This window comes from Zea mays, chromosome 5, assembly GCF_902167145.1.
Source record: "Zea mays cultivar B73 chromosome 5, Zm-B73-REFERENCE-NAM-5.0, whole genome shotgun sequence".
Lineage (NCBI taxonomy): Eukaryota > Viridiplantae > Streptophyta > Magnoliopsida > Poales > Poaceae > Zea > Zea mays.
Window position 1 is genome coordinate 112,837,950 of NC_050100.1, and position 71,877 is coordinate 112,909,826.

General features: G+C 48.4%; 1 protein-coding gene across 2 annotated transcripts; it reads right to left on the bottom strand.

Annotated features, from left to right (window-relative positions):
* Positions 1–815: 815 nt before the first annotated feature.
* On the bottom strand, positions 816–54,129 carry LOC100280217 (uncharacterized). Of its 2 annotated transcripts, XM_008645291.3 has the most exons (14): positions 53,711–54,129; positions 53,515–53,586; positions 53,353–53,433; positions 53,070–53,240; positions 52,901–52,972; positions 52,702–52,788; positions 52,504–52,602; positions 52,337–52,420; positions 52,165–52,251; positions 51,960–52,031; positions 1,946–2,059; positions 1,761–1,848; positions 1,410–1,505; positions 816–1,326 (listed from the first exon to the last, which is right to left on the bottom strand). In XM_008645291.3, the coding sequence occupies exons 1-14, from the start codon at positions 54,041–54,043 to the stop codon at positions 1,136–1,138; spliced, it is 1,647 nt and encodes a 548-aa protein (XP_008643513.1). In that variant the 5' UTR covers positions 54,044–54,129; the 3' UTR covers positions 816–1,135.
* Positions 54,130–71,877: the final 17,748 nt, after the last annotated feature.

A 71,877-nucleotide genomic window follows, 5' to 3' on the forward strand; every position in this document is an offset into this window, starting at 1 on the left:
TACAAAGATAGCCAAGGCTACAAACATACCCTAGTTAATTTTTGCTAACTAATTATTTGACGGCTAATTATTAGCCACTAGCAAATAATAAGTTAAGAGGATCCAAACAGGTCCTAAATCTCTTGATGTTCAAAATTGAATAGAAGGTGATTTAACCCCCTCAATTCTCTCTAATCTCCATGCAACCAAATAAAGCCTTAGAGTCTATTCGGTTATAGGATGAGATTGAAGAGAACTAAAGGGGATTGAATCCCTTCTAATCCACTTCTAACCAAATAAGTCTTGTTCAATTGTACAGAGATTGAAGGAGAATAAATCCATTTCTATTCGATTTAGATTAGACAGGATTTTTAATCTACTTCGATCATCTTTGACCCAGGCCGGGCGTATATACGTCATTTCTCCTCATCCTGTCTCTACTTATTAATTGCTCGCAGCCCATAGAAGGCCTTGAGTAGGATTTAAGCACGGGTTTCGAACCGTCTTCTTCTCCTTATCCTTATGGAAATTTAAGAGAGAGATCACTCCACAGAATAACCGAGAGAGAAGATTCAGGCAACTCGGCGATTAAAGAAAGTGACTACTTTCGCTCATAGCTGGATAGAACTAGTACGAAAAGAGACCAAAAAAAGAGCCTTCCCAAGCTAAATGCTATTTTCTCTTTTTTTCTTACTGCTAAAGGTATCAGTAGGTTTAGATCACAGGAGGCAACGAACCACCAATCCAAACCGATGCCAGCAAATAAAACCAACGCTTAAGACGCTATTGGAGAATCTACTCCTAACCAAATAAGGCCTAAAGAGGAATAACAATGCTAATATCCAAACGACCTGCTTTAATGGATTGCACTTGAACTGTTCATTTGCTGCACACACCTTCCAAATAAGACCTAGAGTACATGGGCGGCAGTTATTATTATTACACCTGTTATTACATGAGCATATATTACAGATATGTCCTTCAGTGTAGGATATCACACTAGCTACGGGCTCAAGTCATTTCCTTACGGTCAGACTACTTTGGTAAAATGTCAGACGAGCTACATATGACAGATGCAGGTAACACAACTGAAAATAAAAAAAAAATGCTGAAGGTGGAACAAGTAGTGTAAAGTTGTCACGGGAGGAGCTGCGCATCACTCAGCTCGGCTATTCCTCTTCAGTCGCTTAGCAATGGTTGAGTTAGACGTGTCTCGGTCACCATGTAGCATTTTTCGGCGTGAGTTCAACGTCTTCCCTTTGCTAGGTTTGGCATCAACGCGACTCAACGCATAAGCTTCTCCCATCCTCTTTCTACACTCTTTGCTTGCAGTCTCATGATCAACCACTGTAAAACCAAACCGATGCAAAATATAAAGTAATTGCCAGTAACCATAAAGATGGAGAAGCCTTCGCGTCCTTCATTTTTACCTGGTTTTGGGTAGTCTTTGCCAATAATACAATTGGCTTTCTTCTGGATGCTAGTGGGAGCAGTCCAAGGCTCGTAAATGTACTCCCTTGGCATGTCTAAATTTGGAGGATGTAGAATTGTGCAAAATAATATAGGTCAATCTCCATCTGAATTCTGAAGGGAAAACTATGCTGACTTCTAGCTTCAGAAAACTAGTTAGGGCCAATCACAATCCATGTGGATTGGACGAGATTGGGTGGGTTAGAATCCATAGCAAATCGAAATTCTTCATAATTTTTTCACATCTAATCCAATCTATGTCGAATATAAATAACCGAACAAAGCCCTTATATTGTCGCTGAAATGTTTACCTTTCAGCACTGGGATGAAATGCCTAATGTAGTTCCCGTTAGGATCATACTTCTTCCCGAATGTAATAGGGGAGTAAATTCTGTGGTACTGTTTCAAAAAATGCACGAGAAACGTAAGCTAACTATTAGTATGAACAAAAATGTCAATAGTAAGTGCTATGTGAAGGATGCGCATTATCAGTAACCTGGTAGAAGAAGGATGAGCAAGAGAGCCACAGCCAGTTGCCGTTGTTAATGGCCCAGTCAGAATCTATCAGTAGCCTTTCAAACACATCACGTCCTTTTTCCCAGTGGATAAACTTTATAAAAGGAATAGGTTCAGAAGTTAGTATAGGCAATAAATCAGGCTTTAGAAATTTCTTCAGATGCAATGTCAATTGTCCACAATAAAAAAATGACCCAGAGAACGTTAGGCAAGTAAATCTTCAGATTCTACCAACACAGTACCCACTAAATAGCTCATCAAAACAATCTAATAGCCATATTTTCCGATGAAGAGACTCGTTTAGCAAAACAAACAGCTCTTTGACTACCTTCTTGCTTAACAAGAACCCGAAAGTTGCCAAAAGAGAAGCAGCAGCAACAACAAACCTTTTAATGCCAAACAAGTTAGGGTAGGAGAGTTGAAACCAAACAGAAACCACAAATCAATATTTTCATGTGGATAGTTATGTTCAAGTCTTCTTTTACTAACTCTTCTCATGCTAGCTTTGGTCTTTCCCCTATCTCTCTTTCCATTACTATCGTGTCTTATAATCCCACTACGCATTAGTGCCTCTAAAGGTCTCGATTGGAGATGTCCAAACCATCACAATCAATATTGTACAAGCTTTTCATTGGTATTGCTCCTAACCTATCACGTATATCATTATTCCATACTCATCTCTTTTTGTATGACTACAAATCCAACACATATGTATTTTCTCTACAATTATCTGCTGAACATGACGTCTTTTTATAGCCAATATTCTGCACCATATAACATAGCAGGTCTAATCACCATCCTTTTAGCTTCTGTGGTATCCTCTCATCACATAGAACGTCGGATAATTGATGTCACTTTCTCCATCCTACTTTGATTTTATGGTTAACATTTTCATCAATATCTCCATCTCTCTGTAGCATTGATCCTAAATACCAAAAGTTATTCTTCTTGGGCACTACTTAATCTTCCAAACTTTTTTTTCTCGAATATACAGGAGAACTGCATATCATTATATTTAAGAAGAAAAAAAGATGGGCCAAAGCCCTTACAATCCCTGACACTGAGGTTTAAACCTCCTCAAAACAGGAAACAACCCTTGAACTGCCTTCGAAAAAAACAGAAATTAGCCGTGAGGGAAATTAGCTGCTAGGAAAATAAGCCCCTTAGCCCCTGCCATCTCCCACAACCTTGGCTCTTCTCCAACCTGCTCCAGAATAGCAGCAATACTTGGATTGCCGCCCTCGAAGACACACTGACTACGGTGCTTCCATAAGGTCCAAGCACCAAGCAAAACAAGGGAGTTAATCCTCATCTTCATTTGTCCAGTTGCCATTTCACTTACGTCCTCCACCAGTCCAGGAAACTATCATTTTCTAGTTGAGGGGACAGAGTATGCGGTCCAAATTGTCTCAACAAAAGGAACCAGCACTCCCTTGAGAAAACACAAGAGATCAGTAGATGGTCTATTGTTTCACTTTCTTGTTCACAAAGAGGGCAGCTATCGGGGTGATCCAGTCCTCTTTTTGCAAGACGATCAGTTGTCCAACATCTTTTATGAGCAACTAACCACAGAAAAAACCGATATTTAGGAGGCGCTCAGGTTTTCCATATCCTCTCATACGGTTCAAAAGGAACCGAGCCAATGAAAAGCCCTCTTAGGCATATTTCGCTGAATATTTTCCATTGGCAGCCAGCCTAAAATGTGCTTATCTTCAACATAGACCTTAATTCAGCAGTTAACAATAAGTTCCAGGGGTGAAGATAATCAACAATTGCCCCCACAGATAAGACCCCTCGAATATCCGACATCCATGCTCTTCCAATTAGGGCATCTTGCACTGTCCTTGTATTGATTCTTCCTTTCAGAACAACTTGAAGAAGTCTCGGCGCAATATCAACCACCCTTTGTCCTTGAATCCATCGATCCTTCCAAAAAATAGTATTAGCACCGTTTCCAACTTTCGTTTGCATCACCATACTGAAAGAAGGCCTAAACTTTGTCAGGAACTTGGATAGTCAAGGATGACCAAGGTCGATTTCTTTGTGTAGTAGTGTCAAAGTCACATCTCATGTATTTGATTTTAGTTCTATTGAGTCTAAAACTTTCGGACCCTAGAGGTACTCTCCTGTCACAACTACAGTTTTCTATTTATCCTACTCGGTTTTTTATCAATTAGCACCACATCGTCCAAAACATACACCAAGGGATATCCCCTTGTAGCTCCTTGTTACCTCAAATATCACCAAGGCAAAGAGGTAAGAACTCAAAGCTAATCCTTAACAAGGAGGGTCCCTGTTAGATGCCTATGTGTGTTATTGTTGTATTCAGTCTCATACATGGAGTCATTGGTGTACAGTCTCTATCATGTAACAATGTATATATTCAGGGCTAGTGTCCTAAAATTGAACATGAATGCTATTCATAACATGGTATTAGCAAAAAGTTAGGAATAGAGTTATTCCTCTTTTTTCCTAATTATTCCTCTCTCATGTCGCTTGGTCGCTCTATCCCATCGCCTTGCAGCTCTACACATCTTCATAGTTGGCTATCTTGGTGACCACTCGTCGGAGTTCGTCAATCGGCTATGACAACCCGGATGCCGGCGCTTGCTCCTGTCGGCCTCTCACCCGTGCTCCCTCCTATCACTACACGTCGCAACTGCCCGACAACATCCGCTTCTATCAGTTAGCTTATCTGCCCACCTCCCGCCTGTGTAGGCCATCACCCGCACCGATCGCCTCTGCTTGGTCAAGTGTCATATGTGACCTTCTGCGCCGCTCCTCCATCTGCAAACTGACAACATTCATGATTTAGTGATTGTTAAGCCCTTGAAAAGTTTATTGTCTGCTTGTCTGAGATGACGTCGTCTTTCTCCAACGGTGTTGTTGCCATCCTTTGATGTCTACTGTTATTATGGGACTAACTATCATGCATGGGTTCCTCGCATGCGCTGGCACATGTGTGGCCTACGCCTCTATGATTTTCTCACTCGCGAGCTTCCATGCTTGTCTTCTCCCACGGTTTTTATGCACCCTCAGATACTTGAGAAAGCAACTGATGAAGACAAGGCGAAGCTTCTTACTGATTTTGATGATTTCATGGCATCACATGAGTCTTCAGTGCTTACAAGTTGTGAGCGAATGAAGATGCTCGTGCAAGTTCTATTCTTATTGCTAGTGTGGAGGATCAATTTGCTATAGAGATTGTTCACTTCGACCGGTATCGTCAGATGTGGACTTCTATTCGTGTGCTTGTCACTCTACTTACCTTGTTATCGGTCAGGATCAGTCATTATGTTAGAGAGATTACACAGTGGATAAGTTCTACAGTCAGATGTCTATAGCTTTGCGTCAGTATAATGCGCTTAGTTTGCAGTTGCCTCCTTACACCTATGAGTTTTGCCTTGGTCAGTAGACTGACCTTCCGTTTTTATCAAACATATGACTTTCTGATTCGACTTCATGATGAGTTTGAGCAGCTTCATGCTCAGCTGCTCGCTCGCCATCCTACGGATATTCATAATGAAGAGACTTGTCTCCGTGTGGCTGGTTTACTGTCATATTCTCTAGTATTGAGTACTCATTCCGCATATTATCGATCTGTTGTTACTCCACCGTCTCTACCTTCGTCAGGACCCGCTCCTACACGTGGCGGAGATGGTGGTCTTCAATGCAACTATTATGGTAAAGATGGTATGTAGAGGCCTTTTGCTATAGAATGAAGAAGACAAATAAGGCTCAAACTTATCGTTCTTCACAACCTGCTAGTAGTGCCAGTAATGGAGATTCTCAAGGGATGTTGGCGCACCTTCGTCGTCTTGCTGCCTCCGCCAGGTGCCCACTAGATATGTGACTCCATCATTGGCCTCGTTTGTTTAGCTTTTTCCAACTTCTGGTCACCAGAAGATGCTGCGGATTGCCAAACACCTAGCTTTTCAGCCTACTTTTGTAAGAATCGCTTTGGTGAAAACCGTTTAAAATCAATATGAACATATAATCAGCCATGACGTCGTGATAGTAGGAATCTGTCACTTTCTAGATCATAAACTCTATGAAGTATGAACCCCTCCATCTTCCTCCCCACGTAATCCCCACGATACTCAGATTCTCCCTACAGCCAGATTTTCCCTACAGCCAGATTCTCAGAAAAGCTGGTCAGAAAAAAGCTGAAACAAACAGGCCCATTGACTCTAACAGGTTCTGCTGCTACTTCTCAGTCTTCTATTGAGGGACCATCTTCCACATGCATTTTAGGTACTCGTGCATGGATTATTGATTCTAGTGCTTCTTTTCACATGATCCCTCGTTGCACCGATCTTTCTTCTATGTGCCCTTTCTCTTGTTCCCATATTGTCCATACAGCCAATGGATCCTCTCTCTTTCTACTGTTAGGCAGGGCACTCTTTTATCCAACTTTTTCATGTTTCTAGTGTTTTATAGGTAGCTTATGTTCACTGATCAACTTGCTGATCATGGTTGTTGTGTTATTCTTGATGCTGATTTTTTTCTACTTCCCTCATCATCGTGATTCTCAGTGTCTTTTAGGAGCTTGACTGGCTTCGTCTTCCCTTTGTTGTGCCTGGTAGTCTTATCAGCTTTGCTTTTACTGCTTCGGCCACCTCATCATTTGTTTAGTGGTATCATCGATTAGGTGAACTTTGTGGCTCTTGTCTGTCCAATTTGATTGATTATGGCCTTCTAGGTTCTGTTTTAGGTCATGAGCCTTTAGATCAGTGCTAGGGTTGTTGTATGAGAAAGCATATTTAGCTTTCCTATCATTCTAGCGAGTCAGTGTTTGTCCATTTAACCTTGTTCACTTAGATGTATGAGGTCCTGTTGCCTTTGTTTCAAAGGGGGGCATCGATATTATATAATTTTTATAGATGATTTTTCTTGCTACACATGGATCTACTTTTATGATTTTTCTTGCTACAAATGCACTTGTTTTGACATTTCTATTCGTGTCTTTTATGTTGACTCTACAGGAGAATATCTTTCTAAGGCTGTTCGCTAGGTTCTTTCTAGTCAAGGTACTCTTGCTCAGTTTTCTTTCCTAGTGCTCATGCTCAAAATGGTGTTAGCATAAGCATCATGATCTTCTTGAGACTGCTCGTGCTCTCAGTTTTCTTATGTATAGTACCGAGCACAAGGGATATTATTGTTGGAGTCCGGTTGCTTGATGGATGTGGGTGTCTTATGATGTTATTTTTTACGAGTAACACCCTTTTTATCCTCGTCCTTCTATTATTTTGTCAACATTTCTAGTTGACTCATTTGCTTTCTTGTTTATATCTGATGTTGCTATGGCCCATGTGCCTGTTGTGCCTTCTTATGTGTCTTCTTTGGAGCCTTTGGTTGTGGTTCCATACTACACTAGAAGCCTCCTATGACACGAGTCTATACACAACGTTGACTCTAAGATGTTTCTACTATGCCATCTTTAGATGTGCTCAATCCTTCTGTTCTCCTGCCAGATCATCTTCTCCTACTGAATCATCTTCTCTTGTTGAGCCATCCTCCCCTAGTGATTTTTCACCTGATTTGCTTCTTCGTTGTAGTCATTGATCTCGTCAACATGTTGATCTGTATGGTTTGGTACGATTTTGAATCAATTACTTGGCAAGGTTTTGCTACCAATGTTCTTTCTAAACTGGCTCCTTATTGTGAAGTTATTCTTCATCTGAAAATGATAGCTTCTGATGGCAGAGCAAATTGTTGTGCTTGAGCATACCAACACGTGAAATATTGTTCCACATCCGCCCCATATCCATCCTATTGGTTTATAAGGTCAAGACCTATTCTGATGGTTTTCTTGAGCGTTATAAAGCTCGTCTTGTTGCTCATGGTTTTCAATTGGAGCATGATTGTTATGACCGGCACTCAGTATCACCGCCGACCTAGGGCGGCAAAAGGGGCAGACGACCAGCAACTCTAGGGTGGTTAGAGTTTGAGAGAAATAAAAGCAGAAAATCAGCTAGTCAGTTTGGAAGGATAAGGTCAATCCTAGGCCATAGAGTCGGTCTAGATAGATAAGGATAAGCAGAGTTTGTTTAGAAAGATAAGGGATTAGTTGAGATAAGAAAGGGTTGAGATAAGAATGGGCTGCTATCTTAGCCCTATAAAATGTACCCGTGAGTTCAATGAAAGCAAGCAAGCAATCATTTTGCTTAGGCTTCCTCTCCATACGTCTACTGTTCTTCCGGCGGGTACTGTTCACAGTCTTCCACCCGCTGCCCAATCCCTAGGACAACAGCGCCCAAACGTCGTGGTCCAGAGCCTCGCCCTTCTCACCACTCATACCTTCTTAGGAGCCGTTGTTGCAATATAGAGAATGGAAACCCTAGCTACAGTAACGGGTAACAAATATAGAACCCTAATGGGCCAGCACACATACGGCCCATAATACTCAACACCCCCTGCAGTCGAAACTCTAGCCACTGCAGATGTTGAGACTGAACCGAAACTCCGTAAATACGGTCGTCGGAATCCCCTTGCTGAAGACGTTGGCGAACTGGGAGGCGGTCGGGACGTGGAGGACGCAAACATCTCCACAGGCGACCCGCTCGCGGACAAAGTGAAGATCGATCTCGACATGCTTTGTGCGCTGGTGTTGGACAGGGTTGGTGGAGAGGTAGACGGCGCTGACGTTGTCACAGAAGACGAGGGTGCTCCATGCTAGCGGACTGTGGAGCTCTTAGAGTAGCTGACGGAGCCAGGTCGCCTCAGCCATGTCGTTTGCCATGGCGCGGTACTCGGCCTCGACGCTGGAGCGGGAGACGACCGGCTGGCGCTTCGATGACCAGGAGACGAGGTTGTCCCCTAAGAAGACGGCATAGCCCGAGGTGGACCGGCGCGTGTCTGGACAGCCCGCCCAGTCGGCATCGGTGTAGACGCGAAGCTCCGTGGTCGAGGAGCGGCGGAGAAGGAGCCCGAAGTCGATGGTGCCATGCAAGTACCGCAGGACGCGCTTCATCGCGGTGATATGCGGCTCCCGAGGGTTGTGCATGTGAAGGCACACTTGCTGGACGGCGTAAGCGATGTCGGGCCGGGTGAAGATGAGGTACTGCAAGGCCCCAGCAAGGCTGCGGTAGCCGGTCGGATCAGCGACGGGGAGCCTGCGGCAGAGACCTTGCCCTGCGTGTACACTGGGGTCACGAAGGGCTTGCACTCAGCCATGCCAGCGTGCTCGAGGAGGTCGACGGTGTACTGCCGTTGGTGAAGGAACATGCCCTGGGGCCTGCGCTCGACGGTGAACCCTAGGAAGTGGTGGAGGGCCCCGAGGTCCTTCATTGCAAACTCTTGCTGGAGGCAGGAGATGATGTGACGCAGGAGCCCAGGGGAGGAGGCGGTCAGCACGATATCGTCGACGTAGAGGAGGAGGTACGCAGTGTCTGGACCGCGACAGAGGATGAACAGGGACGTGTCCGACTTGGCCTCGACGAAACCCTGTGAACACAAGAAAGTGGCGAAGCGACTGTACCAAGCCCGGGGGGCCTGCTTGAGGCCGTAGAGGGACTTGTTGAGCTTGCAGACCATGTCGGGGTAAGCAGGGACGACAAACCCAACGGGCTGAGTGCAGTAGACCGTCTCCGTCAGGGTGTCGTGGAGGAAGGCGTTCGTCACGTCGAGTTGGTGGACCGACCAGTCCCTGGACAGAGCCAGAGCCAGAACAGTCCGGACGGTGGCAGGCTTGACCATCAGACTGAAGGTCTCGTTGTAGTCGACCCCGGGGCGCTGGGTGAAGCCCCGGAGCACATAGCGGGCCTTGTACCGCTCCAGGGACCCGTCATCGTTCAGCTTCAGCTGAAGATCCACTTCCCGGTGACCACGTTGGCGCCGGGGGGAGGGGGCACCAGGTCCCAGGTGTGGTTAGCCTGGAGAGCCGCGTACTCCACTTCCATGGCACGTCGCCACTGTGGGTCGGCAAGCGCACCACGGACAGTCGTGGGCACCGGCGGAAGAGCTGGAGAAGAGGTCGCGGAGAGAATCAGGCGATCAGGTGCCCGGAGGACACCTGCCGCGTGCCAGGTGACCATCGGGTGGATGTGTCGAGGATCCCGGTGGACGACGACGGGGTCAAAGGTCGGGGGCTCGGCGCGAGAGCGAGCCAGGGCACCACGTCGACCACGGCGCTGGTATGTCTGGATGGGGTCGGTGTAGCGAAACGACGGGGCAGTGTGCGTTGGTGCAGGAGGCACCGGAGCCGCACGGGGCTGTGCGGGAGACGGCGGGGCCGCGCGAGGCGACGGAGGGGACGCCGAGGCCACACGTGGTTGTGCGAGGGAGGGCGGCGCCGGTGGGGCCGCGCAGGGCGACTCAAGAGGCGTCGAGGCCGCACGTGGTTGTGCGGGGGAGGGCGTCACAAGCGGGGCCTCACGAGGCGGAGTAGTGGACGGACCTGCAGGGAAGGGGGCACAACAGTGGGGGACACAGAGTCGGGGTCGAGGAACACGTCGAGCTCGGTGAGAGGCAGCGGAAGAGGAGGAAAAGGGGAAATCCGACTCGTCGAAAACGACGTGACGAGAGATGAGGACTCTGTGGGAGGTGAGGTCGAGACACCGATACCCCTTATGGTCGGGGGAGTATCCGATGAAGACACAGCGAGTGGAGCAGGGGGCTAGCTTATGAGGAGCAGTGGAGGCGAGATTAGGGTAGCAAGCGCACCCGAAAACACGAAGATGGTTATAGGAGGGGTGTATGCTGAAAAGAGCGAAGTAAGGAGTGGGGTGGGCAACCGCCTTGGTGGGAAGACGGTTGAGGAGGTAGGTGGCAGTGGCGAGGGCCTCAGCCTAGTAGTGAGCAAGAAGGGAAGCCTGAAAGTGTAGAGAGCGCACGACATCGTTCGTCGTGCGAATCATACGTTCAGCCCTACCGTTTTGAGGAGACGTGTAGGGGCATGACATGCGGAGGTGGATGCCGCGAGAGAGGAAGAAGTCACGGGACGCATTGTTATAGAACTCACGCCCGTTGTCACACTGGATGCTCCGGATGGTGCGACCGAACTGAGTAGAGACCCCGGCGAAGAAGTGAGACAGGGTGGGAAAAGTGTCCGACTTCTGACGTAAAGGAAAAGTCCACAAATAATGCGAGAAGTCATCGAGAATGAGTAAATAATACTTATAGCCAGAAATGCTGATTACAAGGAATGTCCATACATCACAGTGTATTAGATCAAAAATGCCTGCTGCTCTTAGGAGGAGGTGGGGAATGGGAGCCTAACATGGCGACCTAACTGACAAGCATGATAGAGGTGTTCAAAAGATCCCCTACAACCAGAAACAGAAGTACTACTGGAAAGCTTGGACATCACATCACGCCCGGGTGGCCGAGACGACGATGCCAAGTCGCAGAAGAGGCGGCCGCTACAAGAACATGTGGGGCAGAGGTCGAAGTAGTGGGAGCAGGCAGGCAAAGCGTGTAGAGGGGCCCGGGGCTGTCACACCGAGCGAGAAGGGTCCTGGTGGCACGATCCTTCACAGAAAGACCAAACGGGTCAAACTCCATGGAACAAGAGTTGTCAGTAGTGAACTGACGTACGAAAAGAATATTTTGAATGATGTGGGGGCCAACAAGGACGTTGGTTAAGCGGAAAGGACCGGGAAGGACCGCGTCACCTACTGAGGTGACGGGAAGGGCGGACCCGTTTCCGACAATGATGGAAGAGGGAAGAGAGGGGTGGGCGGGGGAGGTGGAAGATAGAATACCTGCGTCCGGGGTGGTGTGGTAGGAGGCGCCGGAATTCGCCACCCAGTCAGAGACTGAGGTGGGCGAGGTCAGCGTCATCGTGGAGAAGGAGCTGGCGAGGGACGCGCGTCCCACTCGTTAGTCCAGGGCCCCCACATGGGCTGGGTCGGAGCCTTGGGAGTGGCAGAAGACCTTGCTGAGGCTAGGGAGGAGCCGAGGGTGCCGCCGGGGGTGCAGCGGCAAAGAAGACCTGGTGAGAGGCGGTGGGGCGAGGGGCCGAGGCACCCGTGGACGGCCCGGGCCACATGTGAATGGTGCCAGTCCACGGGTTGTAGAAGGATGGCCACTAAGAGCCACCACGACCTCCCGACGGGCCACCGCCACTGCGTCCGCCCTTGCGACCGCGAGCCCCCCCCCCCCCCCCCCCCCGAAGCCAGCAATCTGTCACGGAGCTCCAGAGGGCAGCGGGGCCAGAGTGCGGTGAGTAGGAACCCCCTCGGAGTCAGAGGGGGCAGCCCAAGGTGTGTTGTAGAGGGCCGTGGCGGGAGCGGTGGTTGCAGCGACGGAGAGGCGAAGCTCCTCGAGAAGCATATCGTTTTTGGCCTCCGCAAAGGTGGGAAACGGCTTCATGCGGGTGAGGATGGGCGTGGGAGGGGTGCCAGCGGGGCCGGGTGCGGGCGGGACCGGAGCCGCCGGAGGGCGGCGGCGGCGATAGGCTCCCGGCCATGAGGGCCAGCCCCACGGGTGGTGGCGCGACCGAGCGGGCCCGCCGGATCCGGCGGAGGGAGGGGGCGGCGCGGGATGCCCGGCCATGGGGGCCATCCCCGGAGTCACGCCGCGCGTGGGAGGAGGGGGCGCGGCCAACGCAGCCATGTAGGAGAGAGGGAGAGGAGGGAAGAGCTCGCCGGAGGAGGGGAGAGGGGGCCGGCCAGCCATGGGGGCGGTGGCGACTGGGGGAAGGGAGGGGTGGCGGCGACGGCTGGGAACAGTCAAGGCTCTGGTACCATGTTGAAATACAGAGAAAGGAAACCCTAGCTACACTAACGGGTACAAAATATAGAACCCTAATGGGCCAGCACACATACGGCCCATAATACTCTAACAGCCGCAGTTCCAACAATTTGGTATCGGAGATGCCAGGCAACGACGACAACACCAGCGACGTCGCATCTGCCCCCGCGACCAACTCCACCAACGCAACGCTGGAGCAAAAGATCGACACCATGACGAAGGCCCTTGCCAATCTCACCACAGCCATCACTCACATGATCAGCAGGCCGCCAACACCAACAGCGCCGCCATCATCTACTGTCCCTACTTCTTTCCCATATGGTCTGCCAGGTTACGGCGAAATCCCTCTCTTATCCAATACCGCCGTGCCACCCATACCATTACCACCGATCATCACCACAACCGCTCCACTCCCATCCACCTCAACTAACCTTCCTCAGCCTTGCTGCCACCCACACCTACAATACCCATACCCATCCACCAGATACCCCCTTCCCACACTCCCCATCCCCAATCCCAGACTTTTCCGAACCCCACCATATCGCTTACCCACCACAGCAAAACCATCCCAATCAGCATGACCACAACCTTCCCTTTCCCACATTTGACGGCAAAGAGGATCCTATTGGATGGTTGTCTCGGTGTGAGAGCTTCTTCTACAACCAAGGGACACCGGAGGGGGATAAAGTCTGGATGGCCACGTACTATCTCACGGGCGCTGAACAGCTGTGGTCCGTCATGCTACGGCGCGATGAGCCCACACTACATTGGCCACGCTTCAAGACGTTGTGCCAGCAACGTTTTGGGCCTCCTCTGCGCACGAACACGTTGGGTGAGGTGGCACGACTGCCTAGAGGACTACCAGGATCGATTCCTGGCTCTCCTGTGCCACACGGAGCCCCTGCCGCTGCCGCACCAACAAGCTCAACTATTCACCTCCAGCCAAGTACGGCACCAGTGGCTGTGCGGCCATACCGGTACCCGCAACTGCAGAAGGACAAGCTCGAGCGCCAGGTGGCAGAAATGCTAGAGCAAGACATCATTCGCCCTAGCACGTCTGCTTTCTCCGCCCGTTCTCCTCATCAAGAAACACGACGGCTCCTGGCGCTTCTGCATCGACTACCGAGCTCTCAATGGCCGCACAGTAAAGGACAAGTTCCCGATCCCTGTCGTCGATGAGCTGCTCGACGAACTCCACGGCGCATGCTTCTTCACCAAGCTGGACCTCCGCTCGGGCTACGACCAGGTCCGCATGCATGTGGACGACATTGAGAAGACGACATTCCGCACCCAACGCGGTCACTTCGAGTTCCTGGTGATGCCGTTCGGACTCAGGAGCGCACCTGCCACATTCTAGGGGCTAATGAACGACGTCCTGCGGCCATTCCTCTGCCGATTCGTGCTGGTCTTTTTTGATGACATACTTATCTACAGCAACTCGTGGTCGGCCCACCTGCAGCATGTCCAGGCAGTACTTGAGGCCCTGCGCCATCACGCCCTCTTTGTCAAGCGCTCCAAGTGTTCCTTTGGGGACACATTGGCCGCCTACCTGGGCCACGTCATCTCGGTGGACGGCGTCGCCATGGACAATGACAAGGTGGAGGCCGTGACAACCTGGCCACAACCCAGATATGTACAAGGCCTGTGCGGATTCCTGGGGCTGGCAGGTTACTACCGCAAGTTCATCCGCGACTTCGGCATCATCGCCGCCCCCCTCACCGGCCTGCTACGCAAGGACGCGTTCCAATGGAGCCCTGAGGCCGAGGAGGCCTTTGCGGCTCTCAAGCGTGCCCTCGCCTCGGCCCCCGTCCTCCAGCTACCACCATTCGACATCTCATTCGTGGTCGAATGCGATGCCTGGGGCACAGGATTTGGCATCGTTCTGCACCAAGGTGTGGGGCCCCTGGCCTTCTTCAGTCGGCCGTTCGCGCCACATCATTTGAAGATCGCAGCCTATGAGCACGAGCTCATCGAGCTCGTACAGGCGGTTCGCCATTGGCGCCCATATCTGTGGGGGCGTCGCTTCATCGTCCGTACCGACCACTACAGCTTGAAGTTCCTCCTCGACCAGCGCCTCCCCACGGTATCACAGCACCAATGGGTGAGTAAATTATTTGGGTACGACTTCACCATGGAGTACCGCGCCAGCCGTCTAAACACGGTCGCAGATGCCCTGTCACGACGTGACAGCAACGCCCCGCCCTAGGACTCCAGCAGCATTGCACTATCCCTGGCGGCCATGACAGGCCCCTCCTTCCAGCTATACACCGACTTGGCGACAGAGGCCGCCACCGACGCTTCCTGCATCGACCTACGAGCGCAAATGAGTCACGGCGAACTGGCCGCACCGTGGCGCGAACACAACGGCCTCATCCTACATGGCACACAAGTGTTCGTGCCATCATCATCCTCGCTGCTGCCCTCCGTCCTGGAGCTGGCACACGTGGGCCACGAGGGCACCCAGAAGACGCTCCATCGCCTGCGCGCCCACTTCTACATCAAGCACGACCGCACCATCGTTCGCGACTACGTCCAAGCATGCGCCACATGCCAATGCAACAAGACGGAGTCGCTGCAGCCAGCTGGCCTGTTGCAGCCACTGAAGGTGCCATCCTAGGTCTGGGCGGACATCACCATGGACTTCGTCGAGGGCCTTCCCCGAGTGCACGACAAGTTCGTCATCCTCACGGTGGTGGATTGCTTCTCCAAGTACGGTCATTTCATCGCCCTCAGCCACCCCTACACTGCAACGTCTGTCGCCCGGGCTTTCTTTGCCAAGGTGGTCCGCTTGCACGGGTTTCCGGTCTCCATCGTCAGCGACCGGGATCCCTTGTTCACTAGCACTGTGTGGAAGGATCTTTTCAAGATAGCTGGTGTCAAGCTCCGCATGAGCACCACCTTCCACCCCCAGACCGATGGTCAATCAGAGGCAACCAACAAGACCATCACCATGTACCTACGTTGCATCACCGGCGACAGACCGTGCTCCTAGGTTGACTGGCTGTCGTGGGCAGAATACTGCTACAACACAGCATTCAATACGGCATTGCGCACCACACCGTTCTAGGTGGTGTACGGTCGCAAACCACCAGCCATCGCGCCCTTCACTGTCGGAACGGAGCGCACGCAGATAGTGGATGATCTCCTCCACGAACGTGACGTCTTTCTGGGGGATGTCCGCGACCGGCTTCTCCAAGCACAAGCCTACGCCAAACGCCACTATGACAGTCACCATCGCGACAAGGAGTTTGCAGTGGGTGATTGGGTCTGGTTGCGCCTTCCTCACCGACAGGTTGCGACCCTGGTGCATCGCCCCAACATCAAGTTGGGTCCTCGGTATGCTAGCCCTTTTCAGGTACTAGAAAGGGTCGGGACGGTGGCCTACTGCCTACAGCTACCTGAGGGCGCTCGTCTACACGACGTATTCCATGTGGGTCTCCTAAAGCAATTCCATGGTGAACCACCGCAAGGACCCCCGCCCCTGCCACCAATGGAACAGAGACGACTTCTTCCAGTACCCCACCAGGTGCTGCGCGCCCAGCTCCGCCGCGGCGTGTGGCATGTTCTCATTCATTGGGCCAGGGAGTTCGCTAGACGAAGCTACATGGGAATCTCTGGAGCAGTTCAAAACATCTTATCCTGTTGTCCAGCTCGAGGACAAGCTGTTTTTGGAGGCCAGGAGAGATGTTATGACTGGCACTCAGTATCACCGCCGACCTAGGTGGCAAAAGGGGCAGATGGCCAGCAACTCTAGGGTGGTTAGAGTTTGAGAGAAATAAAAGCAGAAAATCAGCTAGTTGGAAGGTGTTGGGGGTTTGTTCTCAAATGCTATGAATTAAAAACAAGGCAACACAAAAATAGGTTAAAGGTTAATGCCCTTCGTCCTTCGAAACATTATTTCCCTAAGGATATAATGATTTTCGGACAAAGGTTATGAAGGACATACCTTCATCATCACAGCATATATCAATGAAAGACGAAGCATATGAATCATGAGAAATAACATGGATAATCATATGACATCATAATATATCTTTCATTATATAATCATGAATGAATGAGAATAACACAGGATTACATTTGTACTTTCGGCTTGACAGAAGGTAAGAGTACAAGCGTGACACACGAACGAGCACAAATCAGCGTGAACAGTACGGTGGTACTGTTCATCTATTTATAGGCACAGGGCGCAACCTGTGTGAAATTACATTTATACCCTTTACAATCGATTACAATTATAACATAAATTATCATGGGCCGATCTGTCTTTTCATCTTTAAGTCGGTGCAACCCTTCATCTCAAGGCATGTCGTTATGCCAAAGTTTCCTGGAAGGTAGCTTCGGCGTTATTTTTGTGCTGGTCTTCCGGAGGTGTTTCTTCTTACAGGACCTTCGGCGACGAAGCAGACCCCCCAACAGTAGTCCCTTCGCGGTGCTAGATCGTTTTTCGTAACGAGCTTGATCCGTGAAAATTGTCCTAGGCTTCGGAATGCCGAAGGTCCGAAAAACACCTTCCTTGAGCTCGTTGCCGAGAAACGATTAAAATATTTCGAGCACGAGGTGGCCCCACCATGCGGCGGGTACGTGCGATCTGGCGATTCATCTCCTACGCGCCGTGGTCATCTCCCACGCGCCGTGGTCCACCGTTCAGTGGGTGCAGGTGACTGTTGAGCGGGTGCAGGCGACTTGACGATTCACCTTCACACCTGCAGCACTATATAAACAGACGGGTAGGTGTGAAGTTACCATAGCATTCATTGCCATTGCACTGTTGTGCTGCTGAAAAATTTAACCATAGCTGAAGCTTTCTCATCGCATTCTCAAGCAAAGCATCATTTTGATCTAGCTTCGGCATAAGAGGGAGCTTCGTCAAAACTGTAAAAATCATCAACATTCGTAAGAACTGCAAGGAATTCAACACCTGATGGCCAGAGTACGTTCAACTGCTAGGGTGACCCATGACGGAGACGAGACCGAAGCCACAGAGACTGCCCTAATCTCTGAAGTGATGAGACAATCAGGACTGGTTGTGACAGAGGGAGCTACTGACGAAGGTGCACCTGCTGTCGAAGCTGAACAGGCTGACGTCGAAGAAGATGATGTTGATGAAGAAGAGAAAGATTATAACACTCTCATGCCAGCCAAACCCAGCCACTTGGACTTTGGAAAATCTACTGTTTCTGAGGCTGATATGCCCATGATGATAAAGCTAGGCTACTTCGGAGAAGCTGAGAAGAAGCTGATTCGTTTTGCTGGGGAAGAAACCACTCCGACACCGAAAAATGATGAGGTGGTAGTTTTCAGGAGTTTCTTCAGAGCGGGATTGAGGTTTCCTTTGAACGAGATAATTGGGAAATTTTTGGAAAATTACGAAATCTATCTTCATCAGCTGACTCCTAACGCTATCGTTAGGCTCAGCGTCTTCATCTGGGCACTCCGAAGTCAAGGAATAGACCAGAATGCCGAAGCTTTTTGCCGAGTGCATAAGCTTTATTATTAGACGAAGGCCAAAGAAGATGGGCTTCATGAGAATTTTGGTTGTTACAACTTCGCTTACCGCAAAGATATGAAGGCTCCAGTGGTTAGCTATCGCACCAAGTGGCCAACTGGTTGGAAAAATGAGTGGTTCTATGTTAAGGCCGATGAAAAGAAGAGGGAGAAGCTAAAGATGCTAGTACTGAGCCCGCTGAGCTTAAGCTTCGGGTTGACTAGGCCCCTATGCCACATGACGTCGGGGTCACCGTGCCAACAAGCTGTGGCAGAATTCAGGGTGGTAGCCGAGCAGATCAGCACCAGAGATCTAGTTCAAGAATAGCTAGCCTATAAGGTGTTCCCGACGCTGAGTGAATGGAATATGTCGAAGCTAAAGGGGACAAAGGAAAAGAATGAACTTGTGCGACTGCCTTATCGGTTCAAATTTGAGAAACAATTGAAAGGGCCATGCCAAGAATGGTTAGAAATGATAGAAACTATGTGCAACGAAATTTTGGGTAATTACACTAAAAAAGAAGATCAGCTGATGACTGCAGCCTTCGGCACCTGACCAAAACGAAGGTTGAATCGAGTGATGGATGCCTTGAACTTTGAATATCCTGACTATGAGCGATTGAACAAGGATGCCGAAGGGCAAAAGAGAAAAAGGATTGTTAGTGTTCTGAGCAGACAAGCTGCTAGGATGGTGAAACAAGATGAAGAAACTCTGAAAAAGAGAAAATCCAGTCCTGAGCCGAAGGTGGCTGCTCCGAAGAAGAGGAAGGATGCGGCTCCGAAGCCAAAAACAACTGAGATAGAGGAAAAAACTCCTTCAACACCTTCTGCTGCTGACGTAGAAGAAATTCTAAAGGTAATGACCGAACCCTTACCTATCAAGCTAAGTCCATTAGGGCCGCATCTGATGAAGCTTTTAGAGAAGGAGGAGCCTTCGGCAGCAAACAAGTCTGCTGGGCCAAAAAGACGGAGGATTAGTACTGTAATTGAAGCTATTGAAGAAATGCCACTGCCGGCCTCATCGTCAAAAATAACACCAGCTGCCAAAGCTGCTACAGCTATTGAAGCTGCTCCCACCAAAGCTACAACTGTCGAAGCTGCAACGGCCGAAGCCACGAATCTGGAGAGCACATTTTCTGATATTGATAAAATGCTCTTGGATATGGCTGCGGAAGAAGCTGCTGCAGCTGCCGAAGAAACCCTGGCTACAGTGCCTGGAAAAGGGAAAGAGATCGCCGAAGATATTTCGGAGGAAAAAACTTCAACTTTCAAAACATAATTGGTCAAGAGTTATCTAAGAATGAGAAAGAAGAGTTGCAAGAATATGTCATACTCTTCCGCGGCATTAACGAAGAAAGGTTTGGATGCATCCGAGATCGAACTGGAGCGAAGGTTATCAGCACTCTATCGAAGAGTGTTGGTTTCCCGAAGCTTGAGGCTGACATCAGCCCCTACCGACGACAACATATCGTCGGTAGTTTATTCTATTCTAATTTCAAGGTAAATTTTTTTCTTCGGCTTTTCATTGTTTTTACGACGAAGGTGTTTTCTGATGAAGGTTGTTTTGCCCAGAGTATGCTACTAAGTAAAGCCTTGAGGATGCAACAGGACCTCGAAGATAAGAAAAATGAGGTTATAATTGAAGGCTTAGAGAGCAAAATCAAAGATCATGAAGCTACTCTTGAAAAGAAAGATTTTGTTCTCCAAACAATGGAGGGTTCACTGGCAGAAGCCCAAGCCGAAATTGCCAGATTAAACAGTGAACTCCTCACGAAGTCAGAAAACTTCGAACAAGAAAAGAAGAATTTTGATGCGAAGTTTGAAGCTAAAGTCGAAAAGAGTTCGAATTTGCAGAAATCATTGAAGTAGCTTCAGGATAAATGTCTAGACTTCGGCAACCGGTGCGTGCAACGACTGAAGCAGGTCTTTAACTCAGTTGGAGCTAGTTCTGAAAAATTTAAACCTTCGGTTAAAGACCTGCCAGGCACCTTCGATCATATTGAGGGCGAAGTTGATGCTCTTGACAAAGTTATAGCTGGGCACGGTGACTTCTGTGCCCTGCTACCTTCTCGAGGCACAGCTGTTGCTTTCATGAAAACTGGTTGCACGCATGGGAAGATCGTGAACAGGCCAAACTTCAGCCTGTCACCAGCAGATTTAACTGACATCCCTAGTCTAGCCCGAAGCGTGGAAATAGATTCATAACTCAAATCTGGACGAAGGGTGGGCAAGACTTAGCTGGTGACGAAGCTCGAAGTCATCTCAAGCCGGTAATACACTTGTACCTATTGCTTACCTTGTCCTTGAGATTTGTGTTTACCTTATACCGCTTCGTTATGTACAGGATGCCGAAGCCAAATAGCAATGATCCGAAGCTTGGCGGATAGTGATGAAGTGATGAAGCTGAAGACACTGCTGTGAAAAAGCTCTAGAGAAATTTTTGAATTAACCTTGTAAAAGATACTGTAATTTAGGAATCAAACACTACTCTGTAAATTTGTCCAAACCTTGTAATATATTTTTAACTTTTCATCTATGTTTAAACTGCTTTGATGTGGACGAAACTTGTATTTTTTTGAGCCCAAGGCGAAAAACACCTTCCCTTCTTTTCGTACACAACGAAGCGTAAAATTTGCTTCTTTTGTACTCATTGAAGCCTTGTCATTAGAGCCGAAGCAACTGTCTGTACACTATGATATGATAATGATGATACTACGAATGTCTAAATGAATGTGTATCAATGCAACGAATGATGTGATATAATGTGCAAATGAATGTCAAACACACGCTTACGAAGTCACACCCAGGCTCTGCATCCCCTTAAGAACGACTTTGGAGTCTTCTTCACCGTTTATTTTTCGGTGTTCACCGTTGACTTTTCGGTGTAAGTTCTGCATCCCCTTAGGAACGTCTTTTGAACTTTTTCACCTTCTATTTCGGCGGTATAAGTTCTGCATCCCCTTAGGAACGTCTTTTAAACTTCTTCGCCTTATATTTCGGCGGTATTTGGCTCTGCATTCCCTTAGTAACGACTTTTGAGCAGAAAACTTACGCTGCGCTCCCTTGGGAACGACTTTTTGTAGCTTCGTCATACTCTGCATCCCCTTAGGGACGACTTTTGACCTTCTCCCTGGTTTTTTGTTCTTTTTCTGCACTCGATGGTGCATGCTCGGATGTTATATTTTACATTATTTTGGGGGATTTTGCTCTCGTAGAGCTGAATAAGAAAAGAAAAATTACAAGCTATGGCCCCATTAAAAACCTTTCTCCTCCTTTGGAAAGGAAAAGTGTGTCATAGGAAAAAATGAAAAAAGATTACATCAAATTACACATAATATCGTCGAAGCTTATACGCATTCCAAGATCTAGGAATGTCGTTGCCGTCCATATCCTTCAATCTGTAAGAACCGGGCCTTGACGAAGATACCACCAGAAAAGGTCCTTCCCACTTCAGCTGTAATTTGTGTACTGTATCCGGATTAGCCACTCTCCGAAGTACCAAATGCCCTGGTTTAATATTTTTCAACCGAACTTTTCTATCGCGCCATTTTATTGTTTCGGCTTGATATTTATTGATATTCTCCACAATCTGAAGTCTGGTCCCTTCTATGGTATCTTTTGCCACGTGATAATCAACTTCGTCTTCTGCCGAAGCTGTTGTTCTTATTGACCCCGCTTTAGCTTCTTCTGGGGTTATAGATTCGTCGCCAAATAATAATTTGAACAGTGTAAAACTTGTTGATCTTGATATGGTTGTATTGTTGCTCCACACCACTTTAATCAACTCATCTGGCCACTTTCCTCTGGGATGATTAAAGATTAGCTTCATTATTCCCGTCATTATAATGTCATTTGCTCTTTCGATAAGTCTGTTTGACTCCGGATGCCTGATTGATGTAAAATGAATCTTCGTGCCAATCTGATCACAGAATTACTTGAAAGTTTCGGCATCGAACTGTGTTCCATTGTCCACAGTTATAGCATTCGGCACGCCGAAGCGACAAACAATGTTTTGCCAGAATAATTTCTAAACTGTGACCGAAGTTATTGTAGCCAAAGACTTTGCTTCAATCCACTTAGAAAAATATTCTACATCCACCACAACATATCTTAAATTACCTTGCGCTGGTGGAAGTGGGCCTAGCAAATCCAGGCCCCAGTTTTGTAACGGCCAGGTGGGCTGTATTAGCTGAGTGAGAGATGAAGATTGTTTCTGGTCTCTTGCACATTTTTGACAATTTTCACATTTTTGGACTAGTTCTGCTGCATCCGAAGCTTTCTTCAGCCAGTAATATCTTTGTCTAAACACTTTCCCAGCAAGGGACTAGACCCAATGTGAGATCCACACAGACCTGCATGTATTTCTTTCATTAATTCAACACCTTCAGCTCTTGATAAACACTTGAGAAGTGGAGAACAGACTCCATGTTTATATAATTCCCCTTCTATTATCACATACGGTCTTGTCCTTGCCTACATTCTCTTATTATAAGTTTCGTCATCTGAAAGGCAATTACCTTGGAGGAAAGATATAATTTCAGTCCTCCAATCTTCACAATGTACTGGAGAAATAGTAAGCATTGCTCTCTCCATAATTTCAACCGAAGGTGCCTTTATTGTTTCAAAAAATATTTTCGAAGGTAGAGGGAGCCCCTGAGCCGCCGATTTGGCTAGCAAATCTGCATGCTCATTTTCACCTGTTGGAATATTCTTTAACAGAAAAACCTTCGAAAGAAGCCTCCAACCTTCGAACTGTATCCAAATATTTTTCAAGCTTCGGATCTCTTGCCTTGCTACTTTTGTCTACATGGCCAGAAATGACTTGAGAATCAGTTTTTAGGATGGCCCTTCTTATTCCCATTGCCCTTAACTTCCGAAGCCCCAACAAAAGTGATTCGTACTCAGCAATATTATTTGTGCAACTGAAGTCAAGATTGGCTGCATAACATGTTTTGACCTTTGAAGGTGCCACTAGGACCGCAGCCGCTCCTGCACCGAAGGTTCCACAAGAACCATCGCAGAACACTGTCCAAGCTTCGGCGCCTTTGTTTATTTCTTCTTCGTGAGCGCCTGGCGTCCAATCAGCGATGAAGTCTGCTAATGCCTAGAACTGAATTGAGGATCTATGCACATAATCAATGGTGAATTCATTAAGTTCTGCAACCCATTTACCAATCCTTCCAATAGCTTCTCTGTTCCTCGTAATGTCCTTCAGAGACTGTGACGAAAGAACAATTATGTGATATGCTTGAAAGTAATGCCGAAGCTTTTTGGAGGCCATTAACACAGCATATAGCACCTTCTCCAATTTTGTATAATTTTTCTTTGACAGACTTAAAACTTAGGAGACGAAGTACACTGGAGCTTGCTTTTTGACTTGGTCATCTAGCTTCTCCTGTACAAGTGCCGCACTCACTCCAGAATGCGAAGCTGCAACATATAAGAGCAATGGAGCCCCTGGCGAAGGTGGAGTTAATGTTGTTAAATCAATCAGATATTGCTTCAACTCTTCGAAGGCTTTTTGCTGAGCCGGGCCCCATTGAAAGACTTCGGCTGACTTCAGTATTTCAAAGAATGGCAGATTTCTTTCTGCTGATCTGGATATGAATCTGTTTAATGATGCTAGTCTACCTGCCAGCCGTTGAGCCCCTTTCTTTGTACTTGGCGGTTCCATCCGAATGATAGCTTCAATCTTGCTTGGGTTAGCTTCAATTCCATTCGTTGATACTAGACAGTCAAGGAACTTGCCCTTCTTTACCCCAAAAACACATTTTTCTGGATTTAACTTCAAACCAGCTTGCCTGAAATTGGCAAATATCTCTTGCAAATCAGCAATGTGATTTTTTCTTGCTTCGTGCTTTTAACTATGATATCATCAACATAGGTCAGCACATTCCTGCCTATTTGAGAATGAAGTACTCTAGTTGTCATTCTGCTAAAGCTTCCTCCAGCATTTTTAAGCCCCTTAGGCATCCGAAGATACCAATATGTGCAACTGAGGGTTATGAAGCTAGTCTTCGGCTCATCTTCCTTCTTCATCCAGATTTGGTGGTAGACTGAGTAACAATCTAGTAAACTCATGAGCTCTGACGAAGCTGCTGCATCTACAAGAGAATCTATTCTTGGCAATGGGAACTCATCCTTTGGACAAGCCTTGTTAAGATCTGTAAAATCAATGCACATTCTCCATTTACCGTTGGCCTTCTTCACCATAACAGCGTTGGCTAGCCACTCTGGGTATTTCACCTCTCTGATAACGCTAGCACTAAGAAGCCTCTTCACTTTGTTCCGAGCACCTTCAGCTTTGTCGTTAGACATTTTCCGAAGCCTTTGTTTTCTTGGCCTAAAAGATAGATCCACATTGAGTGAATGCTCAATGACATCTCTGTTGACACCGCAGAGATCATTGGCTAACCAAGCGAAGACATATTTCTTGTTGAATAGAAAACTTAGCAAATTCTTTTCCTGCTCTTCAGATAATTGAGACTCCAGCAGTGTCTTTTGTTCTGCTATATCTTCACATAGAAGCATAAGCTTCAGCTGATCCGCCGAAGCAGCCTTATCTCTTTTGTATCTATATTCTATACTACTCACAGGTTCGGTTCCATCTATGTTATGGATTGCCTTTGAATCTGTCCAGTTTCCTTCGGCCTTCCTGACAGCTTCTTGGCTCCCATGAACAGCAATGAGCCCTTGTTGCGAAGGTATCTTCATACATAGATATGCTGGATGAAGTATTGCTTCGAAAGCATTAAGTGTCCCACGACCAATGATTGTATTATAGGGATACTCCATGTCAACAATGTCAAAGACAACCTGTTCAGTAATTGTGTTATGAACAAAGCCGAAGGTCACTGGCATTGTGATTTTGCCGAGTGCTACAATCTGCCTTCCTCCGAAGCCACATAGAGGATGTGTAGCATCATGAATCTTATCCTCTGGTTATTGCATCTGTCTGAAGGCCTTAGCAAATATGATATCCGTTGCACTGTCTGTATCAACCAGAACATTATGGACCAGAAATTCCTTGATGACACAAGATATGACCATAGCATCATTATGAGGGTAATCTTTGAGCTGAAGGTCCTCCTGGGAGAAGGTGATTGGGATGTGGGACCATTTTGATTTGATGAAGGGTCCCTGCACCCCAACATATTGTACCCTTCTCTGTGCTTCCTTCTTCTGCTTCTTGTTAGCTGGCTCTGAACCTGAGCCGTCTGTTATCGGAAGCACTAGCTTCGTAGCCGAAGATGCTTCGGCTTGGTTGTTGAACGAAGTCATCAGCTCAAAAGTGGAAGTGAGTTCACCGGAGGTGGGCGCCAATGTTGGGGGCTTGTTCTCAAATGCTACGAATTAAGAACAAGGCAACACAAAAATAGGTTAAAGGTTAATGCCCTTCGTCCTTCGAAACATTATTTCTCTAAGGATATAATGATCTTCGGACGAATGTTATGAAGGACATACCTTCATCATCACAGCATATATCAATGCAAGACGAAGCATATGAATCATAAGAAATAACATGGATAATCATATGACATCATAATATATCTTTCATTATATAATCATGAATGAATGAGAATAACACATAATTACATTTGTACCTTCGGCTTGACAGAAGGTAAGAGTACAAGCGTGACGCACGAACGAGCACAAATCAGCGTGAACAGTACGGGGTACTGTTCATCTATTTATAAGCACAGGGCGCAGCCTGTGTGAAATTACATTTATACCCTTTACAATCGATTACAATCATAACACAAATTATCATGGGCTGATCTGTCTTTTCATCTTTAAGTCGATGCAACCCTTCGTCTCAAGGCATGTCATTATGTCAAAGTTCCCTGGAAGGTAGCTTCGGCGTTATTTCTGTGCTGATCTTCCGAAGGTGTTTTTTCTTACAGGACCTTCGGCGACAAAGCAGACCCCCAACAGAAGGATAAGGTCAATCTAGGCCAGATAGAGTCGGTCTAGATAGATAGAGTCGGTCTAGATAGATAAGGATAAGCAGAGTTTGTTTAGAAAAATAAGAGATTACTTGAGATAAGAATGGGCTGTTATCTCAGCCCTATAAAATGTACCCGTGAGTTCAATGAAAGCAAGCAAGCAATCATTTTGCTCAGGCTTCCTCTCCCCGCGTCTACTGTTCTTCAGGCGGGTACTGTTCACGTGAACAGTACCACGCTGTCTTCCACCCGCTGCCCAATCCCTAGGACAACGGCGCCCAAACGCCATGGTCCAGAGCCTCACCCTTCTCACCACTCATACCTTCTTAGGAGTCGCAGTTCCAACAATGATCGTGATTATGATGAGATGTTCGCTCTCATTACTCATATGACCACAATTCACACTCTTATTGATGTGGCCTCCATTTGTGAGTGGTCCTTCTCTCAATTTGATGTCAAGAATGCCTTTCTTACTGACGAGTTGCATCAGAAAGTCTATATGCAACCACTTCCTAAGTATTCTATTCCTAAGGGTATGGTTTGTCGTCTTCGCCACTCTCTTTATGGCCTCAAGCGGTTTCAGTGTTTTTTTGTGATCACTATTTGTAGTTTTTTTGTCAGTGCTCCTCATCCTGCTCTATTATGCACACATCATCTCGTGGGGGAGTCTTCTTTATGTTGACGATATGATTATCACTTGTGATGATTCTTAGTATATTGTCTTTGTGAAGGCATGTCTGGGTGAGTAGTTTCTTGTGTCTGATCATAGTCCTCTTCATTATTTCCTTGGGATTGATGTCCTCCATGCCTGAGGGCTTCTATCTATCTCAAGAAAAGTATATTTAGGGTCTTCTTAATCGTGCTTCTCTTATTGTTCATCGTACCTTTGAGACTCCCATTGAGCTCAATGTTCATCTTAGTGTCACTGATGATGAGCCCCTTGTTGGTCCTACCCGCTATGGTCACATAGTCAGGAGTTGTGGGTGTTTCGTACCTCGCTCGGACAAGTAAATTCATTGTACGCGTTCTAGGCTTTGGAGGGTGTGCACGGAGGGCACAAGGTTTATACTAGTTCGGGCAGAACGTCCCTACTTCTAGTCATCCGTGGCTTGCGCAACCGACACCATTGATGGTCAAACTTGTAGTAGGGGTTACAGGCGGTGGAGAGAGGGAGGAGAGGCTCCCAAGTCTCTTTATCAGGGGTGAAAGTGGAGCTTAGAAGATGCAGGGTGGAGTCCTCCTAGCTAAGTTTTGGCTCGACGGGGCTCCAGCCTCCTGGTCCTCGTCGGCGCTCCTCCTCCTGTTTGTCCTTGTGGGTCTCGTGTCTGCCTGAAGGCGTCCAGTTGGCGCAACAGCTCTCTCCTTTCGATCCCCTTGCCCTAAGGCCAGCCTCTCCCTTTTATAGGCTGGGAGAGGGGTCGACCAGCGGTGACTTCCCTGGGAAGGAGCCATAGGGCAAGGTTAAAACCAGCATTTTACCCCGAGTGGAGCCACACGTACTCGTGGGGCCCGGGGCTGTCTGGTTGTCTCGTATTTACCGTGGCGGATGACGTGGGGGCGACGATGGTCCTAGATGTCATCATTTTGGCTACGCCGACCCCTGGCCTCTGTAGCCTGGGGCTCAGTGCAGCCCGTCATGTAGTGCCCTGCGGGAGGTCTGCGCACTCAGACCTAGTCCGGTCCTAAGTGTGTTGTAGGCTGAGGGGTGCGCGGGCTATTAATGTGCCGCAGTCCGAGGGGCGCGTAAATCATGAGTGTTATGCGGGCCGAGGTGCTCCTAGGTCATGAGTGGGAAGCGGACCGGCGTCGCGCTGTGGCTCGGTGCTAGGTGTGGTTAAATATGATCGGCTATTTATGGGGAGTTAGTCTGGGGCCGGACGCAGGATACACTCGAGTGGTTCCCTTCTGACACGCTCGGCCTCCCATGTCGGGTTCCGCCACACCCGACCCCAAGCTCGGTGTCGCGGGGTTCGACCGGGAGCAGGTCCTTTTAGGGTTGACATATCTGCCTCTCCCAACTGACTAACGGGCCCCAACGATCAAGGGCTCTTTTCCTCAGCGCACTCTTTGACTAGCGGGTCCTAGGGACCAGGGGTCATTTCCCCGACAGTAGCCCCCAAGGGGAGAGCATCTCCGTTCGGTGGCTGATGACGGGTCGGGTGGTGTCCCGTCTTTTCGTTTCCCATGCAATCGTGACGTCTCCTTGGAAATCAACGTCGTTTTTTGTGGCGATCGTCTGTCTCCCGAGGTGGAGTCGGGTCCTCCTCTGCCCTCTTTATAAACCTCGAGCGGTCGTTCTCCTGCTAGCCACCCTTGACGTTTCCTTTGAACTTGCCTTCGACCGGGTCGACGGTCGAACCTTGGGCTTATCAGGATGTCGCGCTCCGCTGGTCACGAGCCGAGGTAGGCTTTTTCCCTTGGGCTTGTTGACCCCCTCTTTTGGCCTGACTTTTCTACACCCTTTCTCCCCACAGTAGCGCGGTCGTCGTCGACCCAAGGGTTGCGTCACGACCGAGCTCCACGTCTCTTTCTCTTCCCCCTTAGGCGTTAGCGTGGAGCTGTGATGCCTCTCGTGTGGCGCAGGAGGCCACCGAGGCCGAAGCCGACAGTCGTGTCGTCGGTAAGTCGTTTGATTCTCGCCCTTTCTAGGATTTTTTGTCCCCTTCTCTTATCCTGCCCGTCTCTCGTTGTAGCCTTGGAAGCGGAACTCAAGATGTTGCGCCACCGCTCAGGGCCTGTGGTGCCTCCTTAATCGAGCGCCTGGACAACACTACGTGCGTGTCTGGGACATCGTCGACTTCGGCGTTCATCGTGGGGCTGCGGTGGCGCTGCCCATTGCGGAGGTCTACACTGGCCACCGCCTTCAGGATCTCATTGGTCTCCCTTCTTCCCTCTCAGATGAGGGGTTGAAGGATCTGCTGGAAGGCTACGACGATGTAGCCAGTCGCGTCGTGCTTAGGGTGTCTACTCATGACATCGTTCGTTCTGCGCTCTAACCGCGATGTGCTACGCCTCGCCGCTGCCCCTTGATAATAATGAAAAAGACTTTTGCTTTCTGATTCCTAGTGTTGTGGGGCCTTCGAGTCCTTCCTTTCGCTATCTATATGGGCTTGTCCGGGTACCTCCCTTCTTTAAGAGTGCGAGAGAGAGAGAGAGAAAGGGAAAAGTGCTCCTCTTCGCAGATCTCTCGCTAGCTCCTGCTTTCCTTCGCCCATGGATCAAAGTGGCTCCCAAAGAGGAGGCCGTCCGAGGGGATGGTGCGACCATCCCACCTTTCTTTCTGGGTTCCCTTTCATCCTTCTGCCAATTAATCCTTAGCTTATTCTCCACGGTGTTGGTCGCCTCTCTTGAGGTGCGAAGGCGTCATGGCTTCGTGCCTCGGGCAGCTACCTTGTCGGCCCCTATAGCAGACTGTGGATGCTCGTTTGAGGGATTTAAGCTCGGCTTGTTCGACCTTAGATGTGGCTAACGCGGAGGTGCGGCGTCTACAATTGCAACTAGCGACTCTTAACGACCCGGGACCCAGGGGCAGGTAATCTATGGTGGTCCGGCCTCTGGGTCTCTCGATTCTTTCAAAATTCCTGACTACCTGGTAGCTTGTCGTAGGTCCTAGGCCCGAAGCGCTTAGCTTTTTCCTATGGGTAGATCGAGCTGCAAGATTCGTTCGTGCGCAGGGGAGGAATCAAAGGTCGCGTCTCCTTGACATCCCGGAGCGTGTTCGCGACGCTGTGGAGATTATATTCACCATGGCACGATGACGACCTTTGCCATTGCTCAACTAAACTACGGTGTCCGCCTTCGTGATGTTGTCGGCCTACCCGCCACGACAAGGGAAAAGGAAAAAGATTTGTTAGCACAATCGAGTTCGTAAGAAAGGTGTAAAAGACACGGAAAATAAGGTGCGGAGAGGCTAGCGATCTCCCTTCTTTCTTAATTTTGTTTGTCTGACAGCCCCGGATAATTGTTCCAAGCGGTTGAGAGAGGGAGGAGAGGCTCTCATGTCTCTTTATCGGGGTGGAAGTGGAGTTGAAAAGCTGCAGGGTGGAGTCCTAGCTAAGTCTTGGCTCGACGAGGCTCCGGCCTTCTGGTCCTCGTCGGCACTTCTCCTCTTCATCCTTGTGGGTTCGTGTCCATCTGAAGGCGTCTGGTTGCCCCAGGAGCTCTCTTCTTTTGATCCCCCTTGCCCTGAGGCCAGCCTCTCCCTTTTATAGGCTGGGAGAGGGGTCGGCCAGCGATGGCTTCCCTAGGAAAGAACCATAGGGCAAGGGTAAAACCAGCGTTTTACCCCGGGTGGAGCCACGCGTACTCGTGGGGCCTATGGCTGCCTAGTTGTCTCGTATTTACCATGGCGGATGGCGTGGAGGCAGCGATGGTCCCAGGTGTCATCATTTTGGCTACACCGACCCCTGTCCTCCGTAGCCTGGGGCTCGGCGCATCCCGTCGTGTAGTGCCTTGCGGGAGGTCTGCGCACTCATGCCTAGTCTGATAGGTCATAAGTGCGTCGTAGGCCAAGGGGTGCGTGGGCCATTAATGTGTCGCAGTCCAAGGAGCTCCAAGGTCATGAGTGCTATGCGGCCCGAGGTGCTCATAGGTCATGAGTGGGAAGCGGACCGGCGCCGCGCTGTGGCTCAGTGCCAGACGTGGTTAAATACGGTCGGCTATTTATGGCGAGTCAGTATACGGCCGGGCGCAGGATCCGCTCGAGTGGTTCTCTTCTGACACGTCCAGCCTCCCGTTCCGCCATGCCCGACCCCGCGGGGTTCGACCGGGGGTGGGTCCTTTCAGGGTTGACGTATTTGCCTCTCCCAACTGACTAACGGGCCCCAGTGATCACCGACTCCTTTCCTCGGCGCACTCTCTGACTGGCGGGTACCAGGGACCAAGGGTCATTTCCCCGACAGGAGTCTTGTTTATCTTGGTGTCACTCATCCTAATATTTCTTGTTTTGTGCATATTCTTAGTTAGTATGTTTTGGCTCCTATTTAGCTCTACTATAGTCAGCTACTTCGTGTCTAACGTTATCTTTGTGGGACTATCTCATGTCGTCTGTTCTTTTCAAACACAAGTTCTTCACAGCTCTAGGCCTATTGTGATGCTATCAGAGCTAGTGGTTCTTCTGCTCATTGATCTCTTTTTGTATATTGTGTTTTGCTTGGTAGCTCTCTTATTGCTTGGAAGACTAAAAAGCTGACAAAAGTTTTTCGTTCGAGTACAACAACTGAGTTGCGTGTTATGGCTCTTACGTGAAAGTAGAGGGACTCTAACTCTCATCAAGAGGATGACACTATGAGTTGGGGCAATTTTCTGTTTATTTCCTCAAACACTACACAATGCCATACCCATCTAAGGGTTGGAGACCCATATTTATAGCCCTAGAGGCTGCACTACCACACCTTCTCACACACACTACACAACAGGATTGTCCTCTAGATGCTAAAGAGACTACAGAGGATAGTCAAAAGCGACTGTTGTCCTCTAGATGCTAAAGAGACTACAGAGGACAGTCAAAAAGCGACTGCTGTCCTCTAGATGCTAAAGAGTCTACAGAGGACAGTCAAGCTGTCCTCTAGATGCTAAAGGACTACAGAGGACAGTCAAAAGCAGGTTGTCCTCTAGATGCTCAAGACTTATTCCATCATTCTCCCCCTAAATCTTGGGCGTCGTCTTGTGAGAAAGTTGGGCCATCCCGGACCTGGAGCAAAGCTCAACAAACTTGATCTTCCCAAGGGGCTTGGTGAGCAGGTCTGCAAGCTGATCCTTGGTGTTGATGTAGCGCGCCTTGATGCTCCCTTCTGCCAAGCAGTCTCGGATGAAGTGGTATCTCAGCCGGATGTGCTTGCTCCGTTCATGGAACACGGGGTTCTTGGCCAATGCCAGAGCGGACTGGCTGTCCACCCTGAGTTCCACCGCTCCAGTGTCTCTCCCGAGGAGATCACCGAGCAGTCGAGCCAGCCAGAGCGCCTGAGTCGAAGCAGTGGACGCCGCTATGTACTCGGCCTCGCAGCTGGACATGGCCACCACCTGTTGCTTGACCGACTGCCAGCTAATGAGGCACTTGCTGTCGGTGTTTTGGGTCCGACCGCACACCCGGGGTTGCCCCTCAAGGTGTTTTTAGGAGTAGGACGATGTTGCCGACTGTAGCTCGATGGTTCGTGCTGGGCGCACGAGAAACTGTGAACAATGATGTACAGGTTCGGGCCGCTTAGAGATGCGTAACACCCTACGTCCTGGCGGGAATGCTTTATGTGGTGGATTACAAGGGAACTCTCTAGTATAAGGAACGTAGAGAGTCGAGGTGAATGGCTGAGTAGTGAGATCGATCGTTCTGAAGGGGTGCCCCCTAGGCCTTATATATTCGACCGTGGGGCAATACATGCAGATATGATAACAATGCGCACCTAAGAAATAGTGAACCGATTGAGTCTATCTTCCTATAGTTCTGCTGACTCATCCTCGCTTGGTTCCGCTGCACGGGGTTCCAGCGCGGGAAAGTCGGGTCTCTGTGGTGGTTACTCGCTCAACGTTGTTGGGCCGTCTGGGTTCGCACCGATCCGGCCTTGTGTCGATCCGCTTCACTGGTCATTCCTCCCCAGGCCCACGAAGGGATGACCTTACGATTTATTGGGCCCTTGGGCCTTTCGTGAGGTCTCTTATCCTTCCAGTGGACCCGGGGGATATCTGTCCCCCACAAGCCCCCGATTTTTGGGTTGATTTTGAAATAATCGGCCCAAAAATCCTAGGTCCAGCTTGCGGTCTTTGTTTATGATAGGAAATGCTTTCCGGGTAACCTGGTAAAAACGATTTCTTACTGTCTCCTTCTGCTTTTATCACTCGAAAACTGGTGTTCTGTCTCGAACTTCGCGCTTTGGAGATCAGCATTTCGTACTGTAGGACCTTGAACTTCATTTGGTGCACCAGAGGTGCACCCAATGGGTGTAGCCCCCGAGCTTCGAGTGGATTTTTAAAAATAATCCACTCGAAGGTCTTCACTTCGAGTATTATCAGAAATCATTTTTATTTTCCGCTTCCACTTTGTTGGAGGTCAGCCTTGTTTTTGATCTTGCCATATGCTTTAGAAGTTAGCATTATCTTGACTTGGAATGACGATTCATTGGGTGTAGCCCCCGAGCTTCGAGTGGATTTTTGAAAACAATCCACTCGAAGTTCTTCATTTCGTGTCCTTTTGCTGAGAATCATCCTTTCTTTTTCCGAATGCTTTAGAGGTCAGCATTATGTCATTGATGTTATGCTTTAGAGGTCAGCATGTATTTTGTCTTTGAGGCCGAGTTCAGGATCTGCCCATATCTTGCTAGGTGGTGCAATTTATTTGATCTGCGACTGATTGGACGTTCGATGGACGTCCCCTGGCTAGTCTTCATGTCGCTTCTGTCAATCAGGCTTGTATTTCACCGGCTATATTTGGCTTTCCTTTGATCTTTGCTGATATCTCACTTTTGTCTTGAGGTATTCATTGCATGCGCTGCACGGATGTGACAGTTTTGAAAAATATACTGCTAATTCCTGGGCGCCCCCCCCCCCAATGGGTGTGGGCAAGGGACGGCTTGGTACGCTTAGTGTTTGGCGAACTGCTTCTGGGTAGTAATTTGATGTGACCGCGGGTGTAATCATATCGCCCACGCAGTTGACTGGAGTCCCAATGGGTGTTGTGTTGCGTGAAGCGGCGTCAGCCACCTGACGTGTCTTCAGACGGTTTAAATTGCATATTGAATTTTTGTGACTGTTCAGTGACCATGGTAGGAGATGGACGGTTGCCTTCTTCTATAAATAGTGTTTTGCTTCCCCGGCATTTTCACATCTCTTACTGCTCTCTGCTGCTTGCTTTCTTCTTCTCCCTTCATTTCCACCATGGGCAAGAGTAACAAACGCAAGCGCGAGCCGACTCCTCCATCGGAGGACTTCGGCGACTCGGAATACTCGGAGGACGAGTTCTCCTCCGAGTCTGAGGGGTCTCCGGCTCCCGTCTCTCCACCGGCGTCGTCTGATGATTCAGACGACTCCCAGGGGATTGCCGCGGAGGTCTGGACTTATATCCGGGCCGTCGAGCGCTCCGGGCTCGAGGGCTCGGATGAGTCGGAGTACTCCTCGGACGAGGAGGACTCTTCGGACTCGTCCGAGGAGGGCAGCGGCGGTGATGGCGGAGACGACGACGACGACGGAGGCGACGGTGACGACGGCGACGACAGCAGCAGGGGCGGTGACGGCGGCAGCAAGGGCGGCAACGGCGGCAGCAAGGGCGGCAACGGCGGCAGCAGCAGGGGCAGCAACGGCGGCGGCAGCAGCAAGGGCAGCAACAAGGCCAGTGGCTAGATGCCACTGGTTTTTAGATGTTAGTATAGATTAGAAGTAGTATAATGAAATAATGTAGTAGTAGTTAGTAGTGGAGTGTAGTGCAGTAGTAGTAGTAGTAGGGAAGTATCAACTCATGACGAGTTGATTTGTAAGTTCTGTAGCTTCCCTTAATGAAGAATGATTTCGTCTCCTCCTATGTTGATTATTTGGCCTCATGGTCAGTTGATGATTGTCGCGATATTTATTGTCCGTAATGCTCTCTGTCTATTATGCTTGTGTCGTAACTTGGAGTTTTCGAATCATTCCTCCGTTTACCTTATCTGTGAAGTCAATTCCTCTGGAGTTGTAGCTGAGTCACTCGGGCATCATATCGTCGCTTTTAGGGGTGATGGCCGAGTTATTATTGTCAACATTTACGCTTCTGAAGTAGCGTCCAAATGATGACGAAGCCACATCAGCGTTTTAGAATTAACATTTGAGTGATTGATGACCACGTCGGCGCTTTTAGAGGTAACAGCCGAGTGACTGATGACGACGTCGGCGTTTTAGAGATAACTGCCGAGTTAGAACGGGCTGCGTCGGCCACTTTGAAGATAATAGCCGAGTATGATGTGGCACACCAGCGTTTTATAAATAACTGTCAGGTGATGACATGGCACGCCGGTGTTTTAGAAGCAACCGCCGGGTGATGACATGACACTCCGGTGTTTTAGAAGTAACCGCCGGGTGATGACATGGCACGCCAGCGTTTTAGAAATAACCGCCGGGTGATGACTGGGCGCTTTTTGGAAACGGTATCCGACCCGGGAAAACCCCATATGTACTGCGCCTTCGGCCGCCTCTGCTTTTCGTGCCCTAGTTCTTGCTTTCCTGCCTCCAGACCCTCTCTGCCCTTTTGCAATTCGGCTCCCGCTCTGCTCGCCGGTGGAGTTGAGATGGCGCCCAAGCGGAAGGCCTCGAGTTCGTCCGCTGTTGTGATTCCCCCTATCGACCCCAACAGCCAGTTGCCTTTCGCAGTTAACCATATGTCTGTTGTTTCTGAGCCTGACCTTCTCCATCTCGTGTCCATCGGGGTCCTTCCTCCGAAGGAGCTCTGTTCTTGGCGGGTTTGCCACGGGGTCACTGTTCCAACAGAGGATACCCACGAATCCGTGATTTATGTTCCTTTTCTTCTCCGCGGTCTCGCTCTTCCTATTTCTCCCTTTTTCCGCGGTCTCCTTGATTTCTATCGCCTTAATTTGACCCATCTGAATCCCAATTCCATTCTGCAAATTTCCATTTACGTTCATTTATGCGAGGCTTTTCTTGGCGTCCTGCCACATTTTGGACTGTGGAAGTACTTGTATCACTGTCGCCCTGGATGGCCGGGGGGCAGCATCAGCTGGTGGGGGGTGCGAGTTTGGAGATGCGCCGTGGGAGGAAGACTGACTACCTTGAAACCCCACTCAAGGATAGTATCATAGGATGGCGCTTGGAGTGGTTTATTGTTGAGAACCACGGAAATTCTCTCCCCCCACGGTCAGGGAGACAGCCGGATGTTCATACTCCGAGTTGGACCGAGTCCCCCACGGACCAGGAGGTGGCTGAGGCAGGGTCTTTGCTGGCTGAAGTTGGACTGCTGAAGGAGAGGGGTCTGACTGCAGAGGCTGTGGTTGCTGATTTTGTCTTCAAGAACATTTAGCCATTGAAGGACAGGGCATACCCGGCCTATCTGTACCGAGGTCTAGCTGACTCAACCTGGGTCACCAACAGAAGAATTCCTGCTGTAGACTTAGTGAACCGGCTTGAAATGATACTTAGAGGGAAGGTATCAAATGTTGGCGCCCCTGTCGCATACTCGTTCTGGAACCTGCCTCCTTCAAAGGCCTTTACTTATTTTGTGTCGAATCCTCCTGCTGCCGATGGCGGTTTGGGCCTTAGAGTGCGACCCTCTGCCGAAGAAGTTAGTGCTTTGGTTGCTTCGCTTGGAGAAATTCTTGATGATGAACGACAGGTCCACTTTGAGGTGTCTTTGGATCCTAGTGATGCAGAGATAAGTGCTATGCTTGATATGCTGGCCGAGGACTCTTCTGACGCCGCTCCTGCTGGGACATTGGTGGTGGCGCCTCTCCCGGAAGCTGGTAAAACCTTGGATATTCAGAGGCCTGTCAGTGTTCGCCCGAAGCGCCCATGCCGAGCCAATCAACTTGATTCTCCTGCTGATGAGCAGAAAAAGAAAAAGAGACGTCTTCGGCGAGTATCTAGCTTGGATCGGGATGCTAGTCCTTCGGTTCCTGCTGTTGAGGAAGTGACTGTGCCTTAATTTACTGACGCTGACCCCAATGGGTGTGATCCATCTGTCGCTGATCCCAATGGGTGTGTTGTCTGTGTTGCTGATGAAAACGAGGAGGAAGAAAATGAGATCCCTTTGACTCGAAAGAACAGTCGGCGATACGTAGCCACTGGGGAAAGTAGTGGAGTTCCTTCTCCTGCTCTGTCTGCCCTCATTGGTCTACAAGAATTGTCTCTGTCGAACTTTGATCAGACTCTTGAAGATATGGTTCCAGAGGATCTGTTATCAGAGCCGGCGGATGGTGACGCGATGGATGTTTGTGCTGATGTGTTCGACGCCGGGTTGGGGTCATCCCGGGTAGCGTCCCGCGCCTCATCGACCTTGGAGCGCGGTCTTGAGGGTCAGGAAACTGACTTGGATCGTCTTGCTCCCATGGAAGTAACTGAGGGACCTTCAGCCTTAGAGGTGGCTGCCGCAGAGAACTCAGCCCTCAAAGATGGTGTTGTCGCTCACCCAGCCCCCGAGGGTGTTGCCGGGGATGATTCGGCTCGGGTGGGTAGCGCAAGCTGCGACCCAGCCCCCGAGGGTGTTGCCGGAGACGATCTAGCTCGAATGGGTAGCGCAAACTATGACCCAGCCCCCGAGGGTGTCCGAGCGGGGTCTCCCTCTGGTACTTCCATGGATGTTCAGGTCTCCTCCACATTCTGGTTGCATGGTGGTAGCCCAAGCCTTTGGTCAAGGAGCCGCTTTAGAGGCTAGCGTTCCTGACGACAAAGTTTTGGGCTCTGCTGATGACACCGAGTTGGTCCCTGCTGGTTCATTGCAAGTTGCTCCGGGTGGTTATCCTTCGCCGAGCCATTAATTGATTTCTCACGATTTGGGGGTCCCCTCATTCTTCTCCAACCTCCAGGTACTATGGTCTATTCTAGTCTGACTTTTACACTGGATGAACTGCTGTCATTACACTCATCTGCTCTCAATATCAGGCATTGGTGGACGGGATGGCTAGTCAGCTGAAGTTGCAAGGTGCTTCTGTTCCAGAAAGAGCTTCGTCTTTGGCACGTTGGAATCCGGTGCTGCTTCAACAGCGTGTTTCTGACTTAGAGGCGGCGAATGCTGGTTAGTGCTTTTCTGCTTCCTTTCGTCTATCTTATTAAACTGCTTCTTAATCTAAACTTTTTGTTTGACCGTTTCTCGCTAGATATGGCTCGGCAGTTTTCTGTTCTTGAAGAGAAACATTCTCAAAATCAGGCTGAATTGGTCAGGCGGTGCTCTGATTTTGAAGAAAAGTATTCCCAAAGTCAGACTGAGCTGGCCCAAGTTTCTGCTGCTCTGAACGATGCAACGTGTTGAACTCTACTCTGCGCGCTCAGCTTGATTCTGAAAAGGTGACCTGAAAACCCAAGCTTTGTTTTGCCACGTTCTTGTTGCTGGCTCGACGTTTGAAGAAGTCAATTCTTGTTTGCAGGAAGAAAAACGTGCCCTTGTTGCTTCTCGTGACAATCTTGACAAGTTATATCGTGACTCCAGCAACTCGTTGACCATCCTGGAGAGGAGTCATCGCTTCACCATGGAGGAGTAGACAATCAGCGTTGTAAGCTGAAGGAATCCACGGACGACGTGATCCGTCTCAGACAGTTGATATCGGCTAAAGATGCTGCCATCAAGGAACTGCGTGCTTCCAAGAAGTCCATCGCCCAGGAGCTAGAGACCGCTCAGTTGGCTGTCAAGGTTGCTGAAAAAACTTCCGGTACTCTAAGGGCTCAGCGCGATAGAGCCATGGATAAAGCCATTCGCGCAGGGTGGATCTTGATGAGGAGACCTGGGGTGATTGTTCCTGATGACATAAGGGCTGATGTGAACGCTGCTCCCGATTCCTCAAGTCGCCCTTCTTCGTCGGTCGCTCCTGAGAAGAATGTTGCAAAATAGAAAAACATTGCGTGCTTTGAGCGCGCGGTTATCGTGCTCGGATGTTTTGTTAGAGGACACCTGCTTAAGATTTGAATGCTACTGTTATTTCGAATTCGACAATATCACCTTTTGCAGAAGTAAAATGTCGTGTAATGATTTCAAGACTTCTTCATGGGACATAGAGGTCGCCCCTAGATGAGTAACTGTGTGCGCGCCGAGTGTGCTGCGCCAGTTTAAGTTAGTATTAACTCAGACCGACCGTGGCCGCCCCGAGTTAAGTAAGTGCAAGTATGTGGTACCGTCTTAGGCCGTTGCCGACTTAAGCCGATCGCTCCGATAGCAGGGCATAGTGGTCGCTCTGAGTTAAGTAAACGCGAGCATGTTGCACCGTATTAAGTCGTTGCCGACTTAAGCCGATTGCTCCGTTAGCAGGGCATAGTGGTCGCTCTGAGTTAAGTAAGCGCGAGCATGTTGCACCGTCTTAAGTCATTGCCGACTTAAGCCGATTGCTCCGTTTAGCAGGGCATAGTGGTCGCCCTGAGTTAAGTAAGCGTGAGCATGTTGCACCGTCTTAAGTCGTTGCCGACTTAAGCCGATTGTTCCGTTAGCAGGGTATAGTGGTCACCCCGAGTTAAGTAAGCGCGAGCATGTTGCACCGTCTTAAGTCGTTGCCAACTTAATCCGATTGCTCCGTTTAGCAGGGCATAGTGGTCACCCCGAGTTAAGTAAACGCGAGCATGTTGCACCGTCTTAAGTCGTTGCCGACTTAAGCCGATTGCTCCGTTTAGCAGGGCATAGTGGTCACCCCAAGTTAAGTAAGAATGCAGGTCGATCATGAACAAACTGAGTATTCTTGAAGCCTTTTTATTGATGATATATTTCCCATTTTACAAAGTACATTGTCGTCCCGATAGCTTTTGAAATACAGCTAGGGATAAAACTTCCTGAGATGTTCTATATTCCATGAGTTCCCGATTTTCGTGCCGTCCATCTGAGTGAGACGATATGATCCCGGTCGAGTGACTTCTGCTACTATGAATGGTCCTTCTCATAGGGGCGACAACTTGTGCCGTCCCTCCCCCGTTAGAATTCGGCGGAGGACGAGATCTCCCACTGCAAAGGATCGACATCGCATGGCCTTGTCGTGATAGCGTCTCAGAGTTTGCTGGTACCGTGCTGATTGAATTACCGTGTTCAGCCGTTCTTCTTCGAGTACATCAACATCCTCCAGCCTAGTAGCCTCGGCTTCTGATATGCTTTCAAAGACCAACCTTGGTGCCCCAAACTTGAGATCAGCGGGCAGTACTACTTCTGACCCACAGACCATGAAGAAAGGAGTATTTCCATGCAAAGCTCGACTAGATTGAGTTCTTAGGCTCCAAACGACGTAGGGTAACTCCTTTATCCGCTTTCCTGCGAACTTTTCATTTTTATCGAAGACTTTTTTCCTGAGTGCCTCTAATATCATCCTGTTAGCTCGTTCAACCTGCCCGTTGGCTCTTGGGTGTGCCACCGAAGCATACTTGATCTGAATGCTCTTTTGCTCGCAGAAATCGAAGAACTCTGAACTTGTGAAGTTGGATCCTAGGTCAGTTATGATACTGTTCGATATTCCGAATCTGAATATTATGTCTTGTATGAATTCCACGGCCTTAGCTGAGGTTAAAGAAGCAATAGGTTTGAACTCTATCCATTTAGTGAATTTGTCGATTGCTACCAGTACATGAGTATATCCTCCTTGAGCTTTCTTGAAAGGTCCAATCATATCCAGTCCCCAGCATGCGAACGGCCAAGTTACTGGTATGGTTTGCAGTTGTTGTGCTGGTAGATGTTGTTGCTTTGATAAGTACTGGCAAGCTTCGCACCTCTGAACTAACTCGGCTGCATCACTTTTCGCTGTTGGCCAATAGAATCCCGACCTGAAGACCTTCCCGACTAGTGTCTTGGATGCTGCGTGTATTCCACATTGCCCCGAATGGACCTCATCTAGAAGTTGCTTCCCAGTAGATGAGAGAATGCATTTCATGAGGACGCCCGATGCACCCCTTCTGTATAGTGTCTCCCCAATGAGTGTGTAGTGAGCTGACAATCTAGCGATGCGCTCGGCTGCATTTTTGTCATCTAGTTCCTCTTCATTCTTTATATATCTGATGATCGGCCTTCTCCAGTCATCAGAATCTGACTCTGGTTGGTTCACGATATTACATTCTTCTGTCTGGTCCATTGAGATGCTTGGATGTGGTATTTCTTGCACAAAGACTCCAGGTGGGACCTGAGTTCAACTGGATCCTAGTTTGGACAATACATCAGTTGTCGTGTTTCGATCTCTTTCCACATGTGAAATTCCAGACCTTCAAATTTATCTTCTAGTTTCCGGACGACGGTGCAGTATTTTCCCATAGAGTCGCTCGAACAATCCCATTCTTTGTTTATCTGGCTTATGACTACTAGAGAATCTCCGTATAACATCAGTCTCTTGATGCCCAGTGATATAGCAATGTTCAGTCCATGAATCAGAGCTTCATATTCGGCTGCGTTGTTGGAGGCTGGAAATAACAACTGGAGGGCATATTTGAGGTGCTCGCCTCCAGGTGCGGTAAAGAGAATCCCCGCGCCTGCTCCCTGCAGTTTTAACGAGCCATCAAAATACATTCGCCATACTTCTGTGGTTTCTGGGTTATCTGGCACTTGTTGTTCAGTCCATTCTGATACGAAATCAACCAATGCTTGAGTTTTGATGGCAGTGCGAGGTCGAAATTCAATGTCATGAGATCCCAGCTCGCAGGCCCACTTGGCTATTCTGCCAATGGCTTCCTTGTTGTGAAGAATATCCCCTATCGGAAAACCAGTGACCACTATGACTTTGTGGTCGTCAAAGTAGTGACGTAGTTTGCGTGCAGTTAGAAGTACTGCATATAATATCTTCTGAACTTGAGGATACTTTTTCTTCGAGGGACCCAGAACTTCACTGATGAAATAAACAGGATGTTGCACTGGGTAGACATGTCCTTCTTCTGCTCGCTCGACTACCAACGCGGTGCTTACCACGTGAGTCGTGCAAGAGATATACAGCAGCAAATCTTCAGCTGGTTGAGTTGACGTGGCTCGCCGTGGTGGCTTCAGCACTGGTGGTGTCGTCAAGAATTTTTTCAATGCGTCTAGGGCATCCTGTGCTTCTGAAGTCCACTGAAACTTATCCACCTTCTTGAGTAGTTTATAAAATGGTAGGCCTTTTTCTCCCAGTCTGGATATGAATCTGCTCAGTGCTGCCATACATCCGGTAAGTCTCTGAACTTTCTTTTGTGATCGCGGCACCTCCATTTTCATGATAGCTTCGATCTTATCCGGATTAGCTTCAATTCCCCGGTGGCTGACAATAAATCCGAGTAGCTTTCCTGCAGGTACCCCAAAGACACATTTTTCGGGATTAAGCTTGCATCGATATCGCCGTAGACTGTTGAAAACCAGCTGTAAGTCTTCGATGAAATTTTCCGAGTTCTCCGTTTTAATTACCACATCATCTACATAGGCTTCCACCCGCTTGCCCCAGTGATCAGCTAAGCATGTTTGAATGACTCTCTGATAAGTCGCTCCAGCGTTTTTGAGGCCGAACGGCATGGAGGTATAGCAGAAAGCACCGAACGGAGTGATGAACGCTGTTTTTTCCTCGTCTTCTTTTGCCAAGCTAATCTGATGATATCCGGAGTAGCAATCCAGGAAAGACAGTACAGAACATTCAGCGGTGGAATCTACCACCTGATCTATCCTAGGAAGCCCGAAGGGATCCTTTGGACAGTGTTTGTTGAGATCCGTATAGTCGACGCACATGCGTCAATCCACTTTATTCTTTTTGAGTATAAGAACAGGGTTGGCTAACCACTCGGGATGTAACACCTCTCTAATAAATCCAGCCGCGACCAAGCGGGCCAGCTCAGCGCGAATGGTCTCTCTCTTGTCGGGCGTGAAACGACGTAATTTTTGCCGAATTGGCCTCGCCTGAGGATAAACTTTCAATTTATGCTCGGGCAGTTCTCTCGGGACTCTCGGCATATCCGCAGGTTGGCATGCGAATACGTCTCGGTTGTCTTGCAAGAACTGGACGAGCGCGCTTTCCTATTTGTCATCCAGGCTGGAACTGATGATGGTGGTCTTGCGTTCATCAGCAAACCCAAGGTTGATCCTTTTGGTTTCTTCAGTCGGCCGCATAGAGGTCGCGGCTTGAGCTTCATTTGCAGGTGCTGCAAGGTCTTCCTCAGGCTTAGAGTTTGCCTGTATCGAAGAAGCCGCCGATGGTTTGGTGGTGAGGGCCGCCTGGATGGCCACTCGGAAACATTCTGCGGCGCCTTGGAAGTCAGCGCGCACAGTTATGATTCCTTGCGGCCCTGGCATCTTCAATATCATGTATGTGTAATGCGGAATGGCCATGAATTTTGCCAATCCCGGCCTCCCGATGATGGCGTTGTACCCGCAGTCGAAGTTCGCCACTTCGAACCTCAGGAACTCGGTTCTGTAGTTCTCCGGAGTTCCGAAGGTGACTGGCATGTAGATGTGGCCCAGCGGGTATTCCCCTTCAGTCGGCACGATGCCGAAGAAAGGAGTGTCTGACTCGTGGAGCTCTTTGAGGTGAACTCCCAAGCCTTGGAGTGTCCGAGGGAAGGTGACGTTGATGCTGCTCCCCTCGTCCACTAATACCTTCTTCACCCTGCTCTCTCGGATCACCGGATCGACGAGGAGCGGGTATTTGCCTGGGTGGTCGAAGTTGAGCCATTGATCTGCCTGAGTGAAGGTGATCGGGTGCTCCGACCATCGGTACGGAGCGGGAGGACCGGTGGTCGCCACCAATATCTGGCGATCGTTGAGCTTTTGTTGTCTTCTGTTCTCCTGCGATCCATGTCCGCCGTAAGATGACGTTGACTTCTCTGTCAACGCGCGGGAAGGCTCCACCTCCTCCCTCCTCCTGGTGTTGGGGTTGTCGCGGTTCTCCTGGTCCTCCCCGCGGTGGAGGAGGTAGAGGTTGGAAGGGCCGGTCGTGTCCGACGGAGTGCTTGAAGTCTCTGCAGTTCCGAAGGGTGTGGCGCATGTCCTTGTGGTACGGGCACTGGGCGTCGAGGATGTCGTCCAGCGTGCGTTCGCCTCCGCGAGGTCCTCCCCGGGCGCGAGAGGCAGGTGGTCCGGCAGCGTGCACTTCTTCGCGAGGCCTCTTCTCCCAGCGTTTATCGGGTTGCTGGTTCGTGTCACGTCGTGGTGCTGCCGGTGCGGGCTTCGCTCCCCCGATGAGGTCCTGAGCTCGCTCGTCGGTGGTGATGTAGAGGTCGGCTTCCCGGAACAATTGCTCGAAGGTAGTCGACGCCTTCTGCAATATGGCCCGGACGAAAGCCGAGTCGTTGGATCCTCTGTAGAAGTCCTCGATCACGGCCGCCTCCGTGACCTCGGGGATACGATTTCTCATGGTCTGGAACCTTTTGAGGTATGACCGAAGAGTTTCGTCCCCCCGGCACTTGATGGATTTGAGGTCCCATGGTTTCGCTGGTTTGTCGGAGAGGGACTGAAAGTTGGCGGTGAAGCGTCGACTAAAGTCGCTCCAGTCGTCGATGCAGTGTCGGGGTAGATGTCGCAGCCATTGTAGCGCGTCTTGCCCGAGAACAATGGGTAAGTATGCGGTCATCACGTCCTCGGACGCCCCGGCAACTCGAGCAGCGGTGGTGTAGACGGCCAGCCAGCCTCCTGGATCCTGCTTAGGTTCATATTTGTCGACATTGGATACCTTGAAGTTAGGGGGGCATTGAATGGCTCTAAGGCGTGGAGTAAGTGCAGACACTTCACACGTGTCTTCTTGTCGTCGGGGATGATGTCTGTCCCGGGGAGGGGAGTAGTTGTTGTGGTTCCTCGACCGTCGTCGGGTGGTACCGCCAGTCGAGGCCGTTGTCGACTCAGTTCTGGTGGCCTGACTCCGAGCTGGGATGCCATGATCCCTGTCGTACTCTTCCCGGCGGCGGATCTCGTTCTCATGTCGTCGTTCACGCGAAGCGTTGATGGAGCTTCGCGCGTCCCGGCGGCTGTTGATGGTGTGTCGTAGGTCGTTCGGCGGGTGAGCGAGAGGTAGAAGATGGTTGACTGCTTGGGTGAATAGTCGTCGATAGCCCTCGGCGTCGGGAGTCCGAGGGAGTCCATCAGCTATCCGAGCTAGTACTCCTCCGACTTCACTCGGCGTGTTCATGGCTCGGGCGAAGTCGGGGTTCAGGTTGCGCCCGAAGAGTGGATTCTCTCGACGTTGCCTTGCCTCCTGCTCGGCTTGTTCCTGAGCTCGTCGGCGATCACGCCGTCGGGAGTTCCTTCGTTCTCTGAAGACGCGTTCCTCCGGAGTTTCTCCTATCTCTGAGACCTCGTCTCGCGAGACAGGCTGCTCCGGGTCCCGCTCTCCGGCCTCGTGATGTCGCCGGATATTTCGGCGTCGGTTCCTCCGTCGGCGGGATTCCCGCTGAGGAGGTTCTTCTCCGGGCGCGGTCGGCTCGTCGTCGGAGATGGGGGACGACTCCACTCTCCCGATGAAGAGGACGTCGGGGTAGAATGGTGCGGCGGTCGTGGCGATCTTCTTTCCGTTCTCCTTTGAGGGCGGAGGAATGGAAAGAACAACTTGCTCCCTCCCGGCTTTATTTGTTTCTTTCTTCCTTGCGATTTGTGTCCATTCTTTCGTCGGGGAGGTAGACAGTGGAGTTCTCTGGGTCAGCGGGCCCTCGGCCCCTGGCTTGCTGAAGGCGATCTTTTTTCGGAGCGCAGGAGGTTGCGCTTTTCCCTGCCTTACTCCGATATTCTCGGAGTTTGGAGGAGACTTCTTTCTTGGCGGATCTGTGATGCAGTGTAGAGTTCCTTCTTCATCTGCTATGAATGAGATAGTTCCGAAGCAGAACACGGATCCGGGGCGGAGGGTGATCTTGCGGTGGAAGGTGACGGCCATTGAGCTAGCTTAGATCGGCGACACACCCCCTACCTGGCGCGCCAGCTGTCGGTGTTTTGGGTCCGACCGCACACCCGGGGTTGCCCCTCAAGGTGTTTTTAGGAGTAGGACGATGTTGCCGACTGTAGCTTGATGGTTCGTGCCGGGCGCACGAGAAACTGTGAACAATGATGTACAGGTTCGGGCCGCTTAGAGATGTGTAACAACCTACGTCCTGGCGGGAATGCTTTATGTGGTGGATTACAAGGGAACTCTCTAGTATAAGGAACGTAGAGAGTCGAGGTGAATGGCTGAGTAGTGAGATCGATCGTTCTGAAGGGGTGCCCCCTAGGCCTTATATATTCGACCGTGGGGCAATACATGCAGATATGATAACAATGCGCACCTAAGAAATAGTGAACCGATTGAGTCTATCTTCCTATAGTTCTGCCGACTCATCCTCGCTTGGTTCCGCTGCACGGGGTTCCAGCGCGGGAAAGTCGGGTCTCTGTGGTGGTTACTCGTTCAACGTTGTTGGGCCGTCTGGGTTCGCACCGATCCAGCCTTGTGTCGATCCGCTTCACTGGTCATTCCTCCCCAGGCCCACGAAGGGATGACCTTACGATTTATTGGGCCCTTGGGCCTTTCGTGAGGTCTCTTATCCTTCCAGTGGACCCGGGGGATATCTGTCCCCCACACTTGCCGAGGAAGAAAAGGATCCCGCCTGTGCTCTTGCTAGTGTCGATGTCACCGACGTGGTCGCTGTCGCTGTACCCGACAAGGTGTGCCTCCCCAGGGCACCTCGGGTAGTAGAGACCGTGGTCGAGAGTCCCCGCAACTTAGAGGATGATCCTCTTCACAGCCTGCTCATGCTCCGTCGTCGGTCGCTGCAAGAACCGACTAATGTAGCCGACGGAGTATGCCAAGTCAAGTCGTGTGTGGACGAGGTAGCGAAGGCTCCCCACAAGATGCCGGTACTTTGTAGCATCCACCTCCTCCGTCGTGTTGTCGTGACTCAGCTTCAGCCTCTCCTCCATCAGAGTGAGAGCTGGGTTGCAGTCGGTGAGCCCAGCCAGCTCAACAATGTGCTTGGCGTAGGCGGTCTGGCGAAGTGTGATCCCGGAGTCTCCCTGGTACACCTCAATCCCCAAGTAGAAGGAGAGATGCCCCAGGTCACTTATTTGGAAGGTGGCCTTCATCTCTTCCTTGAACGCTACCACCTCTGCATCCTTGGCGCCGGTGATCACCAAGTCGTCGACGTAGACACCCACCAGCAGGGCACTTCCTCCATTGCCCCGCCGATAGATGGCCACCTCGTGCGGGCTTGGCGTGAAACCCATCCTTTGAGCGTGGAATCCAGCTTGGCATTCCACGCCCTCGGTGCCTGTCGCAGGCCATAGAGAGCCTTGCGCAGGCGCAACACCTTGCCCTCCTTGCCAGGGATCGCAAAACCTGGCGGCTGGTCTACGTAGACCTCCTTTAAGTCGCCGTTAAGAAACGCCGACTTGACGTCCATGTGATGAACGTGCCAGCCCTGCTGGGCTGACAGCGCAAGGAGGAGTCGCACGGATTCCATCCGTGCCACGGGGGCGAAAGCATCGTCGAAGTCGATCCCCTCCTGTTGTAGGAAACCGCGTGCCACCAAGCGAGCCTTGTGCTTGACGATGGCGCCGTCTTCATCCCTCTTCAGTTTGAACACCCATTTAAGGGTGATCGCACGATGACCATGAGGGAGATCAGCGAGCTCCCAGGTGCGGTTCGTCTCAACCGCGTCCATCTCCGACTGCATCGCAGCACGCCAAGCCGCATGTTTCTCGGCCTCCGCGAAAGACCGAGGCTCACCATCATCGCATGCAAGATGCAACTCTCCTGCCAGAATGCGAGATGCAGGGCCTGGCACCGACGGGTCGATGAGAAGGCCCTCCACCCTTCGATACCGCAACGGCTCGTCGTCGTAGTACGCGTCGACGCGCTCCTCGTCGCGGGACAGAGGGGTCACGAGCTCCACTGGGTCGTGCTCGACACGAGCTGGTGTCGGAGAGGACGTTCCCGGAGAGGGTACCGTCGGTGTTGGAGTACGTGGTGGCGAAGAGCTCGCTGTAGCCGGAGTCGTGGCTGGAGTGCGTGGTGGTGAAGAGCTCGTTGTAGCAGGAGCTGGAGAGTTTGGCGCTGGAGTCGGTGGAGACTTGGGGGCTGGGGTAGACCTGCTCGGAGAAGAGTTGCCTACTCCCCCAGCTCCCTCAAAGTGGACGTACTCGATGGTGAAGTCATACGTCGGAGTCGTGCCGTCGTCCACCGCCTTGTCCCACGCCCATCCTCGCCCTTCGTCGAACACTACGTCGCGCGCCGTGCGCACACGCTGTGTTCTTGGGTCAAGGATGCGGTAGGCCTTTGAGCCCTCCGCATAGCCAATGAACACCCCCGGGGTGCTTCTATCGTCGAGCTTGCTGATGTGGTCAAGCTCCTTGGTGAACGCGAGGCAGCCGAAGACCCGTAGGTGAGAGACCGCCGGCTTGCGCCCATGCCAAGCCTCGTACGGTGTCATCCCGTTGAGAGCCTTGGTGGGCGAGCGGTTGAGGATGTAAACCGCAGTCACCACCGCCTCTCCCCAGAAGATAGCTGGCATTCCTCTCTGCTTGAGGAGAGCCCGAGCCATCCCCACAACCGTCTGGTTGCGCCGCTCGACGACGCCGTTCTGCTGCGGGCTGTACGGCGCGGAGTAGTGGCGTTGAACGCCCTCATCCGCACAGTACGACGCGAACTCAGCCGCCGTGAATTCGTCGTCGTTGTCGGTGCGCAGCACGCGCAGCTTGCGGCCGCACTCCGCCTCCGCAGCGACCTGCACACGCCTGATGGCATTCGCAGCCTCTCCCTTGCTGCCAAGGATCATCACCCACATGTAGCGGGAGAGATCGTCGACGAGCAGCAAGAAGTAGCGTCGTCCTCCTGGTGTGGCTGGTGTCACCGGGCCACACAAGTCCCCATGCACGAGCTCGAGCCTCTCCTTGGCTCGGAAGCTCGACAGCTGGGGAAAGGGAAGCCGTCTCTGCTTTGTCAACACGCAGACATCGCAGAATTGCTCCACATGGTCAAGGCACGGCAGGCCTCGTACCATCTCCTTGGCACTGAGCAGCTCCAGGGCCTCGAAGTTAAGGTGCCCAAAGAGCTCGTGCCACTGCCATGCCCCGTCGTCTCGACAAGCAGCAAGGCAGCAAGGTTGTGCCACCTTCACATTGAGGATGTATAGCCGATTTGGACTCCTGCGTACCTTGGCAAGAAGGCGACGAGAGGGGTCCCAGATCCTCATGACTCCGTGCTCGACCTCCACGCGCGAACCGTTCTCATCCAGCTGTCCCAAGCTGATGATAGAGTTCCTCAACGTGGGGATGTAGTAGACTCCGGTGAGCAGCCTGTGCTCACCAGATGCGGCGGTGAAGACGACTGAGCCTGCGCCCTTGATCTCAACGCCGGAGGCGTCCCCAAACTTGACGGAGCCTCGGACGCTAGAGTCAAGCTCGGTGAAGAACTCCCGTCGGCCGGTCATGTGATGAGTGGCACCGGTGTCGAGGCACCATCCTTCGATCATGTCTTTGTTGGAGCCGTCGCCGAGGAAAGCACGTGCTTTCGACTCATCAAGGTGGAGGAGTGCCGCTGCGGCCGGTGCCGCTGGAGATAGCTCGATGCTTGCATGTGCTAGGAGCAGAGCCTCCTCCTCCGCCTGTGCGACGTTGGCCTGGCCACGTCGTGGCTGTCGAAAGTCCCTAGCCCAGTGGCCAAGCTTGCCGCAGTTGTGACAGTCGTCGTCTCGTGCCGGCTTCTTGTTGCCGACGGCGCCGCCTTGGGCACCTCCACGAGCACCGCCCTCAGCATGTCCTCGCGCCCCGGCCTGGGCGCCTCCACGCGGCTTGCCGCGTTTGCGGCCTCGTGTCGAGGAGGACTCCCCCTTCTTCTGGTCACCCTGGCAGGCCTCCCACTGCTCCCGAGTGAGATGTAGCTTCCCGCCAATAGTGATAGGGCCAGAGGGAGCCTGTGGTTCGTCGCCGTCGACCACCTTGAGACGACCTATCGCCTCTTCGATCGTCATCGTGGAGAGGTCTAGCAGAGACTCGATCGAGCGAGCGATCTGCTTGTACTTCTCGGGGATGCAACGGAAGAGCTTCTCAACAGCTCTCTCCTCATCGTAGGTGTCGTCGCCGAACTGCACCATCTTCTGCAACAGAGTGTTGAGGCGGAGAGCAAAGTCATCAACATCCTCACCTGGCTTGAAGGCCAGGTTCTCCCACTCCTTGCGAAGTGCCTGCAGTGTGGTCTTGCGGGCACGGTCGCTGCCGATGCGGGTCGCAGCGATGGCGTCCCAGGCCTACTTGGTAGTCCGCTTCTGGGAAAGCGAAAACTGCATCTCGGACGGAACTGCAGCAATGAGGGCATCCAGTGCCTGCCGATCCTCGTGGTAGTCGACGTCGCGTACCGAACTGCTTCCCACATTTGGCGAACCTGGAGCCGTACCCTCATCACCGCGGCCCACTCGACGTAGTTGGTCTTGGTGGGGGTAGGCCACCCATCGCAGGGACTGATGTCCCTGACAATGGCCTGGGCCATGCGGCGACCATGGTACCGATCCGGGGAGGGAGAGTCGCGCCGCCTGTAGAGGCCGCGATCTCCGTCGACCCGGTCGCCGCCGCCGGGAGCACCGTCGGCGCGTCTACGCCTGTCTGGGCTGCCGCCGCGTGCGCCCTCGCCCAGAGCGTCGTCAGCGCGTCGGCGCCTATCTGGGCTGCCACCACGCGCGCCCCCATGGGGGTGCGCGGCTGCCCACTGTGCCGCCTGCTCTCGCGCTACTTCCCTCGCCAGCCTGAGCTCTTCGTTGGTGTTGTCGTCGACAGAAGCAGAGCTACCAGCTCTACTGCCGCGCAGAACCTCGAGCTCTGCTGCCGCCGCACGTGCAGCATCCGCCGCCTCCGCTGCTTCTACTTCCGCTCTCGCTGCTACCAGTTCCGCTGTCGCCAGCCGTGCTGCCCTCGCCGCTGTCGCTGCAGCCGCTGCTGCTGCTCGCTCTCGTTCTTGTGCCGCGACGACCTCGGCTTCCTGCTAGCGCCGCGCACTCGAAGTGACCGAGAGTAGGACATGGTGGGCTAGTGAGGGGTCGTTGCGTGTGGAAGAGGCTTTCTCAGACGAAAGGTTGCTCGTCTGAGCAGGAGAGGAAGGAACAGTTGGAGCTCTTGCTGCCGATTGAGTGTGGGGAGAGGCGCGGGAAGGAGCTGAGCAAGATATTTAGGCTACAGGATAGTTTGGCTTTGATACCAATTGTAAGTAGAGGGACTCTAACTCTCATCAAGAGGATGACACTATGAGTTGGGGCAATTTTCTGTTTATTTCCTCAAACACTACACAATGCCATACCCATCTAAGGGTTGGAGACCCATATTTATAGCCCTAGAGGCTGCACTACCACACCTTCTCACACACACTACACAACAGGATTGTCCTCTAGATGCTAAAGAGACTACAGAGGACAGTCAAAAAACGACTGCTGTCCTCTAGATGCTAAAGAGACTACAGAGGACAGTCAAGCTGTCCTCTAGATGCTAAAGGACTACAGAGGACAGTCAAAAGCAGGTTGTCCTCTAGATGCTCAAGACTTATTCCATCATTACGACGACAGAGGTGACTTGGTTACGATGATTGCTTGTAGATTTTTGTGTTTCTGTTTCTATGTTGAACTCCTCTTTTGTCTGACAGTAAAGCTGTTATTAGTATTGTTCATGATCCAATCAAGCATGAGCTTACTAAGTATATAAATGTTAATGCCTATTACACATGCACAGGTTTAGGATGATGTCATTGATCTTCGCTATGTGCCTTCAAAGCTTCAGTTCGTTGATTTCTTTGTGAAGGCGCAGAGCTTTGCATAGGTTTTATCTCTCCAAACTTTGTGTTTGATCCACTTTTATATTAAGGGCTAGTTTGAGAACCTCATTTTCCTCAGGAAAATTAGTTCATTTTCCCTTGGGGAAATAAGAATCCCCTGGGAAAATAGAATTCCCAAACTAGCCCTAAAAGGGTGTTAGATGCCTATGCATGTGTCCTTGCTGTATTAGGTCTCATATACAGTGTCCTTGTTGTATAAAGTCTCTATCCTGTATGTGTGTATATATTCGTGCCTAGTACCCTCATATTGAGTGCTATTCATAATAGTCATAAGCCTATTTACTCCGTCTACTTTGTCCCACCGTGCAGGTCTTGATAAAGGAACAGGATTGTAATAGGTTTGGCGAGCCACATTGAACTTGGACATTCTAATGGAGACAAAACTCCAAATAAAGTTGCCAAAAGAGCAAAATGTACGATTACAAACATACATCTTCTGTAAAGGAGATTTCAATGTAAATTCCCAACAGAGTTCTTATTCGATGCAAGCTTTACAGATCACAGGACATACCATATCACCGCGAGTCAAGAAACAAGCAACAGAATGGCGTGCGAGGTGATGCATCCAACCCCAGTTCCTCAGCTGAAGACAAACACACACAAAAGAAAGCTATCAGATACTCTTTAAGAGAAACACAAATCACAAATGAACAGAAAGATAGAACAAGAAAAAATGGCAAGGAGAGGTTCTCTGGTAGATATTCATTTGAGAAAACCTGAATCATGATAGCATCGATCCACGGATATCCTGTCTGGCCATCTCTCCATGCAACAAATAGATCTTCGTTCTCGCTCCACGGAATCTAAACTAAACGGGGTTTGGATTACATCTATGCTCATGAAAAGCGCATCACTGTAAGGAGAATGGTTGGGAACAAACGGAGTCACCTGCTTGCATATTTTGTTCCCTTTCATCCGATCAAAATTAGGTGTTCCATAAGACACTGTGTAAAAGAAGTCTCGCCACAGCAACTGTTACAAAAACATGAGACATGCACTCAGAACCGAAGTAAAGAAGCCGTGTAACCAGATTGTTCCTTTATGTCCAACAGCACCTGTCCTGTCAATGAAACAGGTGGTTTTGTATGGTTTCTGACGCTCCTGTGCACATCCTGAATGCAGTGGTAAAAATATCTGGAAGACAGGCACCCAAACTGCATCATGACAGCATGACAATCCGTTTTTAACACTTTATAATCTAAATAAATTGAAGGGAAGGACAACCATCTGCATTGAGTTATTGACAAATATACCTTTAGATATGGTGACAAAACGGTTGTTGAAGGTTTCACAAAGGCAGAGGGGTCACCCTTTGGTTTCTCAAATTTGGCAACCCATTCCTACTCAAAACGGAACAAAAGAATCGATCGTCACTTTCAGATCACCAGTGGAAACAACAAAGAATAACAAACTTGATGGATTCCAGGATATTGCTATTCCGGAAGCAACAACCTTATTTTGAAGCGATTCTTTCATTCTCCTCAGAGCTTCTGTCTCTCCGCCATGGAATGGTGGAATCTCCTCCTGCGAATGGCCATCCAGCAGTTCAGAGAGACCGATCCAGACATCCAGTAGTAACTGACATACTAGTTCTTTAGACCAATTGTGACTTCACCCTTACCTGGCTGATATCGCCGTACCCAAGCTCCTCCACCGTAGGCACCGGCAACAGCTCGTATTCCCCTGTGTCTCCTAGCGGTGGGAGCTCGGAGTATTCCTCCATGGCGGGAGCTGGCGGCTCCCCAGCAATGGAGACAAAGGATTGATATGTCAAAGGCGGCCGACCACCGTTCTGCACATTGGCAAAACCAGAATCAGTTAACCACATTTTTTGGTTGTGACCATTGAGTCGTCAATTAACAGGTACTGAATACTTGTATAATAAGCATTCGAGTTTCGAACACCTTCTTTATAATTTCTTCTGGGTCGAAGAGGGTGTGGCTGACGGGCGTGAGCACCTCGATGCCGGACGCCAATGCAAAATCCTAAAAGTACCAAATACTTCATCAGGAAACATCACCCAAAACAGATACCGGCGAGTGAAGAAAAGTGATCAGCAGCCTCACCGTGACCTTCTTATCGCGGGCCAGCGCGTACGGCTCGGTATCGGACTCGAAGCACAGCTTGCCAATGTTCCACTGAACTAAAATGAACTCAGGATTTCGTCATTGTGTAGCCAACGGTTGGAAGGGCAAAGAAAAAAGAAGAAGATACTAGTAGTAGGCTTTACGTCCAGGGCGCCAGAAATGGCCGGATGCTTACGTCCTTTAGGGCCGCGCAGACAGCGTCGGCGACGTCGTCGCGGGCGCGCAGGAGGAGGAGGCGGGACCCTAGGCGGCGGAGACGAGCGTCGAGGTCGCTGAGGCTCTCGAGGAGGAAGCGGATGCGGGCGACCCCGGCGCGCGCGGAACCTGGGGACGCCGCGACGGCATCCGGGCGAAGGTAGCGCGGATCGAGCACGAACACCGGGTACAGCCGCGCGGATGCAGCGCCGGCCCCGTGTCGGCGGGCCGCGTCCAGCGCCGGGTTGTCGTGCACGCGCAGGCCCTTCCGGAACCACATCATCGCCGCCGTGGCGGCGGTTGCGGCCTCCATCGCGGGCGGGGTTACAGAGTGCGGAAGATTGGGGGATTTTGCCAGCGGTGGAGTTGGGAGTATGGAGACTGGGAGAGATGGTGCGGGCCATTGATGGGGAATTGGACGGCGCAGGTTTGAACAAGGGAGCAGTAACCGTAGCGAGTGGCGCGGGAAGTGGCCACGTCAGTTACCTTTTGGCCGTTCTTGCCCGGATACACAGGATCCTATGCGGATTGTCAAATGCGGACGAGCAGCTGCGGAGGGGAGATGACGCAGATTCGCTGATTCGGTACGCGCGCTCGCCATATCATGATTTTGTCGCAGGTACTCTGCAGATCCGCGTGCCACCGTCCACCGATGGTTCGCTATTGCTGGAAATGTGAGATGAGTAGCTGTGTTAAAAGTTGTTTCCAACCTATTTTGTATTAAATATCTCTTTCTCTCCCCTACTCCCCTACCATCTGCCCCTTTCTCGTGGATCAGATGTGCTAAAGTTTAGTACTTTATTCAAATAACCCTCAAATGTTAAAGTTAAATAAAAGTTTAGTATATGCTAAATTTTAATATGTGCTAAACTTTAGCACTAGATAAATAAGTAGACCCATAGTAGGAGGGTGCTGAACAATTTTTTTGATTTTAAGACAATCCTAACATTTTAGACAGGCCATCAGTTATGGTTTTGGTTTTGTATTCGTCTTTATATTGTGTTGGGACTAGTTAGATGACCATATGTTGCTACGAATTCTTACATCTCTAAAGTAGACCTTGTTTAAATGAAATAGATATGTGCCGATCACATGTTTTCGATGCTATATGACATCAAAAACAAGACAACACAAGTTAAAAGATTGCAACATTCTCCCTTTAATTACCCCTTCTCCGAATGTTAATTTAAGGGAGAAGATATAAGATATGAATGAATACATAGCAATAAGCATAAGAAAGAAGTAGCAAGGAGTAAAACACGTTACTTGTCTCCATGCCTTAGAACTCATTGAAAGCTCTCTTGTAGGTTTTGATGGTTTGGATGACAACCTAATTAAAGGACTAATATGTGTGTTAAGTGTTGCACAGGTGCTTAATGCAAAGCTCACAGGGTTTAACACAAGTGAACAAGTGTGATGGTCCAAAGACTGGAATGTCTATGGATAATGGACGTCACAAGTAAGATGGACATTGCTTAAGTGAGAGTCGGTGTGCGTAACTCAGAGACAACTGATCAAGCTAAGAATGGACACAAGAAGAGCTTCGAGGTGCCGAGTGCATGGAGAGAAGGTCAAAGAGGCCGAGGAACCTAAAGCCATGGGTGTAAAAGAAGACTTGCAAAGTCAAGGTTGATCGAGTTGAGAAGAGATATGGTGCATCGAGGATCACGACTTAAGAACTTGACTTATAACCAATGAGATAACACTATGGTTATGTGGTGTAAGTTACAAGGCTCAAGATGAAGCTCAAGAAGTGAACAAGGTCACTAGAAGGAAGAGTAGTATCAAAGCCAGAACCTAGAAGCACCCCAAAAGAGCTAAGTTCACTTTGACCTTTAGTTTGGGTTGTTCCTATGTCTGGATATGTTCTATGTGACTATTGCAGGGTGTTGGAGCTCATATATGTCAATCTAGATCAAGTCAAATTGACTTGATGGTTTAGAGTCCAACATCGACCTCAAATAGGCAAAATGGGTAAAATGATGAAAAAAGTTAAGTATGTAAGGTTTGAGTGTTCAACTATGTTGCATACTCCTCTAACTCTTTTTGTAGAGAAAGTGTCTTTTTTAGCTCTGTTTGAGGAGAAACAGAAAAGTTGGGAGAAGAGTGGGAAAAGGTATGTTTCTAGGACTAAGTCAATTGGATTATACTCTAAATGTGTTTGTCTAAGTCTCAGGAAAATCCTCCCAAAAGTTGAAGTCAAATAGAGGAAGAATGGAGGAAAAGGCACTTAGTGTGTTGTTGGCAGGTGCACAGGACAGTGAATAGTAACATGTCTAGTGCACAGGAAAGTGAATACTAACCTATCTGATGCACAGGACAGTGAATAGTAACATGTCATGTGCACAAGATAGTGAATAGTAACCTGCCCGGAGCACAGGATAATGAATAATAACATGTCCGGTGCACCAACGACTAGCCCTTTCAGAGAAGGAAACTGTCAATCAGATCCTTTACTATGCACTGTCTGGTGGTGCACCCGCAGACAGGGAAGGCCGGGAGCTTCCAAATGAAGATCCTATGGCTCCTAGGCCCCTTGGGACTATAAAAGGGACCCCTATGCTCCTCCAACAAGAGTACAAGTGCAACATACAAGTCCATACATCATTGTGATCAATTCTTTCTCTCCCTCTCTTGTGTGTCTCTCTAGTTTGTGTAGAGGCGAAGTTATAAGCCTTTAGAGAGAGGGGAAGTGCTGCTGAGAGCTAGAGCAAAATCTTGAGCGCATTGTTACTCTGCGAAGTGCTTTCGAGAAGATTCTAAGCGGCCACATCATCATTGTAACTGACATCAACATAGTGGAAGGCTCTATTTGTCGCATTGACGAATCTGAGCAAATAGAGGAAGGAGTTGAAATACACTCCAAGCCAGGGTGTGGCTAACTCCAACAAGGACTAGGCAAGCATTTCAGGCTTAGCCGAACCTCGGGATAAATCCTTGTGTCTGTGTGCTCTGCTCTGTGTTGTGTGTTGTCTCTTTGTCTTAATTGCTTTTTATACTTGCACTTCAATACTTATATGTGGTACAAACTGTCTTTCAAGTGTAGGGTATTTTAAGGCAGAAAGTTCAATTCCACTTCGACCTACTTGAGGGGACTTTCATTCCATTACGATCCAGTCTTCGAGTAGAGTAAGAATTTCCAGTTTTAAAGTGTTAATTTTATTCACCTATTCACCCCCACTAGGCGATATTTAGATCCTGTTCCTGGACAAAGGGAACTTTCAATTGGAATTAGAGCTAGGCTCTCCAGTGTGGGCTTAGCTGTTCGGAGATGATGATGTCGTCAAAAGAGGTAACTCTAGAACTCCTTTTAGGTGATGGTTCTAATTATAAATCTTGGTATGTCTCTATTTATAACGCCATTATGCATATTGATCTCGATTTGAGACAGGTTTTTAGTAGAAGTATTTTTCCCTCCGATATTAATAAAAATCCTTCTAAGGTTGAACTCTTTTTCTAAAGATGCTTGCAACATCTTAGTTGACTCTCTTTCTAAAGATGCTTATTTTGCCATCATGAGTAGTGATAGTGACTTATTTATTGATGCTCATGATCTATGGACTAGAATTAAGTTGAAATTTTTAAGTCCATATGCATTGCTTCTACTCCCTCTATTGCTCATGGTACTAACTTGTCCAAGGGAGAAGAACAAGAACGATGGACACCAAGAGATGAATCCACCTACCAACATGTTCATCTCCCACTAGTTATAAATGTCTTGTTGCTAACGATGATATTGGAGACGAAAGCGACTGTAGGAAACGGTGACGCTTAAGAGGGGTGAATTAAGACTTCTAAAAACTATCTCTAAACTAGGCCACAAATAAATCCCTTGACCAAAACCTATGCAAATAAGCAATCTAGAATGTGTAAACTAGGTTTAGTCTATGTGTTGCTATCTCTACCGCAAAACCTAAGTTTCAATCCTAAATATTCTAACTAGAGAAGAGAGATTGAAACTTAATTACTTAATGTAAATGCGGAAGATGAAGAGCAAGGGTAGAGATGTAAACTCCTGTGGACAACGCCGGCATTTTTACCAATGTATCCAGAACCACGCAAGGTTCCGTCTAATCCTCGTTGGTGCCCCTACGTAAAGGGTACCCCACGCGAGGGCCAAGCACCTCGGTCGAGTAACTCCGTCGAGAGCTGTAACACCCCTAGTGTTACGAGAACAAAAACTTTGGCTTGACATCATATGCATTGGCATTTCATTATGTATGATACACCTAGGATGCATCCACTAGGCTAAAATTTCAAAACAAACATATGTACCCTAAAACACTCAAAAACCCTAATTTGGAACCCTAAAACCCTAATTAGTGTCCTATTTGGTGATTTTGAGTTCTATGCACTTTTAGCCAAAAGTGTATACATCAAGATGATAGAGTAACAAAATTTAAGCAACTTTTATGTTTGGGGATTTCCATGTTTTGTGCTGCAAATTGGGGTAAATTGCAAAAGATCCAAGAGCACCCATATGCTTAACTCTGAAAGCAGTGTTAACAGGCCAACTTCAAGCCTCTGTATCTCTTGATCTATGAGGATTTTGTCATGAGTCACCACAACAAAGTTGTAGAGCTATTATAATAGTTTAAGTTTTATTAAGTAACCTAGCCCATGAATGGTACAAAAATTGGAGTAAAATGCCCTAAAAGTCGGGTTGTCAGTCGAGTTCTAATATGAAATCAGACTGTCAGTTGTATTGGATCAACTTTGAAGCCAGATTATGGTCAATCCAATGAGTAGATGACCAAGATCTCTATGACACAGTTGAAGCTGGTACATAGGGGAACAACTTTGATATAGTCGACTTGGTGGTTTGCTGAATGAAAATTGAAGTAAAAGTGACCCAAACTTGCTTTGTCAAACAGTTTCGAAAGGAAATTTAGAGTGAACAGTATCCGAAGAAGATCTCAGGTGAAGTGCACCTGTCGCCGGTGTACCCACGTGGTGATCCACGCTCGCCGGTAAGATTCGTGTTGTTGGGGACTTGTTCTCAAATGCTATGAATTAAGAACAAGGCAACACAAAATGTTAAAGGTTAAGGCCCTTCGTCCTTCGAAGCATTATTTCCTTTAGGATATAATGATCTTCAGATGAAGGTCATGAAGGACATACCTTCATCATTGCAGTGTACATTAATGAAAGAAGAAGCATGTGAAACATAAAAACAACATGAATGATTATGTAACATTATTAAATCATCTTCTATTATATTATCGTGAATAAACAGAAATAATGCAGAATTACATTTGTACCTTCGGCTTGACAGAAGGAGATAGTACAAGCGTGATGCACGAGCGAGTACAAATCAGCGTGAACAGTACAGGGGTATTGTTCATCTATTTATAGGCACAGGGCGCAGCCTGTGTGAAATTACATTTATACCCTTTACAATTGATTACATTCATGACACAAACTATCATGGGTCAATCTGTCTTTTTATCTTTAAGTCGGTGCAATCCTTCGTCTTAGGCATGTCGTTATGCCGAAGTTCCCTGTAAGGTAGCTTCGGCGTTATTTCCGTGCTGATCTTCCGAAGGTGTTTCTTTTTACAGGACCTTCGGCTACGAAGCAGACCCCCAATAGTAGCCCCTTCGCGGTGCTAGATCGTTTTTCGTAATGAGCTTGATCCGTGAAAATTGTCCTAGACTTGGAATGCCGAAGGTCCGAAAAACACCTTCCCTGAGCTCGTTGCCGAGAAACGATTAAAATAATCCGGGCGCGGGGTGGTCCCACCATGCAACGTGTATGCACAATCTACCGATTCATCTTGCACGCACTGTGGTCCACCGTTTAGTGAGTGCGAGTGACTGTTGAACAGGTACGGGCGACTTGACGATTCACCTTCACACCTGCAGCACTATATAAACAGACGGGTAGGTGTGAAGTTACCACAACATTCATTGCCATTGCACTGTTGTGCTGCTGAAAAATTTAACCATAGCCGAAGCTTTCCCATCGCATTCTTAAGCAAAGCATCATTTTGAACTAGCTTCATCATAAGAGAGAGAGCTTCGTCACAACCATAAAAATCATCAACATTCATAAGAACTGCAAGGAATTCAACACCGGATGGCTAGAGTACGTTCAACCGCTAGGGTGACCAGCGATGGAGAAGAGGCCGAAACTACAGAGACTGCTCCGATCTTTGAAGTGATGAAACAATCGGGAATGGTTGTGATAGAGGTAGCTGCTGAGGAAGGTGCACCTGCTGCCGAAGCTGAAAATGCTGACATTGAAGAAGATGTTGTTGATGAAGAAGAGGAAGATTATAATACTCTCATGCCAGCCAAACCCAATCACTTGGACTTTGGAAAATCTACCGTTTCTGAGGCAGATATGCCTATGATGATAAAGCTAGGCTACTTCGGAGAAGCTGAGAAGAAGCTGATTCGTTTTGGCGGAGAAGAAACCACTCCGACACCGGAAAAAGATGAAGTGGTAGTTTTTCGGAGCTTTTTCAGAGCGGGATTGAGGTTTCCTTTGAACGAAATGATTGGAGAAGTTTTGGAAAACTACGAGATCTATCTTCATCAACTGACTCCTAACGCTATCGTTAGGCTCAGCGTCTTCATCTGGGCTCTCCGAAGCCAAGGAACAGACCCGAATGCCGAAGCCTTCTGTCGAGTGCACAAGCTTCATTATCAGACAAAGGCCAGAGAAGATGGTCTTCATGAGAACTTTGGTTGTTACAATTTCGTCTACCGCAAAGATATGAAGACTCCGGTGGTTAGCTATCGCACCAAGTGGCCAACTGGTTGGAAAATGAGTGGTTTTATGTGAAGGCCGATGAGAAGAAGAGGGAGAAGCTCAAGACGCTAGTACTGAGCCCTCTGAGCTTAAGCTTCGGGCTGACTAGGCCGCTGTGCCGTATGGAGCCTGGGTCACCATGCCAACAAGCTGTGGCAGAATTCCGGGTGGTAGCCGAGCAGATCAGCACAAGAGATCTAGTCCAAGAATATCTGGCATATAGGGTGTTCTCGACGCTGAGTGAATGGAACATGCCGAAGCTGAAGGGGACAAAGGAGAAGAAAGAACTTGTGCGACTACCTTACAAATTCAAATTTGAGAAACAGTTCAAAAGGCCATGTCAAGAATGGTTAGAAATGATAGAAACCATGTGCAACGAAATTTTGGGGGAATTACACTAAAAAAGAAGATCAGTTGATGACTGCAGCCTTCGGCACCCGACCGAAGCGAAGGTTGAATCGGGTGATGGATGCCCTGAACTTCGAATATCCTAATTATGAGTGATTGAACAAGGGTGCCGAAGGGCAAAAAAGAAAAAGGATTGTTAGTGTTGTCTGAGCAGACAAGCTGCCAGAATGGTAAAAGAAGATGAAGAGATTCTGAAGAGGAAAAAATCGAGCCCTGAGCCAAAGGTAGCTGCTCCGAAGAAGAGGAAAGCTGCGGCTCCAAAACCAAAAACAACTGAAATAGAAGAAGAGACTCCTTCAACACCTTCAGCTGCCGACGTTGAAGAAATTTTAAAGGTAATGATTGAATCCTTGCCTATCAAGCTAAGTCCACTGGGGCCACATCTGACGAAGCTTTTACAGAAGAAGAGGGAGCTCTCGGCAGCAAAGAAGTCTACTGGGCCAAAAAGGTGGAGGATTATTACTGTGATTGAAGCCATTGAAGAAACACCACCGCCGACCTCGGCGTCAAAAACACCAGCTGCCGAAGACGCTACGACTACCGAAGCTGCCCCCGCCGAAGCTCCAACTGCCGAAGCTGAAACAGCCGAAGATACAAATCTGGAGGGCACATTTTCTGATATTGATAAAATGCTTTTGAATATGGCCGCGGAAGAAGCTGCTGAGACCCTGGCCATAGTGCCTGGGAAAGAGAAGGAGATCGCCGAAGATACTTCGGAGGAAAAGGATTTCAATTTTCAAAACATAATTGGTCAAAAGCTGTCTAAGGCTGAGAAAGAAGAGCTGAGAGATTATGCAATATCATGCGACTATCAAACAGGAGCATTGGTCTTCGACGGTATTGACGATGAAAGCTTAGGATGCCTCCGAGACCGAACTGGAGCGAAGGTTATCAGTACTCTGTCAAAGAGTATTGGTTTCCCGAAGCTTGAGGCTGACATCAACCGCTACCGACGATAGCATATCGTCGGTAGTTTATTCTATTCTAATTTCAAGGTAAAAACTTTACTTCGGCTTTTTATTGTTTTAATGACGAAGGTGTTTTCTGACGAAGGTTGTTTTTGCACAGAGCATGCTATTAAGTAAAGCCTTGAGAATGCAACAGGACCTTGAAGATAAAAAACATGAAGTTATAATTAAAGGCTTAGAGAGCAAAATAAAAGATCACGAAGCTGCTCTTGAGAAGAAGGATTTTGAACTTCAATCAATGGAAGGCTTACTGGCGGAAGCCCAAGCTAAAATTGTCAGATTGAATAGTGAACTTCTCGCAAAGATAGAAAGCTTCGAACAAGAAAAGCAGAAATTCGATGCGAAGTTTGAGGCTGAAGTTGAAAAAAGTTCAAATTTACAGAAATCATTGAAAGAGCTTCAAGATAAATGTCTAGGCTTCGGCAACCGATGCGTGCAGCGGCTGAAGCAGGTCTTCAACTCAGTTGGGGCCAGTTCTGAGAAGTTTGAACCTTCAGTTGAAGACCTGCCAGGGACCTTCGAACACATTGAGGGCGAAGTTGATGCTCTTGACGAAGTTATAGCTGGGCACGACAATTTCTGTGCCCTGCTAGCTTCTCGGGGCACAGCTGTTGCCTTCATGAAAACTGGTTGCACGCATGAGAAAATCGTCAATAGACCTAACTTCAGCTTATCACCAGCAGACTTAACTGATATCCCTAGCCTGGACCGAAGAATAGGAAATAGATTTATAACACAAATCTGGACGAAGGGTGGGCGAAGCTTAGCTGGTGATGAAGCCTGAAGTCACCTCAAGCCGGTAATAAACTCATACCTAGTGCTTACCTTTTCCTTGAAACTTGAGTTTACCTTATAACGCTTTGTTATGTATAGGACGACGAAGCCGAAGAGCAATGATCCAAAGCTTCTGGTGGATGGTGATGAAGTGACGAAGCTGAAGACACTACTATGAAAAAACTTTTTAGAGAAATTCTTCAATTATCCTTGTAAAAATATTGTAATTTAGGAACCAGACACTACTCTGTAAATTTATCCATACCTTGTAATATATTTTTACCTTTCTGTCCATGTATGAACTGCTTTGATGTGGACGAAACTTGTATTTTTTTGAGCCGAAGGCGAAAAATACCTTCCCTTCTTTTCGTACACAACGAAGCATAAATCTGCTTCTTTTTTCTCTTGCCGAAGCCTTGTCATTAGAGCCGAAGCAACTACATGTACTCTTATGATATGATGATGATGATCCTACGAATGTCTAAATGAATGTGTATGAATGCAATGAATGATGTAATGTATTGTGCAAATGAATGTCCAAACGCATGCTTACGAAGCCACATCCAAACTCTGCATTCCCTTAGGAATGACTGAAATCTCTTTGCCGTTTATTTTTTGGCTGCACCGCTTATTTTTCGGTGTAAGTTCTGCATCCCCTTAGGAACGTCTTTTGAACTTCTTCGCCTTCTATTTCGGTGGTATAAGTTCTGCATCCCCTTAGGAACGTCTTTTGAACTTCTTCGCCTTATATTTTGGCGGTATTTGGCTCTGCATTCCCTTAGGAACGACTTTTGAGCAGAAAACTTACGCTGCGCTCCTTTAGGAACAACGTTTTGTAGCTTTGTCGTGCTCTGCATCCCCTTAGGGACGACTTTTGAGCTTCTCCCTATTTTTTTTCTCTGCACTCGATGGTGCCCGCTCAAATGTTACATTTTACATTCTTTTTGGGGATTTTGCTCTCATAGAGCTGAATAAGAAAAGAAAAAATACAAACTATGGCCCTATTAAAAACCTTTCTCCCCCTTTGGAAAGGAAAAGGGTGCCATAGGAAAAATGAAAAAGATTACATCAGATTACACATAATATCGTCGAAGCTCATCCGCATTCCAAGATCTAGGAATGTCGTTGCCGTCCATATCCTTCAACCTGTAAGAACCGGGCCTTGACGAAGATACCACGAGAAAAGGTCCTTCTCACTTCAGCTGTAGTTTGCCTACTGTCTCTGGATTAGCCACTCTCCGAAGCACCAAATGCCCTGGCTTGATATTTTTCAGCCGGACTTTTCTGTCGTGCCATTTTATTGTTTCGGCTTGATATTTATTGATATTTTCCACAGCCTGAAGTCTGGTCCCTTCTATAGTGTCTTTTGCCATGTGATAATCAGCTTCGTCTTCTGCCGAAGCTGTTGTTCTTATTGACCCTGCTTTAGCTTCTTCTGGGGTTATAGCTTCGTCACCAAATAATAACTTGAATGGCGTAAAACCTGTTGATCTTGATACAGTCGTATTGTGGCTCCACACTACTTTAATCAACTCATCTGGCCACTTTCCTCTAGGCTGATTAAAGATTAGCTTCATTATTCCTGTCATTATAATACCATTTACTCTTTCGACAAGTCCATTTGACTTTGGATGTCTGACTAACGCAAAATGAATCTTCGTGCCAATTTGATCACAGAATTCCTTGAAAGCTTCGGCATCAAACTGTGTTCCGTTGTCCACAGTTATAGCCTTCGGCACGCCGAAGCGACAAACAATGTTTTGCCAGAAAAATTTCTAGACTGTGACCGAAGTTATTGTGGCCAAAGGCTTCGCTTCAATCCACTTGGAAAAATATTCTATAGCCACCACAACATATCTTAAATTGCCTTGTGCTGGTGGAAGTGGACCAAACAAATCCAGGCCCCATCTTTGCAATGGCCAGGTTGGCTGTATTAACTAGGTTAGCGATGAAGGTTGTTTCTAGTCTCTTGCACATTTTTGACAATTTTCGCACTTTTGAACCAGATCTGCTGCATCTGAAGCTGCCTTCGGCCAATAAAATCCTTGTATGAAGACCTTCCCCAGCAAAGGCCTAGACCCAATGTGAGATCCGCACAAGCGTGCATGTATTTCCTTCATCAGCTCTATACCTTCGGTTCTGGATAAACACTTGAGAAGTGGAGAGCAGACTCCATGTTTGTATAAATCCCCTTCTATTATCACATATGGTCTTGTTCTTGCCTCCATTCTCTTATTATAAGCTTCGTCATCTGAAAGACAATTACCTTGGAGGAAAGATATAATTTCAGTCCTCCAATCTTCACTATGTACCGGAGAAATAGTAAGCACTGCTCTCTCCATGAGTTCAACCGAAGGTGCCTTTATTGTTTCAAAAAATACTTCCGAAGTTAGAGGGAGCCCCTAGGCCATCGATTTGGCTAGTAAATCTGTGTGCTCATTTTCACCTCTTAGGATATTCTTAACAGAAAAACCTTCGAAAGAGGCCTCCAACCTTCGAACTATATCCAGATATCTTTCAAGCTTCGGATCTCTTGCCTTGCTACTTTTGTCCACATGGCCAGAAATAACTTGAGAATTAGTTTTTAGAATGGCCCTTCTTATTCCCATTGCCCTTAACTTCCGAAGCCCCAACAGAAGTGCTTCGTACTCAGCAATATTATTTGTGCAACTGAAATCAAGCTTTGCTGCATAACATGTTTTGACTTTTGAAGGTGTCACTAGGACCGCAGCCGCTCCTTGTAATACTCAAAATTTCATAAAAGGAATATATAGAGGATTTCCTTATTTTATGTGCCACATTTGCATCATAAAAAGAGCATACATATAATTTAAAGATGAATTAAAACAATGATAAAAAAATATGCATCATGTTGGAGTTTTGCTTGTGCATTCAATACAATAGTAATAAAATGAATGAAAATATAATATTGATAATGAGGTGGAGAATTAAAGGAAATAGGAAGAAAAGAGAAGAAAAGGAGAATATATAATACAAAGAGAAATTATATTTTCAGAATTGGTACTTCTTAGTTTTACAACATAATTATGAATAAATTTAGGAAACTTTGAATTCAAAATTTGTAATTCAAATTGAATTTGGGAATAGATAAAAGTGAATAGAAAATAAAATAAAAAAAAGAGAGAAGGAAGAAGTAGGGCGCATGGGCCAACTATCTTCAATTCAGCCCACTCACTACTCCCGCGCGGGCCGTCTCCATTCTCAGGCGCGCGCCGAACCGTGGGACCCACTGGTCGGTGTCTTTCTCCACTCAGCTGTCGCGGCTCAGCTCTCTGGAACTCGGGCCCGCTGCGTCAGCCGCACACCGTGCTCACGGTCATGAGCAGCTCGGACCCTCACATGATTAATTTATGGAACTTAAATTTAAATTGACATTTGCATCGCATTTGGGATTATTTTACTATTACTTTATTTATTATTATTAAGGTTTGGTATTTACTTACACTTGGAAATTGCTAATAAAATTTTGACCAACTTATAAAAGCAATGCTCAGCTTCAACCTTTATTTCCTTGATCAGCCTTACACTTCATGAACTCCCACCTTTGGTGAGTTTATGCCACATTATTCCCCACGACTTGTTGAGCTATGAACGTATGTGAGCTCACTCTTGCTGTCTCACACCCCCCATAGGAGAAGAACAGGTCGTCGAAGAGGAGCCGCCTAACACTGAGGCCTTCGACTTGATCTAGGTGGCGTCTCCCAGTCAACTTTCTGGCGCCAAGGATAGATTTTAGATCCTGCGATATTTATCTCTTATTTTGTAAGACTTCCGCTATGTAATAAAGTACTCTGATTATATTGTGACATTTATCTCTATACACTCTGTTATTATATATGTTGTCTTCTTTGGCGCATGTATGAGATGCACCTGGCTTTGTTCCTTAAAGCCCGAGATGTTACAGAAGTGGTATCAGAGGAAATGTTGACTGTAGGACGAAACCTAGATAGAAATGGATAAAACCCTTACCTACTTATCTTATTCTGATTCATTCTACACTTACCTTACTCTGATTCTTTCTACACTTACCTTGATCATGTCTCACCTTCTACTGTTCTACTCTGATCATTCTTACCTTTTCTATTCTGATACAAGACGGATTTCACACCTTGGAATCCCTACCCCTGTGACATTTTTAAGAGATAGGAAGTATAAGACAAAAATCAAAACTATTTTCTATATTTAAAAAAACGTTGTTTGATTGTTCTGATGATAAATGTCTGATTTGCTTCTTTGATTGATTGAAATATATTATATATGGACATCTTAGTATGTGCCAACATAAGGTAATAAATTAGCTATGGTAGGTAAAACATTAATCTGCTTAGCTAATAAATCCCCCAAAGTAACATGGTTCGTAATTACTGCCTTGTCTTCTGCTCTCTCTTACCATATGTATCTAACTCAGATGGTCAATACCAGGAGGGGTGGTGGAATTGATTTGCCTCCTAATCGACACACTCGGAGGATATATAGACAACCTCAGCCACAACCAGCAGAGATGAATCCTCCTAATCCTCCACCAGGCGGAGTTGACCCACTGATCGCAGCTCAGATGAGGATGATGCAGCAAATGGCGGACACTATGGCTGATATGCGTGCCCAGATGCAGCAGGAACGCCAGGAGATGCGTCAAGAAAGAGAAGAGATACGCCAGGAGTTGCGCCAGGAGAGAGAAGAGATACGCCAGGAGAGGAGGGTGCAACAGCAGCTGCAGCAGCAATTTCATCAACAGCAGCAACAACAACAAGTACCATTGCCTCCACCACCACCGCCAGTTCCACCTCGTGATAAGCACCGGGAGTTTATGAGCCATAAGCCACCGACCTTCGCCAGCTCGCCAGATCCACTAGATGCTGATGATTGGCTAAAAGCAATTGAGAAGATGCTCAACATAGCCCAATGCTCAGACCGGGAGAAAGTTCTTTATGCCTCTGGTCGTCTGACAGGTCCTGCTGCTGACTGGTGCGATTCTTATACTGCTGCCCATGATGCTGCTGATGCTATTACTTGGGCAGAGTTCAGTACACAGTTCAGGAACTACCATATTCCAGCTGGTATGATAAAGATCAAGAAGAAGGAGTTTCTGTCATTGAAGCAAGGCAACATGTCGGTCAGCGAGTACAGAGACAAATTTATTCAGCTGTCGAGATATGCTCCAGAGGAAGTTGCTAAGGATGAGAGGAAGCAGGAGCACTTTATTGAAGGACTTAATGGACCCTTGCAGTATGCACTGGTTGCACACACCTTTCCATCATTTCAGAGGCTACTGGATAAGGCTCTTGCTATTGAACACAAGCGTGTTCAACTGGGTGATTTGAAGAGGAAGGCTATCTCGCAGGGACAGGGTAGTAGCAGTGTTCGTCCCCGCTACGTTCCACCACAGGGTACACCAACTCGACCAGGAGGACCACGCCCAGTTCAGTATGCTCCACAGGGGTCCCCACGGACACCTCCTACTCGTCAGGCTACTCCCACTGGCACCCCGACGAGGCCTACAGGACAGAAGACTGGCCCTACATGCTTCAAGTGCAGTCAGATTGGGCACTATGCTAATGCTTGTCCGATGGGGAATTCTGGTACACCAGCTAAGAACAAGCAACAGACTCCTGGTAAGGGATATTCTATAGCCAGAGTGAATCAAGTCAGCGTTGATGATACTCCTGATGGTGCTGACATCGTACTCGGTATGTTTTACATTAATGCAATTCCTGCAACCATACAGTTTGATTCTGGTGCTACACATTCATTCATGTCTGCTCGATATGCCAACACTAATGAGATACCCTTGCTAAATATGAGAAAACCAATGATAGTAATCACACCTAAAGGGCCTATTGAGGCAAATCAAATGACACGTAGATTAACATTATCAATTATGGGAAGAGAATTTGGAGCTACGGCTATAATATTAGAGGCTAGCAGTATAGATCTGATTCTTGGTATGTCATGGTTAAGGAAGGCAAAGGCCATTATAGCATGTGGTAGAGGTACTATAGAGCTCACTAGCCCTAAAGGAGAAACATTTCAAGTTAATATTGCAGTAACCACCTCATCCAAGCGTGCAATGTTCTTTATACCTGAGGAGTTTGTTGGTGACAACATCCGGGTGGTTAGAGATTTTCCAGATGTCTTTCCAGAGGAGTTACCAGGGATGCCACCAGATAGGGAAGTTGAGTTTGTGATTGATCTTTTACCTGGAACTGCCCCTATTTCTAAGCGACCATACAGGATGGTTGTAGAAGAACTGAAGGAGCTTAAGAAGCAGTTAACTGAGTTACAGGAAGCAGGGTATATTCGTCCGAGTTCCTCACCTTGGGGAGCACCGGTGTTATTTGTACAGAAGAAGGATGGATCGCAACGGATGTGTGTGGACTATAGATCTCTTAATGATGTTACTGTGAAGAACAAGTATCCATTACCCCGTATTGAGGATTTGTTTGATCAGATGAGAGGAGCCAGGGTATTCTCGAAGATTGATCTCCGATCGGGATACCATCAGATGAAGATTAGACCATCAGATATTCCTAAGACGGCTTTCTCAACCCGATATGGATTATATGAGTTCACTGTTATGTCATTTGGATTAACCAATGCACCAGCTTATTTCATGAATTTGATGAATAAGGTGTTTATGGAGTATTTGGACAGATTTGTCGTGGTGTTCATCGACGATATTCTTATCTATTCTAAGAATGAAAGTGATCATGAAGAACATCTAAGGTTGGTGCTACAGAAGCTACGGGATAATCAACTCTATGCTAAGTTCAGCAAGTGCGAGTTTTGGATTGACAAGGTGCCATTCCTTGGTCATATTATTTCTAATGGAGGAATAGCAGTGGATCCTACTAAAGTGAAGGAGATAACGGAGTGGAGAGTGCCCACTACAGTTACTGAGATTCGGAGTTTCTTGGGGCTCGCAGGATGTTATCGAAGATTTATTCAAGGGTTCTCTAAGATTGCCAAGCCTATGACCTCGCTTTTGGAGAAAGGAAGAGAATTCAAGTGGGACGAGAAATGCCAAGAGAGCTTTGATCAATTGAAGGAGAGGTTGATGTCGCCACCAGTATTGGTTATGCCAGATCTACAGAAGGGATTTGACATTTATTGTGATGCATGTGGCCAAGGATTGGGATGTGTGCTTATGCAAGAAGGTCATGTGATCGCCTATGCATCTCGTCAGTTGCGGAAACATGAATTGAACTACCCCACTCATGACTTGGAGCTGGCTGTCGTTGTGCATGCACTTAAGATTTGGAGACACTACATTATGGGAACTAAGTGGCAAGTATACACGGATCATAAGAGCTTGAAGTACATATTCACTCAGAAGGATCTCAACCTTAGGCAACACCGTTGGTTGGAGCTTATTAAGGATTATGATTTGGAGATTCACTATCACCCAGGCAAGGCAAATTTGGTTGCAGATGCCTTGAGTCGGAAGGAGCATGTTCACTCCGCTTTCGTTGTCCAGCTACCTGATGAATTAGCAAAAGATTTTGAGAGGCTCAACCTGGGAATTGTTACACATACGGAAGGAGTTACCATTGAATTGGAACCTACCTTGGAGCAAGAAATTCGTAAAGGTCAGATTGGTGATGCTAAGATTCAAGAGATCAAGGATCTGATAACAGAGGGTAGAGGGTCAGAATTCACAGAGGATGAGCAAGGCACGATATGGTTCAAGAATCGGATTTGTGTTCCTGATATCGATAGTCTTCGGGAAACCATATTGAAGGAGGCACATGACTCAGTTTATTCTATTCACCCTGGGAGTACTAAGATGTATCAGGATTTGAAGCAAAAATATTGGTGGTATGGATTGAAGAGAGATGTGGCTGCACATGTGGCTATGTGCGATGTATGCCAAAGAGTTAAGGCTGAACACCAGAGGCCAGCCGGACTACTGCATCCACTGAAGATACCTGAGTGGAAATGGGAAGAGATTGGCATGGACTTCATTGTTGGATTACCCCGCACGTCTGCTGGATATGATTCTATATGGGTGATTGTGGACAGGCTAACTAAAGTAGCCCACTTTATTCCAGTAAAGACCACGTATTCAGGAGCCAAGTTAGCAGAGTTGTACATGGAACAGATTGTATGCCTGCATGGTGTGCCAAAGAAGATTGTGTCAGACCGGGGATCACAATTTACTTCTCGGTATTGGAAGAAGTTGCATGAGTCTTTCGATACCAGATTGAATTTTAGTTCGGCTTACCATCCACAGACTGATGGGCAGACTGAGAGGACCAACCAAGTGCTGGAAGATATGTTAAGAGCTTGTGCTCTTAAACATGGTGGAAGTTGGGATAAGAGCTTACCATATCTAGAGTTCTCTTATAATAATAGTTACCAAGCCAGTTTGAAGATGTCACCGTTCGAGGCTTTGTATGGCAGAAAGTGCAGGACTCCACTGTATTGGGATCAAACCGGTGAAAGGCAGTTATTAGGACCAGAGATTATACAAGAAGCAGAGGAGCAAGTTCGTCAAATAAGGGAGAATTTGAGAACTGCACAGTCAAGGCAGAAAAGTTATGCTGATACCCGGAGAAGACTACTAGAGTTTAAGGAGGGAGATTATGTCTATTTGAAGGTGTCACCACTCCGGGGTATGAGAAGATTCAAAGTCAAAGGAAAGTTGTCCCCTCGCTTTATTGGACCCTTCTTAATCTTAAAGCGAGTGGGAGATGTTGCATACCAATTGAAGTTACCGGATCATCTTGCGGATGTTCATGATGTCTTTCACGTATCTCAGCTGAAGAAATGTCTCAGTGTACCTGAGGAGCAATTACCAATTGAGGACCTTAGTGTTCAAGATGACCTGACTTATGCTGAGTACCCCATCAAGATTCTTGATACACTGACTCGTGTCACGAGGAATAAGGTTATAAAGATGTGCAAAGTGCAATGGAGTCACCATAGCGAAGATGAAGCAACTTGGGAAAGAGAAGAAGAGCTTCGCATAGATTTTCCTCACCTTTTCTCTAGATCTTCCTAAATCTTGAGGACGAGATTATTTTTAAGGGGGGTAGGATTTGTAATACTCAAAATTTCATAAAAGGAATATATAGAGGATTTCCTTATTTTATGTGCCACATTTGCATCATAAAAAGAGCATACATATAATTTAAAGATGAATTAAAACAATGATAAAAAATATGCATCATGTTGGAGTTTTGCTTGTGCATTCAATACAATAGTAATAAAATGAATGAAA

Coding starts and splice junctions, on each gene's coding strand:
- LOC100280217 (XM_008645291.3), bottom strand. CDS start 54,043: ATGGAGGCCGCAACCGCCGCCACGGCGGCGATGATGTGGTTCCGGAAG. Junction 52,603..52,701: donor TTTTGTCACCATATCTAAAG/GTATATTTGTCA, acceptor GTCATGATGCAG/TTTGGGTGCCTGTCTTCCAG. Junction 52,032..52,164: donor TCGATGCTATCATGATTCAG/GTTTTCTCAAAT, acceptor GTTTGTCTTCAG/CTGAGGAACTGGGGTTGGAT.